Source organism: Hyposmocoma kahamanoa, unplaced genomic scaffold, assembly GCF_003589595.1.
Source record: "Hyposmocoma kahamanoa isolate Upper Pololo Valley unplaced genomic scaffold, ASM358959v1 63, whole genome shotgun sequence".
NCBI lineage: Eukaryota > Metazoa > Arthropoda > Insecta > Lepidoptera > Cosmopterigidae > Hyposmocoma > Hyposmocoma kahamanoa.
This window is the reverse complement of record NW_020653851.1, coordinates 23839403-23911491: the sequence shown is the minus strand read 5'-3', so window position 1 is coordinate 23911491 and position 72089 is coordinate 23839403. Positions and strand designations below refer to the sequence as shown.

The window sequence follows — 72089 nt, the reverse complement described above, 5'->3', positions numbered from 1 at the left end:
GGATACAAGGGGACGCAGTTTCCGCAGTGCGTACTTAGCACCTTCAAGTTTATCGCATAAAGACTGAATATGGGCTTTCCAGCTTAAGTTTGACTCTATAGTGAAATCCGAGACCTTGCATGTGTTGCAAAGTGGGACCGCAGAGGTGACTATTGGGCATGATACGGGATTTCTTCGTGAGAACAACATTAAGTTCGACTTAGACGTGTTTAGAATAAGCCCATTTGCAGAAAACGATTCACAAAGCTGACTGTACGTGTATGTTACTTATTCGTCCAATTCTGTGAAGCCTTTAGTACACACTATAACAGTAGTGTCATCTGCAAACGCAACCACCAAGCCCTCCGATATATAGTGCGCAAGATCGTTAATGAACGTCAGGAACAACGTATTACTTGTGTAATCCTTGCCTTGCCTTGTGGCCGATCCTTGAGGGATGCCGATGGTGATATCATCAGCAGCGGAGTTGGTTTTTTGCCGTCCGTACAGACTTGAACTGTTTGCCTTCTGTTTGTTAAGAAAGATTTTAATAAATCATGGGCAACTCCGGTGATGCCATACATAGCTAATTTTTGTGTTAGTAATTCATTCCCAATTACATCGAACGCCTTTGTGAAGTCACAAAAAATCCCTGCTGTTTTATACCCATCATCAATGCTGGTAATGGTAGAATCCACTACACTTTGCGCGGCAGCTGTAGTGGACTTACCTTTCCTATAAGCAAATTGTCTGTCGGATAATAAGTCGTTTGTTTCTAAATGCTCCATAATGCTTGTAGATTCCATCATTTTTGATATGTTTGGAACTATTGTGATAGGCCTGTGGCTCTTAACCTGGGTCTTATCCCCTTTCCCCTTGAATACCGGACATACACGAGTATTTTTTTTAAATTTTAGGATATATACCTTAGGTAAACATTTCGTTTATAAGGGTTACGAGTATCGGGACATACTCGTAACCCTATTTACTGGCCAGACAGACATTAATATACTTATAGAAATATCGTATATGTCCAGTGTTTTTAATGAATGCAACATTCCCTTCACCACCCTCTCCAATAGGTCACAAGTCACAGTTGGAAAGTTGAACCAGGGAACATCCCACTCACCTATACACTTTCTAAGGAATGACAGATATTTCTCACAATTACTATGTAAATCTAATTTTGAAGTAATTGTAAGGAAGTAATCATTGAAACAAATTGGAATTTTATCAGTCGGTACAAGGTTTCCATTATGCGTTATTTGCACATTTTGTGATTTAGTCGTTGCCGAAATTTCATTATTTACGATTTGCCATATTACTTTACTTGAGTTTTTAGTGGACATTATTCTATTGTCATTGTATACACGACTGTCGCGCAGACTCATAGCTTTTATTAAATCTGAATAGTGTTGCACGCAATTACCTAATATAGTATTGTGTGGAAACTGATGCTTCATTGTGCAAAAATTGTTGTAAATTGCAATGCAATGATTGAGTTCTTTACTCACCCACGGAGTATGGTATATAATATATATAAAATATAATATATATATGAAATCCCAATTATAATTATAAATGTCCTTATAAAGTAAATTAATTGATTCTTCTTCAAAGATACGTACGTCGATGTATAAATTTGTTTGTATTTTTGTGTCGCGTAACAGACAATGCAAACAGCTGCGCACTGTGGTCGCTTATCGGCGAGTCTAACGGAGAAACGGTTACGCAACAGTCATCGCTCGAAACTATCCCACAATCCAAAGAAGTGCTACAAGTGTCACATTCGCGTGTGGGAAAATCGACAATATTTTCTGAGTTATAACAGCGCAATAAGTCGTCTAGGCGCCGCCTATCCGAGTTGTCAGTCATATAATCCACGTTTATATCACCGACTAAAATGAACCTTTTATTTTCGTCAAATATTACTGATAATAATTTTTCAATTGAACATAAAAATAATTTAACATCACCGTTTCCGGTTCTATATATACCAACAATAATAATACTATCTGAATATAATTCTATTGCACTAAATTCCTGATATTCAACACTCAGGTCCTGTAGGTCAGTTCTTTACTTTTGAATAAAATTCCTGTCTTCGTAAACAAGGCTACATCGCCGTGATGGACGCGCGGCCGGCAGTAGTAATTTGCGAGCTCATACCCACTTAACTTCACGCGTTTTATTACGTTGTTTCTACACCATGTTTCGGAACACACAATTATATCGGGATTGTGTTTGTGTAAAATTATCTAGTACTCCCGTTTTACTAGTAATGGAACGTACATTTTGATGTAAGACCGTTATGTTAGGTTAATTTTTGTATTTGAGGCTATCCCCAATCGTGGGGCGTGTGAGTTCTTCGTGAGTTTTTTGAACTGATAATGTTGAGCTTTCTAATGGAAACTCCGGTAGGACACAGTCCAGAATCCCGGACAGACTGGACTTTGTTGGCTGGCACTTCTAGCTTGAAGGACGCGTACTCACCGCGCGTTGATAGCCCTCGCAGCATACTCCACTAATGCGCAGCTGTGACTGTAGATGCTGCTTTATGTCTTCCGGAGTGGTTTCCACACTAAAATTAAACAAGTGAAGGCTGACAGTGCGCAGTTATCTAATTTCATATTCAAGGCATTGATTTTTGATTCCAAAATTTGAAATTACTTCCACTAACCTATCAAGGGCAGCTTTCGATGGTGGAGCCATTTTCACTGATTTTTTGTTTTTGTATTTCACAACACTGATTAATCTTGTAGTCAACGGAATAATTACGTTCGTTTTAGTTAACTTACAAATGTTTAAATTAGTAATAATATTAAAAATTCACAGAGCGTTTAAATTTGGCAGTTAGCCGCACCAGCGCCACCTGGCGATTATATACTAACCTAACCTACTCGTAACCTACTGAATGGAGGGCGCAACCAGGATTTGACCTATGTGAAAAAAGGGATCAAATATTATTTTTGGCTATCAAGTATTAATTTAGTATCGTTCATTTATAATTTATTCGTAGATCAACTAATATAAACGGAACAGTTAGTCCTAAGAGTCCATGTGACGGCGTGTACCTACCTATCTATGATTTTAATTCCTAAGTTAGGTATGTACGTAGGTAAGTATGTAGGTATGTATGTACGTAAGGACAACAAGGAAAACATGAATGACGATGACAGTGATTGCGAAAATATATACAAAAATTTTACCAAACAGATTTATGATGCGAATGTGAATGGTATGGGTTTTCAGAGGACGTCTCAGAAGACCTTACAATGACCAGATCAGTGATATCCTCAAAAACGGTGGAATCCTAAGTGACAAGAATAAAATAAGTTGTATGAAAAGGTTAATTAATGAATGTGAGGCTAGAAAATTGTCAGAAAAAGTAAGGTGGTGTTCTGTAGTCTCTACTTATCCCTCGTGTGGGACAAGGGCGTGAGCTTACGTATGTGTGTATGTATACAAAAAGTCTTTGAATTCCAGTAATAGTGACATGGACTAGTATTTTAGTAACAGGTAGTTTAGTTTAGTAACCGCAGCTCGAATTAAAACTTTTGCCGTAGTAATAGGACTTATTTTGCTTTGCTCGAGCAGCAGGGACAATGGCTTTATTGAGAATTTATTTTCTTACCAACAAAAATAAAGGCATTTGAAAAATACATATACGTGTTCTATTTTATTCAGTTGATATAAAAAAAATCATTGGTATTTGTTAAAGTACATGTTTAATACAGAGGTTTTGTTGTAAAATATCGAAGTGACTTGTATTTTTATTCTATTGTGAAAATTTAGGAATCGAGTTTTCACGTCATATATTAATCAGTGTATCCTCAATTTTACTACATGTTTTTTTCCAAAGTGATTTATTCAACACTTTCACTGTTGCGGAATGCGGAACCAACCAATAGTTATTTGTTCAACAAGAGAGCAAAGTCGTTTTTTGGTGCGAGTGCTGTTTTTGAGTCCTGAGCAAGCGAAAGATTCTATAGTTGAATCACGAGCGTAGCGAGTGATTCAGAATTAGAATCTTGAGCGAAGCGAGGGACTCAAAAATACGAGCTGCAAAATAACTTTGCTCTCGCGTGATACATACAACTTTTCACCTCAGCAGCGAGAACATATATATATACTAAAGGGACAAGTAATAAAAACACGTCATGAAAGCAAATGCATCATTGTATATTTACAAAAATACAGAATTTACAAAAAATTAAAAGTGGAACGTGAAGTTTGTACAATTCTGTAGATTAAAAGTTACTGTTTTATTTGGAACAGTAATCGTCGTAGTGTTTGCTACTTGAGTAGTGGTCGAGGTTTCATTATGAGTTGAGCTGGATTGTGACCCTTCCCGCACCGTAAAAGTTGGTGATTCTGGGCGGGTTTGGGTATGATTCGCATCACTGGAGGTGCTAGGTTGTGCCCAAGAATGCGAAGTCTGTTTTAGGTTTATCGAATCTTCAAAAAAATCGAAAGTTTTCACGGCTGCTAATATTGAAAAATTTCTTAATGAAGCTCCAGATTGCACTTTCCTAGCCGCAAAAGTAAGTATTGAATATTATTACTGTTGTCGTAGCGTTATATTTTAATTGTTAATACAATTTGGACTTTGCACTTCGCATTAAATGACAAGTCTCCACTTAAAAAGCAAAAAGCTACTTTTTCTCACGGAGTGAGCAAAATAAGATTTTGCTCACTGATTTCACACAGCAAAATAGCCTTGTTCGAGCTGCTGAGGTGAAAAGCAATTTGATGTTTCATAAGTTTTTAAACTACTGTCAAATTACAATTTACTAGACAATTCTCGCAATAGGCTGTTTTGAAAATCAGTATACTTAAAATTTTATTTATTGGCTTTCTATTCTTCGTTCGTGTCGTAAAAAAGTGTAACTGTATGTGTTTGTATGTATATTGCTTTGTTGGTTGCTGGAGGCCGGTGTTCTGAGAAATTGTTCTACAAGCTAGAGACATGTTTTACAGAATTATGTTTCTCCGAAAACATTTCGGCTTTTATTCCACAGATTTTGTTTCATTTGTCCGACAACACGTTACAATTTTTTTGTATTACACCGTTTAATGTTTCACCATGACACGTTGACAAGTAATTTTATTTTCGATTCTCGTTTCCCCAATATTTGGTATGACTAACGAATATTTTGTTTTTGTACAAATAGCGATATCCATAATTCATATTTTATTTTACCTCGAATTTAATTTGGTGTGATTGCAATTGTATTAAAATGTAAATATAATATAATAAATAAAAATGTAATTATATTATTTTTTTTTTTAATAATAACGTACACACTCAACATAGCCCCGCACTAGGGATACCCTGTGTCACGAGTGCCATGAACACACACATAGACAACCACAAATTACACCCAAACTCACGAGAGAAATAAATGTAGGCCATACAAATATTTCTCCCGACCCGGGAATCGAACCTGGGACCTCTGCATGGTAACCGTTCGGCCACGGAGGCAGTTAAAATGTACTTAATTCATCGTAAAAGGTGGATTTGAACAAAATTATACACTTTCACTTAACTATATATCACGAAAGTTGTTATTCAACTTAGACAATTATTTGGAACATATTCGGAAATGTAAACAAATTCTCTTTTGCCTTTTCATATATATTCATATATTATTCATATGTAACTGTCTCGGTGGCCGAACGGTTACAAATGCTGAATTACTGGGTGTAATTTGTGGTTGTCTGTCTGTGTCCATGGCACCCGCGATACAGGGTTTCCCTAGTACGGGGCTATGAGTGTGTGCGTTATTATGATATTCCAACCTAACCCTGAACGTAATGTTAACCAATTTGATCTTGCCCAGGAATTTTATTTTCTAATTCATTTGCTATGTATTATCCGCTGGGACAATATATGATATAAAATTCAAAATGTGACTAAAAAATAAGGAAATTTATAAATTAATTAAGTGAGAGTTAAGAAGAGAATACTTAAAATATTTATTCGTTTTTTTAAGGTAGGTACAATTAACGACACACTGTTGCACTTGGGTTACTTAGATTAAATTGACAATTCGACATTCTATAAATAAATGCGTTTTAGGACAAATTTTATTCGTATTGTTATTCTGGCGTTTCAAAACTATTTTCCGTAAAAAACAACCAACGGTATAAAATTATCAGCGACAAATGATGTACGATTATTATGTCAGGATTAGCTATGACAAATCTCCCCTACCGAAGCCCTCACGTAACATTTAGACTTCATTCATTTTTTTCATCTTCTAAGGTTTAGACCAATGACCTATGCCTAAAGGAATGTTTACATTATGACCGCCACGTTGAAGGGTCGACTTAAGCCGATAAGTCCTTGTCTTAAGAGAACGAATGGAGAATTATTAAATCCACAATTTATAGTTAAAAAAAATAATTATCAAGAATGACAAAGGACAATTGTCCCAGGCAGATATCAACGGGATAATACGTATCCTACCTTTAGATTGGTTACATATGCGACGTTTGCATCGCTGCTAAATGGCCCTGGATGTAACCATTCTAAGGGTCGTATTCTAGAACTCTACTCAATGCTCAAGTCAGGATTGCACTGGAAACACAAGCACTGGAAATACGACCCTAATGGCAAGTACTTGTGTATGATTTTCAGTGCTCACTGCAATACTCAAGTCCTAACTTGAGCATTGAGTAGAGTTCTGGAATACGACCATAAGAGTTACATGCAGTGAAATCTATTGACAGCTCATAACCAAGTCAACAACTTACTTTTTCGCAAATTCAAAGTTTTAAACTAATTAATTTAGTCTAATGTTCTTCGCTGTTACTGCAGATGCTTTTGCTAGTATCCAAATATATTTTGTATCTTTTCAACAATTGTAATTTTTAATTTACCCCTGACAACCGCCGAAGACTTAAATACTATCGAAAATTGTCGAATTTTTATAGCCAACTTAGAATTTGATTGTTTCCAATTCGGAAGGAGTTGTACAAAACGTCCCATTGCCAAATTATAACCTGCCGTTTGTCACGGGTTTATTAACAAGTTTTAGTGGCAGTAAGCTCCTTGTGAAAGAGTTCGTCCAGTGAAGTACTGCCATCTTACCTATTGCAGCCGCCAAGCGTTAATGTAAGCATTACCGTGTTTCGCTTTAGAATGGTGAAATTACAGGCACATGGGACTTGTCAACTTATGTTTTAGGGTGACGGGTGCAGTGGCAGTGCTCCTCAGATCTTTGCGATTTAAAGCTCTGACTGGCACTGCACCTGTTATGAACAGGCGCGTAGCTTACCATCAGACGCACGACTTGTTCATCCCGTCACTCGGTATTATATTAAAAAAATAAAACAACACTTGTTGGTTATATCATCAGCTTGTACAAAGTGGTAAAAATTTGGTGTTAAGTGCTTAAAACTATTAAACAAAAGCAATTATCCAACGATGGTTAGTAATTACCGTCATCAGTCGTCCCAACTAGGCCAAGCTCCCGGTTCCAAAAATGACCGGTAATTTATGGTACTTGTGCCTGTCCTGGATACACAGACTATTGATTTCCAGTATTCCAAGTTCTAATAAAAAACCTTAAGCAGGAAAAGATTTTGTTACTTTTGCATTTTTACCCAAAACGGAATGAAGAAGAAAGGATATTTATTTTTTAATAACACTGAGTAGTAGCTTATAGATGTACCCCAGAAATCTGGCCAAGTCGCAAATCGTACGGGACTAATGCTAATGTGCAACCGGTGCCCAAAAATGGCGTCGTGCCAACCCTACGAACCTCGACCTATTACAATCACCCCCAAACTCAGTAAGATTATGGGACTTGAATTGTAAAACCATCCGGCGCTTATCTGCTTACGCCTTACATGGGACCTTCTTCTGAATGCCGTGCACATATTTATAGAAAACCCATTGATAAACACGGTGACATCTTTTGAAAGTCAACATTTCTGAGACATCTATTCTGAGCTATTCGATACTATCGCACAATGTCGGAAAGATATTCCTCAGATGCAAGGTTCGATTGAAGTCCAATCACTCAGGAAAGCTGTAGAGTGATAGAGAGAGAGAGAAAAAATTTAATCAAAACCAACAGAGGCGATGCCATTGTGCTCATATTCAATGTCCCGAAAACAGGCGTGTCTATTCCGATATATATCTGTTATACCACTCGACGATCATCTTGAACACTAACATTTGAATCATCCTGTAAAATTAAGTGATAGCAGATATATCAGCCCATTACTACAGCGTCTGCAACCTTTTCAAAGACAAAGGCTACTTCACATCGTAGTAGCTCTTACTTTACCTTATTTTTTCATAGAGCTCAAGTACGCTCCTCTTTGGTGTAACGGAGTCACTTTTGATTCATGAGACCGCCGAGTTACTCGTTGGAAACAACTTGCTCGTTAAGGCGTACATAGAGAGGAATTAAAAGAGTCTCAAACTCAGACGTTTGCTAGTTAACATTTCGTTATTTTATAGGATACATTTTCAAGGGATTGTGAGGTTACATCATTAATCCCACACGCTTCTTTTAGCCACTGGTTAACTACATTTAGTGAAAGGTTTCACCCTTAAACTACAGAAGCTCCATCAATACACATAAACCTCTTGCCCGTTCATTATTATTACTGATTGAATCTTTACAGTGTTCTGTATTCTTCGAAAGATACGGTATAATAGACTGTGTGAACGGCCATTTGCTAGTTGAGCATGAACCATCTTCGTCCTTATCTACCTTTACATGAGGTGAGATGGTTAAACCAACTTAAATTGAAGATAAATTCTTACTGAGTAGTAATAACGCACACACTCAACATAGCCCCGCACTAGGGAAACCTTCTGTCGCGGGTGCCATGGACACATGCATAGACAACCACAAATTACACGCAAACTCACAAGAGAAATAAATGTAAATTTTTGCCCGGCCCGGGAGTCGCACCCGGGACCTCTGCGTGGCGGATCAGTATGGTACCTGTTCGGTCAAGCAATGTTTACTTGGTATATTTTTTTAAATATTACATCATATGTCCGGTTTTATTATGTATTATATTGATTGGAGACATTTTAAATAATATCAACAGTAGAGGGATTCAGTACCGGAAATCTAAAATTCCATATCAGGTACCGAATCCGCATGCCTTAGTCCCAAACATCCGTACCAAATTGGCATTTTAAAAACATTAAGGAGAGAGACATCTCTTAGAATCTTTCTGAAGTAGGTACATTCTAACGTGAATTTACCTCGCTATACGTAGTTCGAAGACTTTGGTATAGATGGTGCTTATTGTAATTTTTCAAACCATACTGAGACCAATGCTTTGTTTTGTAAAATTATTGATTTCAATTTCAAATAACTCGTATTATGTATTAAATAAGTCGTATGTCTACTTTAGTGCGTTTGCTTTGAACAGTCTACCTTTTACACAGAATTTCCCCCGCACGTCATGCTATCTCTTATTCAGCCGTGTTAACCAGTCCAGGTGCGTACACATTGTGTCCGCATCTGGATCCGGATACCAAGCATGTCAATATAAAACATTACGGCTACCGTGCGGTCAATACGCGTGCGAATCAAAGTTCGCGAAACACGAAAAAGACTTTAAACAAGCGTGCTCTGCGGCTGGTCACTGTTGCATTTCTTTCTGCCTTGTCTAATTGACATAATTTCAATCATTTACATTTTGAAATTTTATTTTTAATATTTTTATACTTTATTTTTATACTTATTTTATAAAAGAAGTATTTTTTTATATCGTTTTTTACACTTCATATTTTTACGAAGTGTTTTTTACATTTTTATGCACTTTTTGCAATTTTGTTGTATTAATAAGTAATACAATGTGCCTCTGCGGTGGTGACAAATTCTTCGGTTGTTTGGCCAGAGCAATGTACATGACGCAAAAGTAAGTTCCTTATTAGATTTAACAAATCTAAGTGGCTGATACGATGATGTACCAACGAACTCGTATAACTTAACTTGGTAGTAATCTATCTAAATGATATATCGAGTAGAACAATCTTTTATTTATATTAGACATTTCAAGAATAACACACAATACCTGAACGACAAAATGCGTGATGGTCATACATCGGACCTTGGAAATTTGGCAGAGCTAACGCGTGGTGTAGTGTAGACACTGCGAATCCTTTATTGTTGCCTGCATGAAACATGGATGCCATAGGTATCACCCCCAGGGCAGCTGATAAACACAGAAGGTCATTATTCGCCAACCCCAGCTAGTGTAGTGTCCCTTTTGGAAAAATCAAGTTTGTCTCGCGACGCAGACCAAAATACCACCTACTTACCTTTAATTAAGATTAAAAGATAAAGTGTCTATTTTTTCTATAAGCATGTATATATTTCCAGTTACCGTCAAATCAATATACATCGCCCCAATGGGTGTTGGGAACGTTTTCCAAGAATGACGAACCTTCTGCGATATGCAGGTTTCATAACAATCTTTTATTTCTCCGTTAATTTCTACTAAACATGTACTTAGAAATTAAAACCATACGTACATGGCGCCACAGAGTTTCGAACTCTCAATTGAAAAATAACCATTCTATCTCTGAGTTACTGCCGCTCCAGGTGAACCTTATTTACTTGTTGCTTTATATTAATACATTCATAATTTTATATTTAACGGCGTACGTATATATGCTTAAGAACGTCACTGCATTATATGTGTCGTGTTCCGTAAGCAGGACCGTTCTGATATCAAATTGTACGAAAACAAAATTTCGTGATTCGCCTTTCTGATCGACTTCGGTTCGGTTTTTCAAAGAAGATCGAATCTAGTACAATATCCGTCACGGCTTTTACTCGTCTTTTTATTTCTCGAGATCGGCTTGTTTTTCTGGTAATCTTTTTAATATTGTTTTTTTTTTATGCATTTCTTTTATCAATATTCGTCTGAGGTTATATTATATGTATATCTATTGTCATATTACTGTATCAATGCCTTCGTACGCGTTCAACACCTCGCATTTTCAGTATTAAATGCCCTAAGCTTAAACAACGTATTATTGATCAAAAAGTACTAAGCAATTTTAAAACTAGTATACTAAACGTCATTTCCATAAATCCTTGTTGGGAATTTGGATTTGCGAGACCGGGGGAAAACTTTTTCTTCGACGATAACACTAGTTTTGTATTCTAGCCCTTTAAGTCAAAAACGCGCGGTGGCTCGAATTATGTGTCCGGAAGTATATTACAAGCAGTTATTATTAAGTTACATAAGCCATAGCCTAATGGTTTGACCTACGGCCTCTCAAGCAAAGGGTCGTGGGTTCGAATCCAGCCTCGCACCTCAGAGCTTTTCGTAATTTATGTGCGAAATTTACCATAAGCTTTTCGATGAAAGAAAATATTGCACAATATTGTGCTGAAACTGTAACTGAAACTGTATTGTGATGTGTTGAACATCGAAGAAGGTTCACAACCATTGGACTACGTGTGATGTCCCCGACACGTATTTTTTAAACGTTTGCTTTTCTTGTGTGAAATAGTTTATCGTTGTAGTAAATTTTAGTGATTTTAAGCGTCATTTAGCTCGGGAATAGATGATTAGGGCTGTGGGTATGCTGGAAACTGGGTGCAATGAATGTGATGTTGCAACCGCTGTCAACGTGTAACCAATTGCAATTTGCCGATTATGGGCGCGCGAGACAGGTATCTTAATTTATTATGCTCCGAAATCTTATTGGGAAACGTATAGAGTTCCCCTTATACGTATCGTTTACCTTAGTTAAACGAAATCGTGGTACCTTGAGTTGGGACTTAGTTCCAAGATTAATATTATGGACATCTACTTTCTTAATGAAATGATGTGAATTTGATGGGCCACAGTCAGTCTCCTTGAACTTTTCTCTAAGAGAAACCCTAGAAGTTCTAGCTGCTAAAACTGCACAAGTCCAATCATAGATTAATAAATATATAATAAATACTAAATCTATGAGTCCCATAGGGTTTTTCAATTTGAGATTTAGGGTCGTATTCTAGAACTCTACTCAATGCCCAATTCAGGATTTGAGTATGGTTTACAGCACTCGAAATCATACTCAAGTCCCTGCCATTAGGGTCGTATTTCCAGTGCTTGTGTTTCGAGTGCAATCCTGACTTGAGCATTGAGTAGAGTTCTAGAATACGTCCCTTAGAATGGTATTTGGGACAATATTCGAATTAGATAATATGTTTTGTTTTGTCTTCCGCAGAGTAGCCTTGTGTTTGGCAGCAGTAGCGGTTGTGACATGTCTGGTAACATCAATGGTGATTGCCGGAGGAGTAGGCGTCGGCCTGGGCTACCACTATTGCGTCGTTGAGGCCAAAACTTATCAACTCGGTAAATACATACACCGTTAAACTTATCCTGGTGATTTACATTTCTACCGGTAGTATAATAAACCCTACCACTGAGTTGAACAATCAATTTATGCATCTATCTTAAAGGAAGTAGAAAGTTTCAGAAACTATAGTCTGAACTCTGCTTAGGCAAACCTTCTGCCCGTACTAAACTTGTTAATGACTTCAATGAACATTTGTAATATTTTGCAAATATAAATTGAAATACTTCATTTCTACGTACAATTTTTGTATTATATTGAACCAAAATTTACAAATCAACTTTTTCTGTCTTTAAATCTGAGATAGACTATTACACGATTTGCGTGAAATAGAAAGTGTGATGGTGGACAGGCCTCAGCTAATTTAGTTTGTTTTTTTTATTACAGATATACAAACTTTCCGTCGCGCATATAACAAAAAGCCCGATATCCTAAAAAGGTCCCAGAACCTAACAGATGTACGAGCTGAAATAGAAAGTGATGGTTCAAATGGTGAAGACTTCCCCCTGGCACCTTTCGATGATTCAGATGGACAGACAAGCGAAGAACAGCGAGAAGGGGGAGAAAGGAGCGAAGGAGTTTCATATGGTGATGGAGACTCTACTCCTAATGATCGTGATGGAAATGCAGGGAGAGAAGTAGAAGAAGAGAGACATCCACCTGTAGGTGGAGGTTCTACTGATGATGTAGAACCTTCTGCAGTTCATCTACTTTATAAAAATCTAGATGATGACGGAGACGTTGCGGAAAGGGAAGAAGAAAGAAAAAAAGGAGGGATAGGTAGAGGGAGAAACATTACGGGAGATACAAGAGCCTCATCTCCCCCTTCTTCACCTTCTAATGGTCTAGAAAGACATGGTCAAGAAGTCAGAAACGGAATTCGAAAAAATCCGCATTTCACGAAGGATTTACAAGATCCAGAGGAGAATACGGGAGACGTTGTCAAAGAAACCATTGAATACAGACCTATAAGTAATGATAAAAGCGGACTTTGGCTGTATGGTGACTATTTTAATTTCAGTCCATACAATCAAAAGCAATACCATTTGAACCTCAATAAAAATCGCACATACGAACCTGAGCAAAAAAAGTTTATATCTGATGGTAGATGGAAAGCCTCGCCGCTTCTGTCTAAGCTTGGAATTATTAAAAACCAAACTCGACGTAAGAGTTGATATCGAGAGTTTCTGATACGAAAGGCGGTAGAGAATTAGACTGAACAGTTAGTTTTCGTTTTGCATATCATCTACAATCGCCATAAAAAATAAAATGCCAGACTGAGGATAAACTTACATATTCATGGTAATTACAGTCAAGAGATTCATGAAAAGGCATCTACTTGATTGCCGCTATGCAGCAGTGCTTCAAAGATGGTGTAACGTATTTAGTCGAATGAATTCGAATATCCCGCTAGATATTCTTCTTGATTTATTTCTCTGGTGTCGACCGCCATATTGTATAGGGGTGTTTTATACGAGTTCTTTTTATACAATCAGAGGACTTTTTATTACTTAGCGAAACTTTAAGTGAGGCATTCATCAATATGAAGAACTTTTGCTACAAAGCAAAAAATAAAAACCTTTTTCTCGAGCGGATAATAAATAATTTCCGTTTGTTTGCAAAAGCAAAAGTTGGCGGTAATTCATATTATCTTCGATCTAAGAGCGGTTATACACGCACAACTTTAGCAACGATGCAAGCGCGATGCGGTAGCTCATCTTCTACCTTTACACACACACGCGACATTAAGCAGCGATGCAAACGCGCGAGTGCATTTATGCATTCGGACGTTTGTATCAATGCAGTCGCCTACAAATCGCAAATGTAGCGATGCAGTCGCCGTGTGTAACCACTCTAAAACATTGTGTAGTGATAGAATGTTGCCGTTTATCGACTATCGATATATCGATATGATTATAACAAATACTAATAGCATCTTATGTGCAAGTTGATTACAAGCTTCTTGTGGCGATTTATTAATAATAATGATATAATACCAGATTCGTAATGCTCGAGCGCTTTGAGCAATCCCAGTAGAGCTCCTTCTGAACGAATTTGTCAAGGGAATGACTGCCACCTTACCAATTCCTGCCGCCGAGCGATAATGTGAACATTGCTGGTAAAATTACAATCACATGGGACTTGCCAACTCATCAACATCAACAATCTCAAGGTGATGGGCGCAGTGGCAGGGCCACCAGATCTTTGCGATGTAAGGCCCTGATGCTGCATCTGCTATGGACAGGCATGTCGCCTACCACCCGGGACACGACTTGTTCGTCCCGTCACTTAATATAAAAAAATCCGGATATGGGAATATTTTGACCATTTTGATTGGTGAACACTTTAAATGTATAAAAGCAGAATGGATTTATTCGACATACATGTATCTGAGAGTCATATTGTTATTGTCATTGTCATTTTTATGTATTCTCATTAAAGTTGAATTTTGTCGATTATAAACTGGGATATACAATCACTGTATAATTTTATCGAGCTAGAAGATAACCTAGTATGTTCATCACTAAATTTCACTTACTAATAAACAGTCACCTGGTTTTTTATTTCATTTTGTATTAATTTTTTACATTTTTTTTGTATGTGGTTTTTTCTATTTATTTATTAGTAATAAATAGCTGAATGTAAAACATTATAATTCTAGAATCCGACAACCCCTGACGCCTAAAGACTAAAATTTTCCTGCTTGCCGAGAAAGTTCCAACAAGGAGAATGTACACAAAATAAAGGTCTCGCAAAGGGTTAAAATAATAATAAATAATAAAATGAGGTTAAATCAAAGCTTCTTTTAGATTATCCGTATTTTCCACATAAAAAAAACAACATTATTGTTGACAATCATAATTATAATAAAGTCTGCATTACAATTTTATTGTGTTGCCATTACCGGCATAATTACTGGGGGTTACCTATCAGTAGTCCGAAATGACCTTTTCCAGAAATAACGTTTGCCCGAATTTTCATAACCTCGAAAGTAATTTTGAGAGGAAAATGATTTTTTCTTTTAAACCAAACTTAACCTGACCTAACCGAACGTAATCATGTCTTTGCGATAAACATCCAACATATCGTGAAAGAACAACGGTTTCGTTATAATTCGGATTTCGGTATAATGAAAATTCGAACAAAAATGACAGCGATGAAAAAACGAGTTTGTGATAAGTTGCCTTACTGGTCCCTTTTCATCATTGTTGTTGTGTTTTTCACCAGCTTGGGGATTGAATTTCGAAAAATAAGTTTTTAGTACGCCTTTACTACGTAAATAAAAGTACTAGATAGATAGATAGATATATAACTCGTTTATTGCTGAATCACAGTACATCACAAACAAGCCTACGACATAGTACAATGGTAATCATAAAGAAAAAGGCTAGTCTAGGTGTGCGGGCATGGGGTCTGGAATATTATGTTGTGTTAGGTGTAGAGTTGACTGTACTGTGTCAGCAAAAAGGGCCTCACTCAGCAGTCGAACTGCGACGCTGATGATTCTGCCAGGTCCTAAGGTGAGCCGGTAAAAAAAGTAGTAATATACCCTCAAGTTTCCATGTTTCTGTGACGTATAGGTTTTGTAGTACGCACATCTACCAGTGAGTAGCTCCGGACCTTACTCCTTTACATAATACAATTATAGATAGATAAAGAAATATATTACCTACGCCTCATTACTCAAGTAACCGCATGCTGTCGACTCTAGCTTGCAACTCCACTTTTCCATTTTCTCACACACTGTATATAAACAAATGCTTTTCTGGTCGATAGATTGGATCAATTCAACACCCGGCAGATCTGTAATCAAACTACAGTACAGTTGTGGACAGATATTTTTTAACCCCAGCCTTTACAATGTTCGTGACCTTTGTCAAAAATGTTGAGACGTTGAGACACTAAGGTAAAATGTAAGGTGTTACAGAGTTTTGGTTATGGCCGAATGAAGTAAAGAATTCCCGGAAAGTATCAGCAACATGAAATACATTCTTCTTTTCAGTGGCGTACAACATTTTAAAGTAAATTTTTGCTAAAGAATTCGCTACAAAATCTCGACAGGGTGCCTCATAGAACATTCGATTTATAACCCGCAAATCTACTATTAATGAGCAATTGTTTTCGTTATTTAGCGAGAAAAACTTGCCCAAATAATGTGACGACTGCATAAAATTACCTTAATATGACGGAGTGACGTCACGGACGCCATACTGCTAGTACTGCCATTAAGCTACTCTCTGTTTTAAATTATTTTAAAATAGTTTATCTGGGTATTAAGTCCGTATTTTAAATAAAAGCAATAAGTTCGAGTGTACGTAAGTACACTTCATTACCACTTGCCTGTGATTTTTCTAAAATATACGTAAGTATATTTTAGAAAAATCACAGGCAAGTGGTAATCCAGTCACGATAAAACTATAACACACACTGAATTTTAAATTAAAGTCACTCGTAACGGTCACCCATATTAATAATTCACAAAAATGAATAAGTGCAAGGATTGTGGCAAATTTCTGTCGAAGACTAACGTCATGGGCTGCGTGCAGTGCCAAGCCAGGTACCACAACATCTGTGCGAGAGTTCCAACGGGAACCAATGCCTCTCCTGCCTGGCGCTGTCCGGACTGCCGATGCTCCTTGCCCACTGATAACAGGGACGAGACCCCCGTGCGCGGCATGGGCTACTACTGGCCAAACAACACTCGCCCGCCGCCGACGATTCCATCGTCGAAATCATCAGCCGCGATGGCGCCGCACGCGATTCAGAGCAGTTGTCTGTCGAGGTCGCAATCCGGTTGTTTCGAGAGGAGTTGCAGGAGATCCGGAGAGAGATCCGTGAGTTCCGGGGCGAGTTTCTCGAACTTCGGGCCTCATTGCCGCCGATGACCGCGAGGATGGACGACATCGACCGCCGGCTGGACAACGTCGAGGAAAGAATGGCTACCAATGTCAACGTCAGTGCCGTAAAGGTGTTGGAGGAAGCGGTGGCCAATCTTCAGCTCGAGTTGCACAACAGAGACCAAGAGCGTCTCGACAACGATGTGCTGATTACGAACGTCGTTGAGGGAGCCGGTGAAAGTGTGTTGCACATCGTCGCGACGATCGGTACCAAGCTCGGTGTGAAGCTGGACGAGCGGGACATCGTCTGCGCTGAGCGTCTGGGTGTGCGGCGTGAGGGCGGCCAAGATCCATAGTAGTGCGTCTGGCTCGGCGGGTGACCCGTAGCGAGTTGTTGCGGGCGGCGCGCGTGCGCCGGGGGGCCACCACGGCCGACTGTGCGCTTGTCGCTTGAACATGACAGCATCTTCGTACCAATTTTGATAAAGTATAACAATTGTCTTGATATCAACAGCATCGGTGCAGCAGCGGTGGCAGTGCCCCTCAGATCTTTGCGATTTAAAGCTCTGAGTGACACTGCAACTGTTATGGACAGGCGTGTAGCTTACCATCAGGCGCACGACTTCATCATCCCGTCCCATCATTTGATATTACAAAAAAAAAATACTATTCATTTATTCTTTAGGATCCAACACATGTAGTAGGTAATTAACTGCCTCCGTGACCGAACGGTTACCATGCCGGACTGCCAAGCAGAGGTCTCAGATTCGATTCCCGGGCCGGGAGAAATATTTGTATGGCCTACATTTCTTTCTCTCGTGAGTTTGGGTGTAATTTGTGGTTGTCTATGTGTGTGTCCATGGCACCCGCGACACAGGGTTTCCCTAGTGCGGGGCTATGTTGATTGTGAGCGTTATTATTATTATTATTATTATTAATTAGCAGCTTCTTGTACAACTTAATTAGAACAAATCAGGACTTAATTACTTAAGAGCTTTCTTCTTTAAAGATAGGATAATAGATTTACAGTAGCAAAAATGTGTCAAGATCCACCTAGTGAGCGGACTCGACCTGAATTGCTAAGTAAAGCACCCCGGATATAGGATAACAAGATTAAGACAATGACTGGAACCGGGTGTCACCCGGTCGATCGTTAAGTTTACTGTAAGTAAGATTTAGTGTCGCGATTCAACCACCAAAAATATAGTGATTACCACACGTTCAAACTTTGAAGTTTATTCATACGTATAATAATTATAACCCTTATTTCATCGAATTTTGCATTTCTCGTATTTTTACGTAATAACCAGCGGAATATAAAGAAACGGAGAGATCAAAGCTTGTATCCCACCGGGATGGCGCCCGTTTTCAGCATGCCTACGGTTCTCAATATCTCTTCTGTAGTAAATGTTGGTGTCCCACAGTATAGAAAAAACCACCAGTAGTAGATCATTCAATTAGAATACTTGTGAAAAAAATAAAAATTCCGTTTAAAAACAATTTAATCATTACACACATAGAGAACAAAATATTGTAACAATTGTTTTGTTTTAATTTTAAATTTAGGATACAGGAAAAAAAGTACTTTAATGCATTCAAATTAGCTTGATTATAATGATTATTATTATTTATTTGTTGAGCATAGGCTATAGAGCCATCAGCTTAAACATGTTACTATAAATTGAAACTATACGCAATTATATATTACTTAAACTTATAAGAGATTTGTGAAAAAACTGTAACTACACAAACACTCAATTTTTTTTATTAGAAAGACATTGTGATACACGTCAAACTTCCTAAACCAATGATGGGACACATCGTGTAATCGAAAATCAATGTTAAAATATCTCTACTAAACTATTACATATTTTAATCACTGTTAAAATCATATCAATTGCTGAAATCAACTCATTCATCGCTAACAATAATTGGGGTTAGCCCCACGAATAATGGCAAATAGGTGTGGTGGTGGTGTGTGCCACAAAACTATATAAAATTCATAACCTCAAAAATGCGTGATTTTCATACGTGGCGTGTCTGTAACCATAAAAAATACTCAATGTAACCGAAAATAATACACCGTAGCTCAGCACAACACGAGTAATTTACAAAAAAAAAAAAATCATTCAGGTAACATTTTACATATTACCGCCAAATTCTTTCTCGACTGAAAGAACTAGTAAGATAAGTATCTTGTAGTTCCCTCAAGTGGCGCTAGATGGCATTGATCAATTTTTCGCTATTACTGAATCATGACGTGAAGTTTTTCCTCGAACGGTGACTGCTTCAACCGATTTTTAATGAAGATAGATTCCACCTTATAGCACACCAATGGCATAAGGAAATCGAGTCACGTTATTCTCTGCCTATAATACCAAAGTACTCACACGTTCTCGGGTACCACTAGCATGGACGGACACCGCACGATGGCACAGAGTTTTGTCCGTTACACCTTGATCAATACATAAATATATGAAATAACGATAGAACAGACAGTAAAGTTAAAAGTTACATGACAGCGATATTATTTTTTGAAGATGGACAAAATGGAATTTTGAGTATTCGTTTCGCATCTGCAATCAGTGCCTCTACCACGAATCCACGAGATTAGTGGCAGGTGTCCCTAACGACCGCGTAAATTACTTCACAATTTTCAATACCTAATGATTGGTTGGTCAATGACCTAATGGCATTAAGTCCGCTATTTGTACTGTTTTGCGTGCAACAAACTTAAATAAAATAAATAAGAAGTTGGGATATCGCTGGTCATAGAGTCGAAAGGGGATTAAGTATTAAGAAAAATAAACCATAATTTATAAAAAGGACATTTTTTCTTCTCAAAGTCACGAGATTTTCACGCCCTCGTCGCCCTTAGGCCTGCTAGTCTATTCACCGGATTAAGAGCCTTCTGTCCACGCTTGGGTTCGGCATCGCAGTCAAGGCCATCAGCATCCTACTGCAAAATTGTGATAGACATTCAAAGCTGATTAGTAGGTATCTGCGCATCCATTCTTACGGTAAGGGCTCCGTGAAACCTATCTGATAACTGATTGGGAATTTTTAGTTTCATATTATGATAAAAGTCACGTTCTCAGTATTTGTCAATGTAATCAATAATAGATGCGCAAAAGAATTGTTACAAACACAGTTCAACTTAGCAAAACATGGCCGCCCCGTGCTCGCGCGCTCGTTCACTGCCCGGTCTCCTCAGACTCAAAAACAATGTTACGTCCGATCTCTAAAAACCTCCCACCAACGAGCGGATCAGCCTAGCCTAACCAAAAACCCCAGTTACCATATTTTTGGTGTATAATCTCTATTTTTTTAAATTACTGAACCTAACAATACACTGTTGCCTTCGGTAATTCATCTGCCGCTCTCATCCTACTGCGACAGAGTGTGTGAAATGTTTTCTAGCATGTCAATATACCGCATAAAGAAATCGAAATTGAATACGTGTGAACTTCTCAAACTGCATTGGCCTAGCTTAAAGTCTAAACCATCTCCTTAGAGAAGAACTGTGTCCAACAGTGTGCCGTATTGGGCTGATGATAATGATAGATGCTTATACAATTAACAAATGAATCTAAAATTAGTTTCTTTGTCGAGAAATTTGTAGTTGAAGTCAGTGGTACGGGGACGCTCCGTTGTTTTTCGGTAAAACGATCTGTTTTCACATTTGCCCATAAATTGTCTATTTTGTAATGCTAACCAAAAAAGCTTTTAACTGTTCGATACATGTCATATACACCATCGTGTAAGTCCACACTCCACCGCAACCCTTTCGACCGCACAAGGAGTAACGTAGTTTATTCGTTACTCGATGAAAATAATATTATTATACATAGTTCACTGTGCTATGTACAATCGATGCCCTAAAATAGGCCATTTCCTCAACCTGGCCCCGTAGTTTACTAATAAACTATTTTTTGTTTTTCTAGTGGAGATTGTAATTAGCACTGTCACCTGTTACTTAACATACATATTATTATTATGCATATTTATTTAGTTCTTAGGGTTTCGCAAGGTTTCTTATGTTTATAAGAAATTAAACTATTTTTTCAGATGAAAAATCCCAAGCAGACAAGATTGCAGTATTAATTAATTTATTACAATTATCATTATTTCTTAATAATTATATTTAAGAAGAAATTTCTATTGTTAAAATAAAATGATTTTGTAAAACTCATGTAACGCAAAATGGGAACTTTTTTTAATTTTAAAATAAGGTAAGGTAATTTTAAAATAACTTTTTAACAATAGTGAAAAATAGGATGATTTGCATTAATGTTAGACATAACTAGTTGATGACTTCATCATCTGCAGTCAGCTGGGGCCTATAAAGGGCTCGAAACGGTGGTTTGAAAAAACAAATATACGCGATTTAAATCCGAAAAAACAGTTACATTTGTTGATAGAAATTTGCTGTAAATCTTCCAAATAATAAACAAATAAATAAAAAGTTTCTTAAGACGTTGTAATAAAGGTGTAGTTTGTTTAACAGCTTTTTTCACACCGATCTACTCAGAATCTACTCAGAATCTACTCAACTGGTATCGTAGAGCCTTGACTGTACAATTTCGTTACAAAACTTTGTATCCGTTCCGTTCCGCGACAACGTAAATTGAGACAACGACGACAACCAAAATTATCCTATCAATCCTTTATTTCATACATCTAAGTCCGAGGGCGGTTTGGTAAGTCTGGGACTTTGACAAAAACACATTTTATTTTAAATTAAGCAGGACTTATTTTTCTACGTAAAACGTTTGTCAAATTTTGACAAATAAGCCTCTGTTCCAACGACCACTTCCTCAAATCTATTTGATACACATCTTTATCCGCCAATCCATGTCTTCGTGTTTGGGAAAAGGTAAAAGTTAGATGGAGTCTAATCGGTGGTTCGTATTGTATTTCGACAAGTTTTGATGTTGCGATTGCAGATTGTATTCTGCGTCTTCAAAAAATATACCGACCTCACCAACTTTTTTATATTCGCGCTAATTTTAAAAAAGTAAGGTCTGTAAGGTGCTAAGGAGTTTTAAATTAAGAAATAAAAATAAATTCTGACAAAATTTTTTATTTAACCTTAAAGTCACATATTTATCAAACCCCCATAGGATAGAAAAAAATAAAATCAAACCACCCTCGTATGTGCCAACCTTAGAGAATGGAAAAAAATAACAACCTTATGCCAACGATGGCATCATTGATTGTCGAGAATAAACTTGTTGTCATGTAAAACTACGCACTAACACTTTGCAGTTTAGACGACGGCCCATGACGAACACTCTTCCTGGTGCTGCTGTTTTTACATTGTGGCATGAATTCTTGAAAGTGAACAACGTTGACCTTATGAGCCGTCCCGCGTGCAGTCCCGACCTGGCACCTTTTATTTATTTCCAAAAATTAAGAACCGTTACGCGGTAAACGATTTTCATGAAGAAACTGTCGAAGAGTATGGTTCATTCGTATGAAAAAGTGCATTAACGCTAACGGAGAATATTTTGAGAAACAATAAATTCATTACTGACCATTTATAGCATTTTTTTCTTATTAATTCCGGAAACTTATAGTGCGCCTCACGTACAAGACCGTTCTGAATTTGATTTTTACTCTTCAAATATAGAAACAGGCGGAAAAGGATCAAACTTCACTTAGACACATAATATGCCAGGTAGTGTTGGCATAAAGAAAAATGTTCATAGATAATGAAAAAAATAAATTTTTCATAAAAAAATAATATTTTTATACGGAGTATTTTATTATTATTTTTTCTATTTATTTTCCAAATATTTTAAAATAAAAGTAAAGAATTTTTGGAAAAATATTTTGAACATTTACTTTATACAGATACCCAACTTTGTAAATTTTAAAAAATATTTTGTTTACTTCGTTTTCTCGAGTTATCAAAAAAATCCAAATCAATGAAATTTACTCTTTTTCGCTCATCACGCTTTACGCTTTTTACCTTTCTCTGATTATATTTTTTACGAATGCTATATGTAGTGGTACATAGACTTCAATATCAACAGAATAAGACTTATTTTAAAATAAAACAACAATTACTCAAACCAACAACAATATATTTCAATTGACATTCAGATAAAAAAAACAAAATACCAGGAGAACAATTCTCGCATACAGTGACATGTTGTCGGCTTCAAAATAATGTCACTTCATCAATGGTAAATGTCATTAAAAATCACTACTATTAAAATTAATACTTATTCTCGGATTACCGAATTAAATTAATAAACATGGTTGCTACGTCGACAGATTTTGAAATATCTATAAGTACACGTTACGTTATGATTTGTTTTTTTTATACGTGACAGGCAGATGTCTCCACACTTGTTAAATGGAAAGTAAAATACAAACGTGAAGGGACCTAGTGCAGTGTTAATACAATCACAGCATTAGCCACCTCCACCCTGCATGCCTACAAGATGCCTCTTCACGTCTCGTTTGAAGAATAAGGAGGGAATAGAAGAGAGTTTCATTTGTCGACTGTGCAACAAAGAAAGGTGACAGTGAAACTTTTACTGCGTGATGGAATACGGTAACTAGTAAAAACACAATATTGAACATAGTATTTAGTTGAGTTTTTTTTTTTTAACCCATACCGCTTTGTACTCGTCGAGGCAGCATAGGAGGTCGCATCAGACTCTCAATTTATAGAGATTATTGTTAAGGCATAATTAGATAAGTTTAATTGAAATGTTACAAATTATGCATATAGATGGTTTTGATTATGCTGTCAAAGTACGTAATTTGATATATACAATTACGACTTCGAGCAAATAGTGTTTGTTATATGTAATTATTGCGATATGCGATGTTATTAAATGATCGTTATGCCATCAATGCCAAAATAATGTTTTTTTTCATAAGTCAAATTGTTGATATCTGTCTCGTCTCTATACGACTCTGCGTGCGACATCCTGATTCGCTCTGGACCTTTTGGAGGGAAAAGTGTCGTTTTTATTTTGACTTTCAATTATTTTGTGAAATCTAAAATTAAATAAAAATTTAAAATGGAATAGGGTAGTGCTATTGTGCCTTAATCGAAGATTAAAACGCGAAATTATACGAATCTCAAACTAAAATACCCGTATCGGCCCGTTTTAAGGAATCCCGAGTCAGTCTAAGCACGCCGCCTCAAATTGCCTATCCACTTTGTGACGGCCATATTTACAGAAACACACTACAGGTAAGTCGAACACTTTCGACAGACCTGTAGTGAAATTCTGAGGGATATGAAACATTAGGTATGTTCTTTCGAGATTACTTTGTGACATTTGACATTGCTCTGTTGCACGAGAATCATGTTCTGATCAGATGACAATGCTGCCACCACCTCCATTCCTAATATAAATAAATTATTATTTTAATAGATGGATGCAGTAGAAACATTGCGAGATTGAGAATAGTCGTCATCAGTTCTCGTAGTAGAGGAAATCCTGAAAAAAAAACCATTCTTGTAGAGATACTCTATCATCGTAATCCCACTGCTGAACACGGGTTTCCTCTAAGGAAAGGGTTCAGGCCATTCTCCGATATGGTAGCTCAATGTCGATTGGGGATTTCATACGTTTCTCAAGGGATATGAACATTCTCCGAAATACTGGTTTCCTCACTACGTTTTTCTTCACAGTTTCTTTAGCGAGAGTTATTGCAATTAAGTATTCAGAAATGTACATAAGTTACAAATTATCTCTCACTTGAATACCACCGCTCTCTTTTGGAGTATTTTTTTATTTCAGGATAAATATTTATTGCTTTTCATTGTTAAAAGGGAATAAGAAATCATTGGTATATTTACAATGTACGTAAGGTCAATATAAAAGAGCCGTGGTCGCCAAATGGTTTGACCAATCGAGCAGAGGGTTGTGGGTTCGCATCCGGACTTGCACTTTTACCGAATTGGTATTAGACTTTATTCCCAGAAAAATTTAACCAACCTTAATGTGTTTGTTAGATATAAGCTTGAATTAAAGAGCTTACTCAGCGGAATAAGAAAAAAAAAATATTATGACCTGCATTTTTTTATTGATTTAATACAAAAGTGTGATAGATGTGTTAAAAAACTGCCTCTGTGGCAGAACGGTTACCATGCCGGACTGCCACGCAGAGGTCCCAGGTTCGATTCCCGGGGCGGGAGAAATATTTGTATGACCTACATTTATTTATCTCGTGAGTTTGGGTGTAATTTGTGGTTGTCTATGTGTGTGTCCATGGCACCCGCGACACAGGGTTTCCCTAGTGCAGGGCTATGTTGAGTGTGTGTTAAATTAATTACCAGTAACACTGCTATACTAAAAAAGTCCAAAAAGCAGCAACACTTAAACGCTAAATTACTCAAAAACATTTAATTAAATCTTGTATGATGGAAAAAAATTTCGTTATAGGATTAGAGGATGGAATAGTCTAAGATTATAGCTTGGATGATGAAAAAAAATTAAAGGAGATTTAAGGACTATCCACACACATCAGGGCCGTGCCCGGGACGTGGACGGGGCGTGTTAGTTTGTATGAACTGCGGGCCCGGCCCGGACACGGACATGTGTGACCGAGTTCATACTAAATATACGCAACGATATTTTTAAGCCCCTGACGGAGTACGGCCCGACCACGTCCCGGGCACGTCCCGAATATGTGTGGATAGTCCTTAAAAGATGGAAACAAAAATGCAACAAGAAAAATCTCTTCGCCTCACTCTTTGCAGAGAGTTCGCGTCTGGATGCCGCAGGATACCTACCACCTTCTTTACCTCAGACTGGATGGTACTCAGAACTCTGCGAAGTCTAGACGTGCATAAAGCTAGCGGGCCAGATGGAATTCCAGCAATAGTCCTGCGTAACTGTGTGCCTGTGTGGTCTCCTGTTCTCACACGCCTGTACCGCCTCTCACTTGAGACTGGTGCAGTTCCCAGGTCGTGGAAGCTTGCAAACGTGCAACCTGTGCCAAAAAAGGGAAGCAGTGCTGACCCTGTCAATTATAGACCTATCTCAGTCACTTCCATACTCTGCAAGACTATGGAACGTGTACTCAACAACCGTCTCCTATCATACCTTGAAGACAACGACCTCCTCAGTGATCGCCAGTACGGATTCCGTCGAGGGCGACCTACTGGGGATCTTCTTGTGTATGCCTGTCACATATGGAGCGAGGCGAAGCACTTGCAAGGCGAAGCAGTGTCTTTGGACATTTCTAAAGCTTTTGACAGGGTCTGGCACGCAAGTCTATTAAGTAAGCTTCCCTCTTATGGGCTTCTCACTGACCTTTGCAATTGGTTCTCGGATTTCTTGAGCGAACGTCCGATTCAAGTGGTCTTAGAAGGCAACTCTTCCGAACACATTACAATTGATGCCGGAGTTCCTCAGGGTTCTGTACTGTCTGCAACTCTCTTTCTGCTGCATATAAATGATATGTTAATTCCAGGTACCTTTGCGTATGCTGATGACAGCACAGTTGTAGATAGGTACTTGACCATTGCGAGGGTCAGCGGAGAGGAAATACAGTTTTGTCGAGAGTCCATGGTTAGCCGTTTGGATTTGACGCTCAAGGCAGTCTCCGATTGGGGCGATGCCAATCTGGTCAAATTTAACGCTACCAAAACGCAGGTGTGTCTATTCTCCACAAAGGCGTCCCTTTGAGCTGACTCCAACTTTTCGTGATATATCCATACCGATAGCCGACTGTCTCCAGCTACTTGGAATGGACCTGTCGACCTATTTGAACTTCGGCAGATACATTGAATCCATGGCTAAAAATGCAGCAAAGAAGCTTAGCATCCTTTCCATGGTGAGGTGTTACTTTACACCAGGACAGTTGCTTCAGCTGTACCAAGCGAAAGTCCGGTCATGCTTGGAGTACTGCTGCCACCTTTGGGATGGCTCTGCTACATATCAACTGGCCACTTTGGATTCAATTGACAACCGTGGCAAGAGGCTTATAGGTGACTCGGAATCAATGGAGGCGAAGCTACAGAGCCTTGAACACCGCCGTAAAGTTGCCTGCTTATCGGTATTTTAAAGGATATATCACGGAGAGTGTGCGATTGAATTACACGATTTAATTCCGCCTTCCCCTTTCCATCATCGGGGGACCAGGCGTAGGCTTGGGTTCCACCCATATGTTGTGGATATTCCAAAGATTCGCACGAAGCGTTATGCTTCCACAATTATGTAGCGAACGGCTATGGAGTGGAACTGTCTGCAGACTTGTTCCCTGAACGTTATAACTTGGGCCTTTTCAAGGCGAGAGTGAATAGGCATTCACCTACATCATCGTCACTTTCCATCAGGTGAGATGGAGATCAAATACGCGATTATGTTTTATAAAAAAAAATGTCATTGACATCCGATCTGTCAATATATTTTTTATGGTATTGGCCGCTAGTCCACTAGCTAAAAAAATACATAAAAATCCGTTCCGTTATAAATAATAAAAATAATCCAGAAAACTCTGATTTAATGTTTTTTTTAGTTTTCTGACACTTTAAATGTTTATTTGGGAGACAATAGAAAAATACCCGGAAAAATCGAATAACCGGGTAACCGAAAATTAAAAACCGAAGAAACCGGTTATCAAAATCACTCGATTTTTGCATGCCCTACGCAGTACTTACAATAAGGAAGCAAGTGCCAATGACAGCAGTCTTGTATTTGACGTCGAGTTGTGCCGGGAATCGGATTTGGAAGAAGTCGTCGTTGGAATTCAGGTCCCGCAGCCCGCACCAGCGCTTGCTGATTACGCCCACCTTCTTCTTATCCAGATTTAGCACCTGGAGGACAAACTTCTTTTAGCAGAGGAAATAATTTTTTAAGCTGACACAGGAAATGTTATCATGCTGGCGTATCAAATTTTGTATCAGTCATTATGGTCGCATCATCGTAATTGCTTCTAACCACAGAAGAAGAAAAAACAATGGCCGTAAGCCGATTACTATGAGAACTGATGTCGCTAAAACTCACACATTCTTAATTTGAAACACTACAAAATCTTGATATTGATTGGTCGTTGTTTCAAATTTAAAAAGAAATAACAAATTCTGGATTGTTAATATAATTTAAACTTTACCCTATTGGCATATCGTTGAAAGTTCAATGTCATCAATACCTATTATTGAAAGTTACAACCTTTTGATATTATATTGAAATTTCATCAATGTACTGCCATCTAGCGGTTAATTACTGAACGATTACTGAAAAGAAGCGGCCATATTTTTCTTTACTCATGTGGCCATTTTGCAGGGGTATAAGCTTTACTTTCGTTTCCAGTAACAAAAAAAATATTTCGGTAAACATAAAATTGAAAATTTATTAAAATTAGATATTCCGATGATACGAAATACCACCACGGGTTATAACTCGAAAATACATTTTTGGTGCGGTATTTTTGTACTCCAAAACATCTCAATGACGCATTTTTCTAGGATTCTAGAGAATTTGCAAGAAAGTATGACACAACCATACCGTACAAAGCAAAAATGGCGGACTGAGTTCAGATAGATCTTTCGAGACCTATAGTTGGTACGCGTTGGATGCTAACTAACCACTTCTACTGTATTTATTGTTCTGTGCTTCTAACCATTCGGAAGAGTTAAACATTTAAAATAGTTGCCTATCGTATACGGTCCCTCTTGTCAGTAATGAAATTAAATTAAATTTCTTTGCCTGAAACAAGGTTTACAAAAGATGATACACATAATTCCACCAATTGGCATGCAAATATAATGTTATAATTTAACAATTTTAAAGTAATTCTAACAGCAATACGAGTTATTAACATTTATTATAATACTAAATTATTGGTAAGCCATGAAGCAATAAAAAAAGATTGGTGAATATTTTTTTTCTTTTTGGTCAAATAGATTTAACTAATAGGGGTTAAAGTATGAAATTGCCGATTTGTACTGAAAATCTAAATTGTTTATTTTTTAAATTTTTAACAAATTTATTTAATCAAAATAGTTGCCATTATTATCTATACATTGCTGCCATCTAATGGGAAGGTTATTAATGCCTTTGCGATAGAACTCCGACGGTCTAGACTGCACAAACTGTGTGAAAGCATTTTGTACTGCCTCCTGGGAAGAAAACTTCTTGTCACGTAGATAATTGTCCAAATCACGAAAAAAATGGTAGTCCTTTGGAGCAAGGTCAGGTGAATACGGAGGATGACGAATGGTTTCTAACTGCAGTTCCTGAAGGGTCAAAATGGTTTCTCGTGCTGTGTGAGGTCTCGCGTTGTCGTGGAGCAATAATGGTGAAGATCGATTCATGAGTCGGGGCTGTTTTACTGCTAGTTTTGTCAACATGGTTCGGAGTTCGGCACAATAGACATCTGCCGTTATTGCTTGACCAGATCGGAGAAAACTATAGTGAATAACACCATGCTAAGACCACCAAACAGTTACCATTACCTTTTTATTGGTAAGTTTTGCTTTAAGACACTGTTGTGTCATTTGACCTGGGGTCAGCCATTGCATTTTTCTTTTCCGATTATCATAAAGAATCCATTTTTCATCACATGTTACAATTCGATCCAATATTCCTTCATTTCTGTACCGGTTCAACAAGGCAACACAAGTTTCAACACGCGTTTCTTTCTGCAGATCAGTCAAATCATGAGGCACCCATTTTTCGTATTTTTTTATTTTATTGATTTGACGCGTGTGTCAATATTGTGGGTAAGGTAACGTTAAACCATGCCGCTAATTCCTGGGTAGTTTGACTAGGATCGGCTTCCACTATCTCTCTTAATTCATCGTTATTCACCTGTGTTCAGGATGTTCTTCACTAACAGTATGTCATTTTTTAAATTGATTTAATTCTTTGGACTGAACTGAACATAACCGGGGATGGGCAGTGGATTAAAATCAAATCAACCCGCCCGGGTTTTAAACGAGTTTTTACCCAAAGCGCCAAAATACACGAGCTTTAACCCAGTTCTGCTCAAAATCCGTGGGCAAAAACGGCAAATACAGAATTGGGTATTATCTCATATTTATTAAAAATTTTGATGTAAAGAATCTTTTGTACATGAAAAAGAGGCAACTCCAGCACAATACCCACCATAGAGCAGAAATATAGTGTACATCAGAGCAGAAATATTAAACATTGTCAAATGAAATAATGAGATGATTAAAAAAAGAAAAACCAATGATATACTGAATATCTAAATAATAAAGAAAAAGATTTAAATCCAAATACCAATGATATAAACATTTAAAACTAGAAACAAGTAAATTGGTATGACTCTACCACCAGACAGATAACTTACATCAAAATCACAAACGCCCGTCATACTAACTGGGCCCTTCACACGCAACACGGCTTTGTCACCGGCATCGTTGATGTTGAGCACGGGTTTCAGGAAGGTCATTTCCTGGCGTACCACACTGGCCAGCTGACCGCACACGAACACCTCCATCTTGTCCGGTCCGAAGGTGTACGGGCGGCGGAGGTTGAACACCTGGAAATAGGAAGTTTCATGTTCAAATTTATGTACAAACGCTAAAAATTTGTGAACTCACAAATACCCAGAGACGTAGTTACACGTATACACATTTTAATTTAAAATTTTCGCTGAGTAAAAGTTGTATTTTGGGACGTTCTTCAATTCAAATAGTTGCTTGGAGAAATTATAGCTATACAATAACCATACATTCATACCAAAAGTAAAATTTTGCACAAATAATCGGAAAAGAAAAGCACTACTTCCGACGAAATAAAAGGGATCGAATATTCGATGTCCCTTAAGAGAAATGGAACGAAATAAGAGGACGACAAGACGATAATTTGTGACAAAACACAGAACGGCCATGGGCAGGATTCGGAATGGCGCCAAATTGATATTTTTTACAAGACAATGTTTGTATAAACTAGGAACTATTATTACGGGCGCCTGGTAAGAAATGACATCCTAAACTCTTGTTGTCACCCGTCATTAGCAATAAATTGTAAAAGGGAAGTATAGAACATCTAACATCACTTCAATCGGAGAAATCGGTCCTGGCTAACCTATATAACAGACTTTCCCAAAGTGGGCGATAACGCCCCCTTGTGGGCGCTGCAGGCCTAAAGGGCGATAAGAGACCCAGAAAAAAAATGAGGGCGTTGTGTAAAGGCTTAGCGGGACATTTGAAATTTCATTTAGGAAAACTCTTAGACACCGACTGAGCTCTCGACTCTCGACTACAACTTGTGAACATCAACAAATATTAATTAAGAGATAGCTCAAACTAACTCGGTTCGATATTTCTCTCCGTGTAGTTCATATATCTGTCCTGTTTTATTGAATAAATAAAAATAAAATAGAACCCGTTTTATGACTGTTTGTTTCCCTGAATAAATAAAAAAAATCATGTCAATCGGTCCCTACGTTTCCAAAATGAAAGTAGACACAAAGAAACGTTTCGCATTTTAATAGTTATTAGTATTCCTAGATAGATAATTTTCGTAGATAATAGACAGCGGGCAATCGTATTTTAACAAGTTTTTGTTAAATAACCCGATTTGTTGAACCAGCCGATTGATACAGGAATGCCTGTATCAATCGGCTGGTTCATAGAATACTTGTTCTTACTTGTTAAGTACGATTGAGCGTCGAATGAGATAAACGAGTTTATGCATGTTTGTCTTATACCTGTCGGGGCGTGCTGCTTATGCAATCCTATATAAACAACGTAATAATTATTTTATTTTCATTTGCGGTTTCGCGCGTAATAGATAAGCAGTACTTAAGTTTAACACGTACTTACGTATTTCTCGAAACAAAACAATGTCGTAAGTAAAAAAGAAGAGACGGCAATACTGTGCGGAATTAAATTCGGATTCATTGAAAATCTCACAAACCCATCGTCGCCTTTGTGCCTTCTATGTCTAAAAACATTTTCGAATGAAGCAATGAAGCCTTCAAGACTGCAAGATCATTTGCATAAAATGCATCCATATAAGAAAGACAAGAATGTAGCATATTTTCAAGCCCTAGAGAAGAAGCATAATACTCAGCCAAGTGTAGCAAAACTGTTTTCGGCGGCTGCTAAACAAGATGACGACGGACTTCGAACTTCGTACAATATCTCTTTGTCAATTGTTTAAAAAGACAAACCACACAACATCGGAGAAGAGTTAATTTTGCCAGCAATAAAGGAAGTAATAACTACTGTGCTTCATAAACCGGCCGCAGATATTATCCGAAAAATTCCTTTGAGTAATAATTCTGTGCAAAGACAAATTGATGAAATGGCTGAAAACATTGAAGAATCATTGTGCAATCATCTGAGGACTAGTCAATTCTCAAGTCAGCTCGACGAGTCCACTTTACCAACTAATAAAGCATTGTTGCTGTCTAACGTGAGGTTTATTAAAGATGAGAAAATATGTGAAGAACTATTGTTTGCTAGAAATTTAAACACCGATACAAAAGGCGAAACCATATTCAATACATAGGAAATGAAACTATTTTTCCGGATTTAAATCGCGTATATTTGTTTTTTCAAACAAATCGACGTTTCGGGCCCTTTACAGGTCCCATGGTCACGGTTGACTGAAAAATAGTTTCATTTCTATGTGTAACAATCGCGAAAACCTAAGAACTCGACATATTCAATACATTGGAAAAGTTTTGTGATGAAAAATAGATTCCCTTGAAATATATTATATCAGTTGCTACGGATGTCGCTCCGGCTATGATTAAGGCTTCTTAGCGTAATTAAAAAATAAAATTCCATATGTCCTTGCTGTACATTGCGTTATTCATAGACAACATTTGGTTGCTAGAAATTTAAGTGAACGACTATTTCAATCTCTGCAATATGTCAACAAAGCAGTCAATAAAATCCGTAACAGCTCTTTGAATGACAGATTATTTCATCAGCTTTGTGTTACTAATGACGAAAATTTCAACCGTTTGTTGTCTCATACTGAAGTTCGTTGGCTATCAAGAGGCAATAGTCTCACTCGATTTTACAACCTGGTTGACTCTGTGATAGAGTTCTTGGAAACTAAAGATACAGAATTGCGCAACAAGCTCATTACATCAAACAATGATATAGCTTACATGACAGACCTGCATAAATTGTTCAACGATATGAATCTCCAACTGCAAAACGATGAACTAAATTTAATTAAAACAAAAAATGCCATTGCCGCTTTTGCAGCCAAACTGCTTCTACACAAAAAGAATATGGGCAGACGTGAGTTTCACAATTTTCCGAATTTATCAGTATCCTGCAGTAACGACGACTTGTTGACCTGAGCGCCGTTGTGTACTACCTACTGCGCTCAGGTCTCAAGTTAACTCTTGCGGGTTATAGTAAAAGTCTCGTTTAGGATGAATGTTTAATCTCCGATAATATAGCTCACAATAATTAATTTAATTTGAAGGTATGTATAGTGGTTTTCAAGTACCTAGGTGAAAAAATGGGGGCGTAAAAAATAATTTATTCTCAAAGTGGGCAGCAGACAAAATAAATTTGGGAACCCCTGCTCTATAAAGTCACTTTATGTGAATATAAATTACGGTCATTTTAGATGCTTTATCTACATTAACCTGCGGTGATATGTTTGCTTTGAATTTTTCACATGCTGTTAAGTTTTTTTTAATCCTTCGGCCTCTGTAGTCAAGTGGCTTGCACACCGGTTTTCATGATGTCGCCATCCCTGAGGTTCCGGGTTCGATCCCCGGCCGGATCAATGTAGAAAACTAACTTTTCTATATTGTCTTCAGCTTCAGCTACTTACTCAGAGCAACGTATGTGATGTTATCTAATATTTATTTAATAATAAACGTACAAAAAAGATGGCAAACCACTATCTCATCTGATGTTAATTAAACCCTTATTCCATTCCTTAACCGTACATACGGTTAAGGAATTCTTGATACATATCAAGAAGAAAGAAGCAAAGCGCTTCGTGAGAATGGGTGGTAAGTTAATAACGTGAGAGTTGAGTGCTCCGAACTTTCTATGAAACTGAAGAAGGAACAGGTGAACAACACAATATCCGTAAGGGCGCTTGAAATATATAATAGCTAGGTCCGCCTCTGTGGCATCCTTCTCGTGACGCTTCTCAACGTCTCCGGAATGTGTCGTCGCAATATACTTTCCAAACATTTACACTCCAACGAGCACTCTAATACTGCTACACATTATGTTGCGTGCCAAAATACAATTCATACAGCACAAATTGAGCCTTTTACAGTAACTACAATGTCTCTTTTTCATCGTTACAAAAATTGTATTTCAAATTGTCATGTTTTTCAACTCATTCGTAAAAACATGTAACTAAGTAGGAACTAGAGTCGCAATTTGAGTCAAAGTGTACATGTTTGCTTTCTTTGTAGATGTATAGTAAATAACTTACTGTTACTGAGAGAGAAATATGCGGCACGAAATAGGCCACAATCGGGCGCACCCATAAAGGAAATAAAACGCAACCGACGCGCCTAATCCCACTCAAAGCTATTGTAATCAAAAAGAATACATGAATATATTTCGTAGATTCTTTTAGACGAAATATACTTGAGTGAAGTTTTGGACGTATTGTAATTAGCTATGGTAGCCTAATGGGAAAATAGCTGTTTCCAAAAATATGTACCTCTCAGATCGACGGTTCCTAGTCTATATTCACAAATAACCTTGACTTTAAGAGCGGTTACAGACGACGATTTTTAGCAGCGATACAAATGCGTGACTGCAACGATACTAGCGTGCATTTGCTTCGCTACACTTGGGATTTATTAGGCGATTGCATAGCTGCAATCGCGCGTTTGTATCGATGCTTAAACTCGCCGTGTGTAACCTAATTTCTAATTTCTAAGTTACTTGGATGTAATTTGATATTCAATTACTCACATTAGTTACTTATATTTACAAATCTTTATTAGCAATACCTCTCGGTAAGGGGGAAAGCGAACATTTATTTATATATTTAAACTATATTGCACGTAAAAAAGTAGAAATAGCTGACTTTAGACCATTAGACATTCTCCACCAGCTAATCAGACAGCTGGGTTCAGAAAAATTAACAGGTGGTCTATAACATGACAAACTAAGATAAAAAACAGATAAGATTTTAGTTAATAAATAATTATGATACATAATTTACGTACATAAATATACAATACAATATTATAACACCTAAGCATAAGTATATAAACAATATATACCCTTTCGATCGTCATACAAATACAGATTGTTTTTTTTTTCACATTTGCTCGGTGCAATTCCCGGATGAGCCAAGCAACTTTTTAAAGCAAATCTTAGAATGCAGTATTACTTACTTTTAAAAATAAAATAAAGTCTCCTTGAAGCAATGGGTATCCTATGTACAATATTAAAAGTACTTCCCTCCGCATTACATAGCCGTGAGACATCCTGTATAATACACACATACATGTCAAACTAATGAGATGCAGATGAAGCCTTCAGCATGGAATTGCGAGCTATTATAATTTCTTGAAAGATATTTCATTCGGCGCTTTTTTAATATGGGGTGAAGGAGCGTTCCAGGGTCGCGACTTAACCACCATGTCGCGATGAAACCTGCTGTCGTAGAAGTTTCACAACCCGTACAAAAACTCGCCTTGAGTCAGCTTAGCGTAACCCTCTTCTTAAAGGAGATATGAGTATTTTTCCAACAGTGGGACATAAAAAGAATTTTTATTTTTATCATTACCTCCGAGGCCAAACTGTTTCCATGCTGGTCTGCCACGCAGAGATCCCCGTAAATATTTGTGTGACCTTAACTAATTTTTTACTAATTAAAAGTTTTTACTAATAGAGAGCAAATTTCAACTCTTTTAATATCCGCTATGACGAATTCTTTGGGGTCTCGAGGGGTCTTAGTGGATTAATCCATTTTTGGATTGAAGTCTAGATTACTAGTATTTGCAACATTACGTATTTTTTAACGACTCGGGGTCACGAACTTTAAGTGTTATAAAGCTAAAAGTGGTACACACATTTGTATCGTTATAATAAAGTAAGTAAGTTAGTCAGTTACGCAAAGGTTTAGCCTAACATAATCAATATACAATATATGTATGTACAGTTATAAAATAAATATAGATAAAATAAAATAAATAAAGTAAAATGCTTTATTTGACATGTGCATGCAAAATACTTTAGAAACTATGTTACAATATTAAATAATTTATACGGAAATAAGAAATAATTTTTTATTTCTTATTATAATAGAAAACAAAGAGCTAAAAAATATAATATGTCTAATGTGAATTGAATAATAATAACAATAATAATAGTAAATTTAAATTGCACAATACCAATGGTACACAAGATATATCAACACAAGCCTACTTCATATAGCCTGCGTCCGAAATTGATTTTCAAACAGCTACGTAAAACATTTTCGTTTGAAAGTTAATAGTGCTTCAGACACTGCTGTTCGTATAGGACAACGTAGGTTGTTCCAAATTGGAAATGGTGATTAACTGTCAATGATAACCGATAACAACAACAAATCTTTTATCACGGTTATAAATTAACACAATTAATCATGAGAATTATCGTATTACTGATAATTAATTTTGCACCCTTTTGGTTTAATAAGTCCGCATTTGTAAATGATGAATGACAACTTTTAAAATGAAAAGTTTAAGAGTCGACAACTTTTTTTTTACTTAAATAGGAGAATTTCGGTAGCAGTAGATCTCCTTGTGAAAGAGCTCGTCGGTGGAAGTACCGTCACCTTACTTATTTCTGCCGCCAAACAGTAACGTAAGCATTGTGGGTGAAATTACAGACACACGGGACTTTCAACTTATATCTAAAGCTGACGGGCGCAGTGACCCTCAGAAGTTATGGGCGGCAGTTGAAGCTGCTATGAACAGGCGTGTCGTTTACTACCAGGCGCAAGATTTGTTCGTCCCGTCATTAAAAAAATACATGTACACAATGAATTTTATATAACATTTATTAAAGCAAGATCGAACACTTAGTAAGAATTCACTTCAACCCAGTTGGATTCAAACCGACACGTCTCCCAGCAAACCGTGGCAGACGCTATGACCTTACGAATTTTTCCATTTGTTTGTTACAGATCTTTGTTTTTTGGTTTAATCGCAGCACTCGCTACAAATCTTTTTGTACATATATTTTATATATAGTCTTTTTAGCTGTTTAGTTTTAGATTAAAATTCTAAATTTCAATTTACTTATTTTTGGCGCCTTTTTCTCTGTTATTGTCATTAGTTTGTTATTTGTGGTTCGTAGCTGTATATTGTTGATTAAATAAACTGTATATACACTTCCTAAGGTCTTGCTCACTCCTCAATACCATCCGAACCCCATTGATAAGGTTCGCTACAATTACTTTCATGTGATACAGGCACTTTTTACATATTGTTTTTATGTTACAGTGGTTCAATTTACGTCATTTAGCGTAATCAAAACATTAAAGAGCGTATAAGAAAATATACGAAGACGATTTAATGAATCATGCAACAGATCCTAAATAGACTTCTTCCAACCATACATTCGCTTCGCGGTCGTAAATAAATAAATAATGCAGAGTAGTAATAATATTTACCCGCACGCACATAAGCTTGTGTTTACACAACACACACAAGCTAGGTCGCTGAAATGGTGTCGCATCGTCGCCGACAACTATAAAATCGGCAAGTATAACATGCTAAGCTAATAGCTTTGCACACTTTTTCTAGAAATTATGTGTTCACTGATATGGGTATTGTTGAGCATAGAAATATTCAACAATGCTAGTACGTGTGCCTTCCGTCAAGAGCGCCAATGCTTATCAGCGTAGGAACAGTAGAGCTCCTTGTGAAAATGTTTATCCAGGGAAGTACTGCCAGCTTATCTATTCCTGCTGCTAAGCAGTAATATCAGGATTACCGTGTTCCGGTTTTGAAGAGTACGGGCGCTGGTGAAATTACAGGCAAAGGGGATCCTGTCAACTTACGTCTCAGGGTGACGGACGCAGTGGCAGTGCCCCTCAGATCTTTGCGATTTAAAGCTCTGAGTGGCACTGCAACTGTTACGGATAGACGTGTAGCTTACCATCAGGCGCACGACTAGTTCGTCCCGTCACTTGATATTACAAAAAAAGCCTTCCGTTGAGAGCGCGGAAAACGAGGCGAATTTTAAATGCTTTACCGATTTTAGTAGCAATGAAGCAGACAGGGTCGTGGTTTCGAATTCGGACTCGCACCTCTTAGGTTTTCGGTATTTGTGTGCGAATTTTAATTTGACATTCATCATGAGCTCTTCGGTCTGGAAACCTACACGCCGAAGAAGGTTCACAACTCTCGAAAAGCGTGTGAAATGCCCAACGAACTTTGAGCCAGCGTTTAATCCCTCGCAAACTATGGCCTAAACCCGTACACGGCAGTGAGACGTATAAATGGGTTGATAATGATGATGATGGCTCCACCTGAAAAAGTTCGTCCAGATAAGTAGCGATGTCACATCTATTTCTGCCGCCAAACAGTAATGTAGGCATTAGTCGGGACTTGTCTATTGTACGTCTCAGGACGACAGGCGCTGTGGCAGTGCCCATTACATCTTTACGATTTAAAGTTCCACTACACGCACGAGTTACTTCCGTAATTTATTATCGTTAAACACGTTATATATCCGTTATGTACATAACGGAACCAACCGACGCAGAAAATATTTATATGGACAAAAAATACACCGTACCCATTGGGGTGTAATAAAAATTTGTGTACCATAAAACTAAGGAAAAGAAAACATTCTTTACGTAAATTCAAGGAAATGGCATATACTACCGGTATCTATGTTTCCCGAAAGCTACGATTTAGAGCTATTCAAAGCTAGTTAATAGGCATTTACTAGACGAACGCGTAACATCATCGGCCATATCGTCGCTTAACATCAGAAATTGTGGCGTTTTTTTTTATGACACCAAGTGAAGGGACGAGCCAGTCGTGCCTCTGGTGGTAAGCGACGTCCCTTCCATAATGGTTGCAGAGCCACACAAAGCTTTAAGTCACAAAGATTTAAGAAGCACTGCCACTGCGCTGGTCAACCTGAAATATAAATTGACAAGATTCAGATTCAGATTCATTTATTTCTCAAATATAACATTACAGTATAAATTGCACTACATGTTAAAGTATAAGAAATTATATTGAGATCGTCAGACAAAAAGGAAAATTATAAGAAAAGCACACAATAAATAGAAAATTAACAATTCATTATATAATATTGTTGTCTTTAAATTACATATCAAATATCATTCTCCATCAAGGATCGTCATAAGTTGATAACAATTATACAAGAGTTTATTAATGCGGTAAAAATTAGAATCAAAAAAGAAAATACTGAATTCGTTACAATTTAAAGTCCATAAATTCTTTTACGGAGTATATAGGATTTTTCAAGAAAAGTTCTTTCAGCCGGCGCCCAAATATTTCGTCAGACGGTTCAAGTCTGAGAGTGGCGGGTAAACGCTCATAGTAAGTAGGTCCGATGACACGCGGGTTTTTCTCTGCAAGTGCCATGCGTCGAGGGACTGTTCTCAAATGACCGGTACGGCGAAGTGGGATGCCAGAAACATTCAAGTCCCATATCCCCGTAATTTCAAGTTAGAAAGAACACAGTATTGCTCACACAACTGCTTGCGGCAGAAACAGGTAAGGTGGCGTTCCCTGGATAAACTCTTTTATAAAGAATTAAAAAAATAAACTAACTTTATTGCAAAATACAGAAAAATAGGTACAAAGACGTGCCTAGCTCCCAGACTAGGATTATTAGGATACTAGTGTGTTGCCTCAAAATAACAATAACTAAGTCTATTCACTTGACCCGGGCTTGCAGAAAATCAGCGCCATGACACGTTTAAAAAAAACGATTGTGGCTAAAGCTGAGCAAGTCCCGATTGTACAATTCTTATCGTAAGCGTCATAGAGTTGGTTTTAATTAAATGTTAAGTGCCAAGCTTGACGTGCTCTTGACCCAGTACCAGCCGCGACACGCATGACGGTAAATTTTTGCTTACTAATGTAAACTGTTTAATATTATTTTTAATTTTTATTTTTGTCCTGCACTTTTTTGCCTATATGCGTGTCTGTGTTTCTACAATAAAACAGTTTTCTTTCTTTCTTTCTATTATAATAAAATATGACTAGTAGAACACAAATAAAGGCAGTTTGCATTTAATTTTGGTTTATTAATAAAGTTATATCATTCAATATAATTCCAGTGTTTATAAGCACAACAAAACAACAACAACAAATTTTAAAATTTAACCATATTTCCTATTGCCTAGATTTCTTTGAAGGAGGTAAAAGCCCAGTCAACCACCCTGGCCTATGTTCAGTTTTCTTCATCATTACAGTAAGTTAAAGTTAAAATAACGCAGCAAGTGAAGCTATTTTGGTATTCACTCATATTGCACCAACTACGTACAGAATTACTCCGCCGTTCTTCAATCGATATGCATGAAAGTTGAAAATAGGATAACAAAGTACAATTCTACCTACAGATCGTGTAAACTATAGAATTTCGATCTATGACCGAGTATATTGAGGTCAAAGTTCACCATGGTTCACACAAAGAACGGTACATAAACAACTTAAAACAATGTGGGCAAAAGCGGCCATATCACTAAGGGTCGTATTCTAGAACTCTATTCAATGCTCAAGTCAGGATTGCACTGGCAACACAAGCACTGGAAATGCGACCCTAATGGCAGGGACTTGAGAATGATTTCGAGTGCTTTAAACCATACTCAGATCCTGACTTGAGCATTGAGTAGAGTTCTAGAATACGACCCTAAGAGCCAACTCTTCCAGACAACCACTGAGACAGGGGAAAACTAAACAGAGACACTGTCTCCCGCTCTGTTTAGTTTTCCTAGTGTCAATGGTAAAATTAAATGCATTGACAAAAACATACATTATTATTATCAAATAATAAGTAACCACATTGTATTGTAGACTGGTATCATGACTCTGGCATCACAGCACATTAACTCAAATATTTTGTATGCCCGTAAAAATACACATAATTTCATTAAGAAAGAAGATATCCATAATATTAACCTTAGAACTAAGTTTAAACTCATAGTACCAAAGGCAAACGACTCTTTAATGGAAAGGCAAACGACTTTTTTTGCAATAAGATTCCGGAGCATATATTAAGATTATCATTTCCAAAGTTTACTTGTATTAAAAGTATTTTAAATGAAAAGTAACATTATTTTTTTTAATAACGCACATACTCAACATAGCCCCGCACTAGGGAAGCCCTGTGTCGCGGGTGTCATGGACACACACATAGACAACCGCAACAATCAACTATTGTTCCGATTAGAAATATCAAAAGTTTCCGATCGGCCAGTTGTGAATCGCCATTATGCGCCTCGATTTCTTCTTCTTCCATTTCATCAATTTTTATGATCGAGGACAGCGCCCGGGGCAATTTGGTGGCCAAATGGACATCAATAGGGTAATGAAAGTATGTACCTACAGCGGGAGCACTTCGTTTCGGAAATTTGAGAGATACTTTGTTAGATCCGCAGTTGGTAGTATGTTCTTACTGAAAACCCTTGAAGTATACGAGTTGAGAAGCTGTACTTTCCAGATTTTTTGCTGTCTAGAAAAACAAATTATTTAGAAAGTACATGATTTGTTTTGTTTTTAAATATCAGCTATAAAATGGTTCCTTTTAGCGCAGACTATATTGATTTATGCCAAAATGGCGGTAGCCTAGTGGAAGAACTGTTGCTTCTCTACTGAGAGGTACACGGTTCGAATCCCTGTAAGGTCATGTACGTATGATTTTAATTTATAGTTTTTTTTTATGACACCAACTGACGGGTTGAACAAGTCGTACGCCTGGTGATAAACGACACGCCTGTTCATAGCAATTGCGGTACAACTCAGAATTATATATGGTAAAGATTTGAAGGGCATTTCCACTGCGCCCGTCATCTGAGACATTAGTTGACAAGTGCCTGTTATTTCACCAGCATCCTTACCCTTCAACACCGGAACGCAGTAATGCTCACATTACCGCTTAGCGATTGAAAGGTAAAGAGGCTGTACTTCCCTGGACGAACTCTTTCTCAAGGAGCTCTACTGCTTAATATTGAAAGGGTTGTAACCCTAACTAGCCGTGAACAGGTTCACGGCAATGAAATGGGAAACTTCCGGTCCACAAAATTTATTAAAGAAGTAGAGTTTAAAGAAAGGCTGTAACAATATAAAGGTAAATGTAAAAAAACAGGTATAACACTATAAAACACTCCCTACACTTTATTATTAAGGCACTTACCCCTAAATGGGCCGAGAAACTGAATTACAGAAATAGATACATGAAGGGTGTAGACTTATAAATTATTACACATGATTAGCTTATTAACAGCTCCGACTGTTGTGGATGTCGAGCTGGGAGTGACCGTTGTACGAAAACAAAATGAGAAAGTGAAGGAAGATGGAACAATTCAAATTTAAATACATGGAAAATAAAAAAAATTATAGGATACAAGCGGAAAGAGGCGATACAAAGAGGTGAGATAACGGTGTAAGGAGATCACACCGTCACAATATCTATATTTCTTAATAATTTGATAGAGATACCACTCGTTTCCGATGAATGAATACATCGAAATGAAACTTGAACAACGTGTGGCGGAGACTCCCTCGACTTTCCCAGTGGAGACCAGTGTCTAAAGGGGGACATATGATGGTTAATCATGACACTCACCTTCCGATCCTGAGTGTCGAAGATATCGATGTGGAAAGGCCGCGAGTGTCCACCGAGAATCTGCCCGATAGCCCCGGTGTCCTCCCGCGCATACATCACCACGTCACCAGTGGGCGACAACACCACATACTTGTTGCCTGTGAAGTCGTTGATCTTCTGCCGAATTGAAACGCCATCCAGGTCTGATAATTGGGACAGACCTGACACAAACACATTACGTGTGACTTTCTAGAACAGCGTCCTATCCCAAAAGAATCTATAACAACACAGGTTTAGGTAAAACTAAATATGAACCAATCGTAATTAAGTATAATGTATGACACTTTACCAAGTTATTTATTTTACAATTGTAATGAACTTTTTGAAAATGGTTTAAAATATATGACAATAATTTCAGGTAGTAGACAACATTTCAAACTACCTATTTAAAATATTACTAAATATATAATATAAATATAATATGTAATTAAAGATGTTTAGTAGGTAACACATCACAACTCTCCTACGATAAACAACTTAAAATCCAGCCTTTAAAATATGCGACCAAATTATGAAGTACATCAATAATATGACGTATGAAACCATGAAACGCACTTTTTTTTTATTCTTTTTCTTTTCTTCTTTTTTTCCATAGTCTAAGCTCTACACTCACTACTAAATATTGTGTTCGACCGGTTAACCAATTCACAGCTGAAATTTTATTTACTTTTAGTTTTTTTTCTTCTTTTTGGCTTAATAACCTAAACCTATATTCATATTCACCAAGAAGATGGTTTTAAAAAGCTGCGCCATCTCTGGATGTTTTCGAGTGATTATTTTAAACAATGACAAGCTCGGCGTTCCATGCATAATAAAATTTAGCATTTTCTGAAGAAATTTCATTAATTAATTAAAAAAGGAACTATTTCTTGACAAACAGTGATATCAGTTTGCAATTTATTTTAAATGGGCTTCAAAGTACAGTCGCATGTTCTTAAAACTATTAATTGACACGTGTGTTTTTTTTTATTTACAGTCTTCGTGTACACTATCTAGTTTTTTTTCCGCTTAAATGGAGGCTTTTAATTAAAAAATAAACAATTAGAAAAAGGTAGCCTACCTGAACATAATATTTATTTACATTTATTTATTAAATATTTATCTATGAGACTTTGGTTAGCTTTGTTTGTCTGTCTGTTGAAGTTTACGATCTAAGATTTAAAAAGGCACTACATAAGATGTAAATTTCGTCATCTATTGCTGGGCACGGGTCTCTTCTCATACAAGTGTTTAGGCCATATTCTGCCGCGCTGGCCCAATGCGGGTTAGGGACTTAACATGTTTTCCGAGAAGAACCTTCTACAACGTGCAGGAATCATCACGACATTTCCTTCGACGAAAAGCTCATGGTAAATTTTCAAATTAAATTTCCTGAGAAGAACCTGGATTCGAAGCCACAGCCTCTGCTTGAGAGGCGGTAGATCAAAGAAGATCGCTTTATTGTTTCTTTTTTCCTAAATAAAAATCATGAATCTACAAACCCAACGGTGGTTCCGGTCCCGGACGCTCAGCCATCCCGAAACCTTTTCCCTCTAATTCATCCACTTATTTCGCCATTTTTCACTTATATTTCGTATAGTGTATGTGAGAAAAAAACGTTCAAATATTGTTTAGGGAAAAGCTCCCTCCGCGGAGGACGACTACAAACTGAGCGAGCGCTTTTAACGAACGCAACTACGCAGGTCCGACTGCTAGCTTTTTCATTTTGTAACGTTTATAAAAAAAACTGTGTATAACTGTACCCATGGCATAATAAAGCCGCGTCAAAAGTGCCTTTATCACATGAAAGTCATAAAAATAATACGAATACATGAAACAAATTATTTAGAATGTGATATTTTATAACTCTCATAATTAAGCATAAAAAGTTATCGCCTAGTTTCATTAGTAGAAACTCGATGGTAGAATCTCCAAACATGTTTTCAGAAAGGTTGTCATTTTGCAGATGTGACCTTGTTTATTACACCGAGGGCGCGAATAGACAATTAGCATATTATTTTTTTACTGACTTCAAAAAAGGAGGAGGTGCTCCATCCGACTGATTTTTTTTAAATTACGCGATAACATTTGTGAACCGATTTCGATGATTATTTTTTTATTAGAAATAGGGTACCTACCTCAATAGTGGTCCCATTTAAATTTGAAGAAAATACGGAAAATAATGAATCCGGTTTCGTGCACTTTCCGGTAATCAGTTTCAATAAAAGATGTAATTCCATGACCTTTTGAGATCGGTTTTTTTAATACCCTGTACTGAGATAATCTCAAACATTAATGTTTCCACTACTTTCAAAAAACAAACACGGAAAGTTTACCGTTTAAAGACCGTGTGACTTCCCTCGGCCAAAGCCTTTAAAGTAAATATGATTGTTTGTATGTGTCCCACTGTTGTATGGTACATTTAAACAAAAAGTGTAATTATTATGTACCATAGATTGTTTGTTTGAATTTGATTATAATCTGATTACTATTATGTGGATATTGTGAATTTTTATTTTTAATGTTTTGCAACTAACATAGTTTTTTAAGAACAGTCATTGTTACTAACAAATTTGGACATTATTAATTTTGAATTTTATTATTATTATTTTTAAATTGTATTTTTGTTCTTTATGATTTCTACTAACTTAGCGCATAAGATATTGTTACTAACAAATATGGACTAAGTTGTCTGTTTGAATAAATGAATTTGAATTTGAATTTGAAAATCCATTACTGTCCGCTACTCTAAGCTTTCAAATCTATCTACTAACAATGAACTATATAAACCGGCTAAAGAAAAACTCATACAGTCAACAGTTCAGTACCGGCCACAGCGAGAATTAAAAATGCCTACATGTACCGCTTACTTGGTGGTAAAATAAAGTGCTTTGCTTAGAATAATAAATAATAACGCATAGAAACCTAGTCCGCACACGCTAAGTGAGGCAAATTGAAGCGCGCCCAATGGGCCTACACGAGCGGGCGGGCCTTCGGTGCTCAAGGTCAACTTGCACCGCGAACAGATCAAGAATTTTAGCTAAAAATGACGAAATGTGCGGTAAATGAGTGTAAAAATACGTCAGACAAACATAAAATAGATACTGACGTCACATTCCACAAGGAAGTAACGCGTTTCAACTTGTATTTTTATATAAATATTCACTAAAACCGAAAATTAATATACTACTAAAACTAGCCTACATGAATTTGATTTTTGCCTCACTTGTGACAGTTCGTTTGATATGAAACTATCATTCTATGCGTTATTATTCTAAGGTGCTTTGGTAGTCTCTTCTGTTAATTCGTCTTTTTTTGTATTTTCGGCGCAAAAAGGAGTTCTACTGAGAAGAACGATAACGAAAATACAGTAATACACATCCAACCACACTATCAGAAGTTCCAGCAGACTACTGTTAATGTGGCTGGAAAAACAACCTTTTCGTTTAGCAAAATAGTTGTCTTAACATGTCAAATATTACTTTTAATAATAATTAGTAATATTCTTACTTTTTCTGTTCAGTCTTTTATTATTTCCTCATATTGTTTGAGAAAAGCACTGTTGAAGCCTCGACGGGAACGGGGATTGCTTGACTAGCAGGTATTAATACATACTCGTACAGCAATCTCTTATTTCCCGGCCTTTGCAATAAACAACTATAAAGGCATTTTCTATTTCAAGTGTATATGTACAACATACAACACTAAAACTACAGAAAGTACAAAATAAATTACAAATGTATTTATTTATCTATATAATTATACTCTTCAAATAATAATAATACATAGACAACCACATATTACACCCAAATATTTCTCCTGTGAATCGAACCCGGAACCTCTGCGTGGCAGACCAGCATGGAGTCCGTTCGGCCGCTGAGGTAGTTAAAAATAAATTTGTGTACTTATTTACAGAACAGAACGCGTTGCGACTAACTCAAAAACACCACAATACGAAATTCGCGTCATGGCTGTCATGATATTTGACCACTATTCGTTGTGGCTAATAAATAAACATAATTTGAATAGTGACTTTAATAACACGAATAACGTGTTACAAATATCTTACAGAGGCCATAAAGACGTTTTTTTTTCGCTCAATAAGCGTTTTCTTTCTTGGAACCTAATACAGTAAAATTTTATTACACCAAAATTGCACTCATAATGTTTGAGAAAAGTTTAATAAGAATCAAGCAAGCGTGCTTGTGGGTGTATGTCATGTGTACGTCTGCTTATGTAGGTGTGTGAAAGGGTTCGGTTCTTGTAGAGAATACCTATCTTTTTAACTTAGGAAATGTAAATACTTTTTCTAATCTAAACATGTTGACGATGACTGTCAGCTGTGACCATGGGGCCTGTAGAGGTCCCAAAACGTTGGTTTGTTTCAAACAACAAATAGTTTCTTTTCTTATATGTTACCATGCCGGACTGCCACGCATAGGTCCCAGAATCGATTCTCGGACCGGGAGAAATATTTCTATCGCCAACATTTATTTATCTCATGAGTTTGGGTGTAATTTGTGGTTGTCTATGTTGAGTGTGTGCGTTATTATATTATTATTATTAAACCACTTTTTATGTAAAACCTGCTGCAATACTGGTATCATCGTCAGCAACAACCCATTTATATGTTCCACTAATGGGCACGGGTCTTCACTCAGGTGGGGGTTTTGACCATAGTCTGCCACACTGGGACACATTTACACGTTTTCCGAGGGTTGTCAACCATCTTCGGCGTGCAGATTTCATCAATTTGTTTTCCTTCACCTGCTGGTCTAACATAACATAAGGAAAATAGATTTTCACATTTTATAAGTTCTCCAGGTGTATATGGCCATTCAAATGTATTTTTATAGTTTTGGGTCTACTTTTATTAGGTCGTAAAAGTCGTACTTTTAGTTATAGACGCCATGAATACGGGTTTTAATTTAGTGGCGTCTGAACGCTCTCTACAATGGTGAGGTAGGTATGTGTTTGATTGATTCTTTGTAGATGTAGTTTCCTGTTTAGGCTCACTAAGTTCTCAACCTGTAACTGAATGGTGATCTATGACATTTCTCATTCGTCCCTCGCAGTTCATGTGATTGAGACTTTTGAAATAGTTGATTTAATTGATAAATAGTTCACAAAATTAATGGTAGGTACTGTTGTTATAGTGACGCTGCTGGTTGTTTCAAGTACTCTAATTTTATCTGATAGCTTTAAATAGCATAAACTGCTTTGTTGAAATCGTGCACGGCTGGAAAATCCAAAGGGTTTTTTAGAATCGTGGATAATTGGCATTAAGTGAGCGTGGGGAAATCCTGTATCGCGGGTGCCATGGATACACACATAGACAACCACAAATTACACCCAAACTCATGAAAGAAATAAATGTAGGCCGTACAAATATTTCTCCCGGCACGGGAATCGAACCCAGGACCCCTTGCGTGACAGTCCATCACAGTAACCGTTCGGCCACGGAGGCAGTTAGCTCATAGTTAGCAGTTTATGTTTTATGCTTATGGTGCTTAAAGAATTTTAATTCTCGGAGCTGATGCCAAGATACTGTATAAGTTTTTCACCCTCGTCCAATGATTTTATATATACGATAATTGTAACTTTTTCATTAAAAAAAACCGACCTCAAAAGTTAGCTTATCGGCTTTTTTCGATTTCTATAGGATCCCCTTATCAGGCTCTGACTGTTTGGTGACAATGGGTTGTTTCTGGTTGCCATGGTAACGGTGAATTGTTGATTACATGTACCGTGTCAAGTGAAAAGTCTAATTTATTTGCGGAAAATATTTGTTTCATTTGTGATAGCCGAAACGAACCCAGAACAGCATTGTCGGCATCACAAACTACCTCGAGAGTATACCCTTTCAAACAAAAAACGAATTTTCAAAATCGGTCCACAATTGACGGAGAAATCGGAGTGGCCAGCGGGACCGCGCGGATGCGCGAGGAGGAGGGTCGCGGGGGGAGAGACGTGTCGGTGTGTCGTTGCCGCTCGTCCTGTCCTCCGCGACCCTGGCGGGGCTGCACCGCTTTTAATGATGCAGTGGCGGCGGGGCCGCGGGGGAAGAGACGTGTCGGTGTGTCGTTGCCGCTCGTCCTATCCTCCGCGGCCGAACGTGGGCGGTTGGCCCGTGGTGGGCGCTCCAAGGGACTCTCTTCGGAGAGTCCGCGCGGAAGCGCGTTAGCTGTTGCGGCGGAGCCTGTCATCAGATCCACCGCAGGGGCTGGGGGAGCAGCCACTGAACTTCACAGTTGAGTGGATGCTGTCCTGGCCCCCCATGGCCCCTGGGTAGCGGACTCGGGGGAGTTCGTTGCCCAGCATAAAGGGGCCCGGGATGGAAGGCTCGTCTGGTGTTCGGCGAGCCTCACATTCGGAGTCGGGGGACCGATGTGTCTCCCTTCTCGAGGAGGGGCTGCGCAGGGCGCGGCCAGCCGCTGGTGGGGGCGCGGACGAGTGCAACAGCGTACCCGTACCCCCACCTACAGCGGAGGGGAGGAACACTCCGGGGGTTTAGTGCGGTCGGGCTGCTCCCCTTCAGGGTTCAGCCCAGTCCCACATAACCCCGGCTCTGCCCCCGCGGGGCCGGGGTATCTGTAAGCAGATTCCCTCGGATAACAAAAAAAAAAAAAAAAAAAAGGTTAAGTCAGTTCATCGTTTCCACTCATTTATCCTTTTAGGGGTGAGGTCCCCTGCTCCTGTTGAAGGGAGAGCGTCCTCCTCTTTTTTGAGGGGTGAGTTCCCCTAGGTCGGAGTTACAACCGCCCGTTCGCCACTGGTGTGGTTCTTCCGGCCGGCCGCTAGCCCAGACCAGGCCCTTTTGGTCACATCTCCTACTTGGCCCTAGTCTGGTACTAAATGCGTTGCGACCCGCATCCAGACCAGATTAAGGTGCAGCAGACCCTTGGTTTTTAATGAGGTTTTTCTTCCTCGATTTGCGAGATTCGCAAATGGTCTCGGCAGACCGCCCACAGGCAGCTTCCCTCCGTTACACGTCCACATCCCGGTCTGTTCTGCTAGTCAGAATGGTACCAGGAGTGGAATCCGCCGCAGGGTGTGCCGTTCTTAGTCTGGCCCCTCCATCTCAAGGCTGTCCGGTATGCGAAGCGCTATCCGGCATAGCCTTGGGGATCATAAGGGCACGCAAGCCCCCCCCCCCACCACGACAAAGGCCCGGGATGGAAGGCTCGTCTGGTGTTCGGCGAGCCTCACATTCGGAGTCGGGAGACCGATGTGTCTCCTTTCTCGGGGAGGGGCTGTGCAGGGCGCGGCCAGCCGCTGGCGCGGACGGGTGCGACAACATACCCGTACAGCGGAGAGGAGAAACACTAAGGGGGTTTAGGTCAGTTCATCGTCAAATTCGAATTTCAAAAACGTTGTCCACGCTAGCGTGCCAAAAACGCTTTGGCGCGCAGATTTCTAATCAATTCGAGGTGAAAAAATTTTTTTGGTTCCCCGTCGGTAGCCAATCGCATGGGAAATCAAATATTTAGTTTTTACTTAAAATTAAATATTATTAAAGTTGTTTGTTATCTTAAGCACCATCACAGACCTGCTGAAGACGCAAACGGAAATAGCAATAACACAGTATTGCGCATTAAAGGCGTCTTGCGGACGCCTAACCAATATTCAATGAAAAACTAGCGATCAAATTCTGTGATGGTCTTTTTGAAACTATTTTCTTCTAAGGCTTAGGTAATACATTTCAGACACCACTCTCTGAAACAATACAATAACCCAATGTTTACCCAAACGACTTGGCCTAGTGCCCAAGGAATTATTAGGTGACGAATAGCAATATGTCATATGTCCACTTGCACTAAACCTAGGTACGTCTTAAACCAATAATTGCAATGCAAAAGACACTCTTAATACATTGTGTTAAGAGTATCATTCTATGCCATTGACTATAATGTTCTATGCGTTATTATTCTAAGCCGTTACATTGATTTGTGTAATAACACGATCTAGGTTTTAGCACGTCTAAGCTAAGGTGGTAGCACTTCCCTGCACGGACTCATTCACAAAGATCTCTACTGCTATTAAATACTACAGTCGAACTGAGAACCTCCTTGTTTGAAGTCTATTAAAAAATCGGAAACAAAATGTCGTTTTTACTACACTTCAATGGACCAAATGGTGTAAAACTAAATATTTTAAAAACAATTTTAAGCAGTTAATTTTCATACTGTTCCCCAATTAAAGTCTCGACGCAGGTATGTTAATTCTTATATTACAGCCATATAGTGTTTTCTTTCATGTTAAGTGTCCTGTAACGTCAAGTGTCACAATTAACTTCTCCGGCACCACTGAAGGTTTCCCCAGGTGCCACGTATCGACAACGTCGACTATAAACCCAGTCGACTGCTGTAGATAATAGGGAAATTATTATATTATATATTAAAAGCTTTGCTACTATTGATAGGGATATCACTACTAGATTTATGCTCATGTGACAGAAATGCGCAACCTGAGATAGGCAGGGTAGGTTAAATTAGAAATGGGACAAATGGAAACATGGAAAGCTAGAATAAATAAAACATATACGAGTAGCATTTTCTTTCACCGTTAGCAACAGGTATTGCTACTAATTATTCATAAAGCCATATCATAAATCCTAGGTCGCACAAGAGATTAGAATCGAACTTTCAATTGAGAAGCAACCGTTCCGTCATTGGACCACCATTACGTATGTATCAAAAAAAAATCAATCAAATTACTTTAGTGTCTCGTGCAATTATATGACGCAATACGAAGAAATACTACGATAAACAAATATATCACATATACATATTATATTCTACAAACCGCCAATTACATACAGTGCTGTTTTAAAGGGCATACCTACAGCTAGAATAAAAAAAAATCATGGTACGAATAGGGTCCATAAAATGTGATACATTTCATCAGAATCAGCATCTAAGGTAAAATTAACAGTTTTGTACAAAATACATAGGGCCGATATTTGCCTACATACTTCCAGGTTGATCACATTATGTATTAGTGATTAAGCAGCGTACGCCGGTCTCAATTTTGCACATACACCGACTCATCCGTAGAACAAAGACCTATATGTGCAAGACTGCTTATTCTCAGGACATTGTATATTTCTTTCGCTGTTCTTAGCTGTGGATATCAGATCACCGTTGCTCGATTTTATATTTCCGAAACGAAATAATACATAAATTCTAAAAACACCTACAGCTAGACCTTATTTTGAATAACGAGATTATGTATTTATCCTCTTTTCGCTGTATAATCACATCGGAGTCTGTTCTTCGGATGAGTCGAAACATTGCACAAAAATCGACGCTGAACAGACTATTATTTCAATATGGACATCGTGTATAGGACACCAGACGGTTGAACTGTATTCCTATGTACTTTGAACCGTACTTTCCTATGTATTCGTACGTTAGTAGCAGTAGAGCTCCTTGTGAAATAGTTCGTCCAAGAAAGTACTTACATTACTAATTTCTGCCGGCAAGCAGTAATGTGTAACCAACACCCGATTAGGGCAATCGAAAAACTTTTGACAAATGTATATGAATCGCACCGTCCTAGCACGCAACTCTCTCTCATCGCAGTAAAATTAGTCGAGACTTTCAACGGTTCTTATAATAATATTAAAGTGATGTAACATAAGAGACCAATATACAACACAATGAACAAAGTCGAAAGCTTTTCACAAATCTTTACTAATCGCATCGACTTGCCACGTATCTCTTTGGGTACACATCGGAATACAAACAATCAAGGCAATGAAGACTCCTAAAATGTACTGCTATAAAAAAGTTTAGTGACCAGCACGCAGCTATACCATCACTTGCCTAGTTGGTGTCCAATATAATAGGGTGCAGTAAGTTTTACGGCTATTTCACTATTAGGTGCTGTTCGACAATTTTGCACTTGCTGGAGGTTTGAACTTAGTGCTTGTTCAATATTTTCATTGCTCACAATTGACCTATCAATAAAAAAAGGTCAATAAAGCTTATTTACAGTGCTTACAGCCACCTTAATGTAAATATGAACGCCATCTGTGCGTAGATTCTCGTAATTTAATAAATGACAACTAGGGACACGAGCGACCGCGTCTATTTAAGTGATTAGGTGTGTGGTTGTCGAAGGAGTTCGTATTTAAGTCAATAGATGGCGTTAGTTGTCCAAATATCACAAGGATCGCCACAGTCGCGTGAAAACTTGCTTTTTGTTTTTTGTTATGGCAAATTATTTTTTTGGTACTGACCCGGCACTAAACTTCCAAGCACTCAAAGTTTTTATAATGAACAAAATCGGGTGTAGGACTTGTTTCATTTCATTTCTTAATTTATTATTTGGCCAGGCGTATGCATATAGGACTCGATCTAATTTAGTTGTTTTACTGACGACTGCACACAAAATGTTCAGCTGTATTAAACAGTGTCTTTTTAATGGGACAGTAGTAGGGGGGAAATCCGAAACGAAAACCGAAAATTAAGTCTTTTTGTGAAACCACTTTTGGTACAGTCAATTTTTTGGTCAATCGTGAGTTATTCATAGAAATAAATAAAATTGATGAAAATTTTTGAAATTTTTGAAATGATCCCTTCATGAAACTGATCGACTTAGTTTCATGAAGGGATCATTTCATTGTATGAGACGAAAAAAACCCGGACAGCCGAAGTTAGTCAAATTTCATAAAAATTATCGATTAAATTCTAAGGGTCGTATTCTAGAACTCTACTCAATGCTCAAGTCAAGACTTGAGTATGATTCAAAGCACTAGAAATCAAACTCAAGTCCTTGCCATTAGGGTCGTATTTCCAGTGCTTGAAATCATACTCAAGTCTGCTTAAATCCTGTCTTGAGCATTGAGTACAGTTCTGGAATACGACACTTAGGGTCGTATTCCAGAACTCTACTCAATACTCAAGTCAGGACTTGAGTATAGCATTGAGCACTGAAAATCATACTCAAGTCCGTCAAGTAAGGGTCGTATTTCCAGTGCTTGAAATCATACTCAAGTCTGCTCAAATCCTGACTTGAGCATTGAGTAGAGTTTTGGAATACGACTCTTAGTTTCAAATAAATGCCTTCTTTAAAATGCCGTGTCGCGTCGGATTAAATTTTCGCGTCATATAAGCCAACGGTTTGTATCTAACTTCACTCTGTTCACAAATAACTTGTTGGAACTTATAATACCAGTCTAGCTTCATGCGATTGCATAGACGGATGTACGCAGCTAGATAGCACGTTTATTTTAATTGAATATTTAGTTGTATTTATAATCAACAAGGAACTTGTTTCTAATACAAATTGTGATAACGTGAATGCGGACGACAAAATAAACTAGCATTTTGGAAACTTTTTTTGTCATTAAAGATAAAATGTCCCAAATTATACCTTTTGGTAAGTTCTTTGTGATATAGTTAAAATAAATATTTTACAAACAATATGAAGGAGTGGATATTGTCCCCCAAATCCCGAGAGTTTAATGTGCGTACTTTGCATACTATAGGTACTCTGAGATGAAATCGAAGTCCAAAATGTAAACATAAGTATAACGTAATTTAACTTTATTATTTATATATAAATTTCAAATGAGTTCAGGTTTTGTTTTTTGTTGTGCGACACAACAAAAAATGTTTTATTTTATGTAGGTAATGGGTATGACCATGGTATGACGCACACGTTAATATAGTTAGTTATTAATGCAAGGTGTTTTATATTGTTCTTAAATTGTGTGCATGTACAAACAAAATTATCAAATCAATTTTTTATCTAAAACAGCCTATTTAATAAGATAGCCTCAAAAAACTGGTTCCATTGGAAAAAAAATCCTATTGGCAATGTTTCGGGGATGCCCTTTTCATAATTATATTTACAAACATAAGTATACCGTACACAAAATTTTAAAACAAACGCGTTTAATAATAATTTATTGCTAATACTATTACAATTTTTACATTTGATAAAAAATAATATGTTTTGATAAATTAATAATAATAATAATAAAAAGGTTCATATTAATTAAAATTAAAAATAATAATAAAAAGTTCGTTTTTTATCGATACGGATAAAATACGGGTCAGTTCGTCGGTTTGCATCCCCACCAGAAACAAAAAAAAACGCTAAAACATTCTTTAATTTGTAGATACTATACTAAGTACTAACTAACTAACTAGGTACTGACGTTAAAAAAAAACGTAAGTATAAACATTGTTACTTTACATCTAGTTTGAATAAAATACACTGGATAAAAACGTAGTTCATTTGTACGGAAATATTAAAATAAAGCACATTTCCGCCGTCTAAATTCATGAGGAAAAATGTCCTCGTGGCTGCCAGACTTACTGGCGAACCGAGCCCCCGCTCCTAGCCGCGACGATACGCCGCCGCCGAACGGGGTCAGTCATCTCTCTACCGATCTCACTTGGCGACGTCATTCTAGAGCATCAGCGCTCTACATGAGAACACTACCTCATGGGATTCCTTCCTCCCGTTTGCTATAGAGAATTATTAGAGCGACAAAAAGTAATGTAACTCCTCCTTAGTAATGTGACAATTGCTTACGAGTAAAACGGGAAGAATGTTTAGAGACTAGTGTGGGGGCACACTAGCGTCTTTGGAGCATCAGCGTCTTGCCAACGCACGTACAGAGTCGACTCGACAGACATCCGCGCGGCGACGATGCAACGTAGTATCCCTGACTAATTTGTGAACATCGCGTAGGTATACGCATTTATGTGGTCTGTGGTATACGCCGTGTTGACGTTGCGTCGCGGTCAGTCGTGTCGACGCTGTGCGTGCCGATGGCAAGACGCTGATGCTCGAAAGACGCTAGTGTGGGGGGTTTCTAAAACTGTTTTTTTTTAAGTTTTAGTATAGATAGATACAGAGCAGACAAGGAGCCATTATGATTGAGAGTGGGAATGTTAGTATGACAATTAATATACGCGATTAATTTATTAACTGCACTATTCACCGCAGTTATTAAGACGAAATCGCACTAAGTCGGTCAGAAAAACCTTCATGCGTTTTCAAACGTGCCAAGTCATCTTTGCTCTTCCTGCATAGACATAAGTAAAGCCTTTTCTGAGCGGCTAGAAGTGTCGATAGTTTGGTGTTACTTAGATCGTTACTGAACGTCAATACAATGTTCCAGGACTTCAGCAGCTGATGCAACTGTCAGATGTGGTATTCAAGAGAGAGGTATCGTGCTTCAGTTCTCAATACTCCATATCAATGTTTGGCAGAGTGACCTTTCGACTGGAAGGTTGGCTTGATATGACCGTACTGGACAACAATAATGAACAGGTAACTCAAACTCGAATATCTCTTTATTTCATTGGCAAACAAATTACACTTCCAATTTGATTAAATTTGACTAAACTCTACTCATTCGTCAGGTAGTGTTGAGTCATGGAAAAAATTTGTAATTTGAAAAATCCAAGTTTTTCAGAAAAATAAAGATTTTTCAGAGTTTTTCCTACATTTGATAGTTGGACAACAATGAAGCCATTCTAAAGACTGTTTACCTACCTATGAGTTATTTTTCTTCGCTGTTTTTTAGTATTTTTAAAACTTGTTTTACTGTGTCTTGCTCTTAGCTGTACAATTTTATTTTTTAATTTACACTAAATAAGACTTCAAAATACATATCTAAACGTAGAACACAATTATGAGCCTACGAATTATATTTTTCCAATTTTTCTGAAATTAAAAAAAAAAATTCCACTATTTGATATTTTTTAGAAAATTACCCAACAGTATACCCGAGAACAATAAGAAAGAAACTCTTGACTCTTTTTAAATAAATATTTATTTTCTTATTGTTTATATTCACTTTTACCATTCGAAATAACCTACAAGAACTAAACGAGCCACTACCAAAAACTTTTGTCATCCAAGTACGCTGAAGCTGTACGCAACAATCTTTAGTACATGTTTTTGTTACACTAAAGTTTAAACCTTGTAATGACAAATGAATATAAACCGGAATCTTATTAAACAAGCCCTTTAATAAATGTGTTTGTGCTTATGCTTTTTTTATAACTTTTGGTTTTTTTTTCATTTCTTTTTATTCGTTAGTATGTGAATGTGACTATCACGAGCGGCCTGTATATTTTTATTCCTCGTATTAATTTCACTATTTTTCTTGAAAAAGAAATTACCTACTATGAAACCTTATCCTAAAGCATAAAATTCTATTTATAAATTCCAGGTTGCCGAATTTCAAAGGCCAATTAATTGCTTCTCCTCACCGTGTGTTGAATTGCATATGAAAGGACGTCAAATAGCTACCATTCGTCTGAAGAATTTCTGCAGCTCGCGACTTGTCTTGTCGGATAACCACGACCGTCCCATGCTCGTCATCAAACGACCTTTGGCCCTCCACAGGAATAGTACTTTTCATGTCAGACTCTTACCTATTGTAACTACATATGAGCAAACGCTCGAGTTTAAACACAGTGTTAATGAAGCGCTAGCCGAAATCGGGGGCAAAAACTATTTACAACTCAATATTTCTTGTAAATCGAGTTTTGTTCGAATTTAATGATATTGTTATAAAATGTTTATTCCTTTATGATCTAGACTCGACTTACCTTTCTATTGAATCAGTTCGCTTGAAAATCGCATTGAAATCAATCGATACAAAAAATTGTTACGACGTATGCACTTTACAGGGTATTGTGCGATGGAATTAAACAATTTTATTCCACCTTCCCCTTTCCACCATCCGGGGACCACACGTAGGCTTGTGTACGACCCCTATGTTGTGGATATTCCAAAGATTCGCACGAAGCGCTACGCTTCCACATCTAAATGGCGAACGGCTATGGAGTGGAATACCCTGCCTGCAGACTTGTTCCCTGAAGGTTACAACTTAGACCTTTTCAAGACGAGAGTGAATAGGCATTATTTAGGTGTGCATGCTCCATCGTCCACCTCATCGTCACTTGCCATCAGGTGAGATGGAGGTCAAATGCGCACTTACATTTCATAACATAAAAAAACTTGAATCGATCTTCAAAAATGGAATCGTAATACTAATAAGAATCCACAGGATTGCAAGGTGGATATTGTGTGGAGTTGCCCCGTCTAATAAACATTTTTTGCACCGAAATTGGTTAATAATAATAAATTATACCATACCTACCATAAATAATTCCGTACCAGCCGTTTCGGGCCACGATTTTGGGCCTAAATGGATTAAAACCTTTGTGTGAAAACCCAGACAATTAGGTTTTAACCCGCTGTTCATCTCTGTTTGTAACTAGATAGTATAATCATATGTAAATAATAAATAACGATGTTCTCTATTGAACAACCTGTGTTCAGGAGTGTAATGAACTAATTGAATCATTGGGTTTTGTAGTAAGAGAACTGTAACTGACTAAGTAAGTTCGAGCACAACTCAAGTGTAGAAATACCTATTTAAGACCTTTTTATTTATTGGCGTATATTGTGCACCCATAGTAGTACGTCACACTTAAAATGGTTTTGAAGTAAAACCCTTGTAAAAAAGTTTTTACTCTTTAATTTTCTGTGGCTATCTAGTTGTAATAATTTCCTGTACGAAACTTCCAGATTCTGGGTGCAGGAGACATTAAAATCGGCAAAATCAAGAAGGACTGGTTGAAGTACAATGTCCAGTTTCCCATGGACCTGGATGTGCAATACAAGATGGCTGTTCTTGCCGCGTGTTACTACATTGTGAGTACCTAGAGTAACGTTTTCAATGTCACTTTCGTAGGAAATACCAGTTACCACTAAAACACAACACTTCCCAGATCATTTCCAATTAACAAACGGATTACCTCGATTATTTAATCTGTTTGCCTTACTTAATATAGGTTGAGTGTTTCGTCGTAGCTGTTCTAAAAGTTACGTTATCTTTAAGTTATCTTTAAGGAAATTATTTCGAACTATTTTGACTCTTCAGAACTGCTTTGGTCCGTTATCAATTGAAAAAAGAAACGCATTAATTAATTATTGCAACAAATACAAAATAAGATTACATTATTCATTATAAAACATTTTATTTCAGGACATAACATGGTACACGAGGTAAAATCCTTATGTAAGTTACATCCCTTCCAAATGGGTGCGAAATACCAACCGGAATATCGGTCGATATTATTATTTTTGTTATTTTTTATGTCACATAATAATAATAATGTAAATGCAACTTATAATGTAATGTAAATGCAATGCCATGTATTGTTTAATGTATCATCAATTTTGAATGACATGAACACTGTTGGATAATTAAATTCGTTTTATCTATAAATATTGAGTGATATAACCACTAACTTGTAACGTATAATATTGTTACAATAAATAATATCATTTCATTACTATGGTAGTGTTGCCGAACCAACAATTGTGGACCTAGACACTGTTGACACGGCTATCAATCGTATAGAGACTATCGACAGTATCTACACTATCAATATTATTAAGTGTAAGTATTCCATTTGAACTACTTTCCAAATGACCATATTTTATGAGTCCCTAATAGGTGTAAAATAACAGTTTTGTACTATCCCAAGGAGCACACTTTATACGCCTTGAAACTGTTATAACTATAAACAGTCTTTTCAACACATTTGCTCGTAACGGGCTTCTTATTGTATCGCTTTTAGGCTCATAAACCTAGCTATTGAACACGCGTTTGTAATTATATTACAAAACGTGTGTGTAATAAGTATAGGCTTAACCGGATTAAGATGTATCTCACAACAAGGCCTATGTATTAAAACTATGCATTCTTAAATTATCCGGGTTATGTCTTTGAAATTAACTTGGTCTATTAAAAAAACAGCTCTAACCTACATATTATAAGATTCAAATTACAATGACAGTAATCCCAAACAAACAGGGTCACAGTTTTTTTTTTATTTCTGTTTAATACGGTTGTGTAGTCTTACCTTACAAATAATATTTTTATTAATAAATTTATATTTCTTATTTGATGTGATAAATATAGAAAAACATACACAATATACACCTATAAAACTTTAATTGAATAAAATTACTTATTTTGGATAATATTTTACACGAATTTGAGTGAAATAAGGACATATTTATATTATTTCGCATTGGCTGTTTAGGAATTTCACCTAAGTCTCATTATTACCGAAGCACCTGCGCGCGCATATCCGCGCCGCGGCGCCAGGCGCAGAAAAAATAACTCTGCGCGCCAATTTCCATTGATACGTTCGAAACATTTATATATACGCTGTGTGTTAGATAATTACCTAGGTGTTTAAAATGTCCTGCTCAAGCACGGAAGAAAACATTTTGATGGATTTAACACCGCCCGAAATCCTCACAGAGGCACAAAACGCAAGTGACAGTTTATTACCTTCGAAATCCAGAGAAAAATACATGGCTGCATATGAAACTTTTATACAATGGAAAACCAACAAAAAAGCGTCTTCGTTTTCAGAAAATGTTTTTCTTGCCTATTTTAATGAACTGGCGAATAGGTTTAAGCCCAGCTCGCTCTGGTGCATTTATTCTATGTTAAAGACCACAGTAAAGAACAAGAATAACATAGACATAAAAAACTATTCAAATCTGACGGCATTTTTAAAGAGACGCTCTGATGGGTATGTTGCAAGAAAATCGAAGGTACTTTCGCCAACTGACGTCGAAAAGTTTTTAAAAGAAGCCCCCGATTATCAGTATTTAGCAACAAAGGTCAGTTGATCGTATTAAACCTTAATTTTTTTATGTTTTCATTTTTCTTGTATTATATTTGCGAAAATACCTATATTTTTAATTTCTTTACAGGTTGCAATGATATTTGGTGTCACTGGCGAGTGTAGACGCCAAGAACTAAGCGAAGTAACGGCAAAAGACGTAGAAACTCATGGCCAAATGCTTTTGATTAAAATTAACAACACTAAAAATAAGGTACCGAGATCGTTTGCCATTCACGGTCCATTTTACGACATAGTAAAAAAGTACGAAGCGCTTAGGACAGATAAGGCAAAATCCGATCGGTTTTTTCAAAACTACCAGAAGGGTAGATGCGTGGCTCAGCCAATAGGCATTAAGAAATTTGGTGCAATGCCTAAAGAAATTGCCAAGTTTTTAAATCTACCCGACCCGGATTTATACACTGGGCATAGTTTCCGAAGAACATCAGCTACATTGCTAGCTGACTCGGGAGCTGATTTGCTTACTTTAAAGCGTCATGGTGGCTGGCGATCTAGCACAGTTGCTGAGTCTTATGTTGAAGATTCAGTTCGAAATAAGTCCAACATATGTACTCAAATAACCCACGCTATAAATCTGGAGCCCCAGGTTAAGAAGATGTGTCCTGAACCGCAGCCATCCACCTCCCGTGATACAAGTTATTTGTTACCTAGGTTGTCTATTTCTGAGTCTTTAAATGAACCACCACCACTTTCATCCATATTTGTACACAATGAACCCGTATCACCGACTTTTACGCAAGAAGACAATAATGAAATAGTAACAAATAATATCACACAGACGGTTCAAATGCCTAACAAAACTGCACGTTACCATTTTGAAAATTGTACATTTAACAATTGTTTTAATAATTAAATTTAAATAACTACATTTTTTATAAAATCAAGATACAATGACTTTGATAGGCTTTGGAGACTCTTAATTAATTGCTATTGATAGATATAGTATAGAATAGAATAATATTATTTACATTAACGTGAACTTAATATAGTATTCAGTGTATCTGTATAATTAATGCCAAATAAAGCTATTTTTCATTTCCATTTTACTCAAGTTTGTTTCATTTTCCTCGTAAATGTGTTGAAAAACGTCGTATGAAACACGTGTGCTTTGATCATTACACTCTCGGCTTTCTTATCGCGCTCGCCTGCGGCTCGCGCGAGTAATAACGCCTCGTGTGTAATGACCAACTTAGCACACTTGTATCATAATGTACTATAATATGGCATTGATTTAGATAATAGTTCCCTATAAATGGTTTTCGAAAAAAGAAATTGTTCTTATAGACTTATTTCACTGAAGTCAAAATTTTAACGCCTTCTTAATACCAAACAACTTAATTAAGTGTAATCTCTCTTAAGATTTACTCTTATAGTCCTTGTTTTAAGTTCATCTGTAGAACAACTGATTATTTTTAGTAAAATTGTTCTATACACTTCCAGTAAAGCCTATAAATACTCTAAAAACTAGTGTTCTTAAGTTTATTCTAGATATATTTAATTTATAGACATTCTGTAGTGTTTGTACTTATTGACAAACACGTTATAGCGTGTCTTCATTAGATTTTATTTAAAAAAATACTACAAAGGGTTTTTACTCTATTGGACGTTGTAAGAGTTCATGCAAAATGGATAAAGTAAAGAATATTAAAAGATCTAGTGGAGGTGGTGAACCTTGGATAATTAAGTCACATCATTGGATACAATCAGCGTTGCCAATGCCAATTGTTCAAGATCTCCAAAAATCACGGTTAAAATCCTCAAATTTGGGGAGACCAAAGTTCATGTTCCCTACAAATTCCCCACATCTCGAATTTTCATTATTTATTAGAAATACATCGCTTAAAAATATAATAAAGAATTAAGAAACTCAAAATGTAATAATCTATTATGTTTGCTGTGAATGTAAACAGAATGTAAAAAGTAAAACTAATTATAAAATTAGATGACCTTAAATCGTTTATTTATTTTAATAATAGTAATAATAATAACGTACACACTCAACATAGCCCCGCACTAGGGATACCCTATGTCGCGGGTGCCATGGACACAGACGTAGACAACCACAAATTACACCCAAACTCACGAGATAAATAAATGTAGGCCATACAAATATTTCTCCCGACCCGGGAATCGAACCTGGGACCTCTGCATGGCAGTCCGGCATGGTAACCGTTCGGCCACGGAGGCAGTTATATTAATTAGATTCAACATTAATCTGTAATCAGTCTGAACAAAAAAACATTTTTCTTTGCCTTACAAAATTAAGTAAATTGATTATTTGTTGTGCATTTGGTGACTCAATCTCAATGCGTCAAAGCGCCGAGTTAAAAACCCGAACGTTTGCCCATCTCTGCGTCCAATCAATCTAATCTTACCAATACACCAACAAAATAGTATATTATCTTGTACTATACAACAATACCAACAATAATACCAAAGTTACTGTCATCAGTGTTTTCTTTGTTTAGCACATAAAATTCTGAGTGCTTTTGTAAACATGGTCAATTTAGGCGATGGAACATTATCTTAATTCTATATTTTCGAAAGAATAACCTATATAATAATTAATTGTAGGTAATTTATTGCTAAATTCCGTGAAGGTTACTGGATTTTTTTTTTGTAATACTAAATGAACAAATTGTGCGCCTGTTGGTATAAACAGTTGCTGTGCCACTCAGAGCTTTTAAATCACAAAGACCTGAGGGGCATTGCCACATTACGCCCGACACCCTGATAAATAAAGTTTCTAAATGTTATGTTTATAAACCACGGATGAACGGGCGCGGGCAGGCACCAACAAAAATCTAGTTTCCTGCTGCAACTGAAGGCTATGGCGACTTTTCACTACCCCACTAGTTAAATTTCAAAACTCAGGTTGGTCATGCTGGGAATATAGGGAACGCTGTTATATTCTTCGATGAGAGAAATTTGTGGTTTCCACGTATTCGTGCAACCTAGTGTCACGAATCAGAAATTACCCCACGTTTTCAATTATTATTTTACTAAGTATTTACACTTATAACTAGAACGGCGGACCGACTAAATCCAGTTATTTTTGTAACTAGAACCGACTAAATAGCGAATTTTTATCTGGCTAGTCAGATTTCAAAAACTCGACCATGTCACGCTGTAATAAGCCACGCTTACTGCTTTAAGGATATATTTTAAAGACAAAAATTATTTGAAATGATCAAATTTTTTGACGTCTTTTAGTATATAGGTTACATAATCTATTCACCTATTTAATGTGAAAGAAAAATAAAAACTCCGTTTCAGATCACGTTATAATTTTTTTTATTTAATAAAGTACATAACATAACTGCAAATGCGAAAAAGCCTAATCTATCAGTCTGTTTTGCAACTAAAAACAATCACTTATTTTTTACCCTATATAAGTTTACGATTTCTCGCTGTTTGAAGATTTGTCCTGAATGGGAATAGATCTTTCTTCCACCGGCTCGGACCTGAATGCGATCAGTTTTAATTTCCCTTTATCAAGATGGCACTCGACACGTTCTGGCGGGAACCCTTCAGGCAACAAAAACCTTCGCTCGAAATGACTTCTCGTCCAACCATCCTCCTTCTTAATCTCTTTCTTTGCTTCAACCATAATCTCGTTACCAACAGTTTTCACTTGAATCTGCTCTGGCGAGAAATTCCGAACATCTAAATGCACCTCTACCTTCTTTCCGTCGGCTTTCACCTCGGAATTCGAGTACACTCCTTCAATTCCATGATGATCGCGATCCCATGGCTCCAGAGCGTTTCGTACAAACTTCGCAGGATCGCGGAAGAAGGGGTCTCTTTCTAGTATAGCGAAAGGATCTCTGTACGCCAAATTCCTCAAGTGACGGAACCAATACGGCATTAAAGACATTTTTGCAGATTTATCACCTTTTTTTCCCACTCGAAATCGCAATAAAAACGCTTCACGTTCACGCTTCTTTCACTTCTTCGCTTGACAATTTCAAACTGTTGCATCATTTGCGCGCGACGGACTTTATATACTCTCGTTTGGAGCGCTATCTGTTTGCGAGAAGCTGCACGAATTATCCCGAAAAGTCTAGGGACGTGTATAAATATCTTTAGCCATCTAGTAACGATTTGCAGTACTCGTTAGCCAGATGTCTAACTACGAATTGAACAGCACCATCTATTAGCCATTGTAAAAAGTACTAACCGGTTCATTAAAACAGTTTACAAACATGTTTGATATCACATATTAGTGAATCTTTTAATTAATAATTTTGTATCTTCATAAAATGTAAAAATCAAATATATGAATAATGACAAAACATTACAAACAAAATTACATTTAAAAAACATAACTTTAAATAGCGCAAAACTGCCGCCTGTTAATATGTTTAGAACTACAACTCAAATTAACGTGCAAGTACTACTACTTAACACTAGATGGTGCTGTAAAGCGACATCTATAGTCAAGTAGAAAAATTGTCTTCCAGAACAGTCGGGAATGTTCATTGAACTTTTTTCGTAAATTACATAGGTAAACACAAAAATCTTGAACTTGTATTGTTATTTATACTAAATTTATTTTAGTCCAGTCCATATTCAATGCACACGTAAATTTTGTATTCATAATATCAAATAAGAAATCAATAATCAAAACCTTAATAGGTTAACCCACCACATGTGGTCTGTGGAACCCACTGATAGAACTGGCAAAAAATTAAATAGTCAAAAACTGTTACGCCACAGCTCGCTATTTTATAACTTCTAGATTATCATGATTCGAGTTCGTGACGATAAACTAATACCAAGGAATTAGACCCAAATTAGAGCTATATACATACATTACGTCAATTGCAGACGTAAATGGATCCTCCTGGAGAATAAAATATAAATGGACACCTACTATTATATTAACAATTCATATGTAGCAGTAGAGCTCCTTGTGAAAGAGTTTGCCTACCTTACCTATTTCTGCCGCCAAAGGTCTGCGTAACACTGCAACTGCTATTAATAGACACGTCTCTTACCACCAGGCCCACCCAGTACTTATCATAAAAAACATAGCTACTACGAACTCCATTTATTACTACGTAACTATACGTAAAGACGCAATCTGGACAATTTAGATAAATACAAAATAACGGGAGTGTCAATTAGTTTGAAAAATTGTTAAAATTGGGAACTACCTTATATTAACAAAGTAAATAAATATAATAACCGTCGTCGGCGGCAGATAGCTTTTCGACATGGGCGAGGCAGCGTGATTGGCGTTAATAATTATTTAAGTATCGAGTTCTCAGATTTTCGCGATTGTTACACATAGGAAATGAAACTTAAAATGGTTTCCTTTGTTAAACTAAAAATAGTTTAATTTCCTAATCATGAAAGTGTTTATAATACACTAAAACTTTGTTTAAAACGACCTTTGCGGGTCAAGAGCACGTCAAGCTTGACACTTAAGATTTAAATCCAACTCTATGCCGCTTACGATAAGCACGGTCCAAAGTATGTACGTGCAAAGTGTCAAGCTCGACGTGCTCTTGGCCGTACCTACTAATTTTCAATATTTTTACCTCTAACTTCTATTTTATAGCAGGTACGTTAGTATCGTTACATTTAAAGTAGTTTCACTTCTCATCGGTTAGTTTGTTCGTACTGTTCTGTGTACTTTTGATCTGGCCTTTCTTATTGCAAAAAACCTTAAAGTAAGGACATAAGCGACAGTCATGGTTACGCAAACGAATCTTAAAATAACTGGACAAGTAAATAATGGAAAAAAACTAACAAGTCAGATTTAGGGCGCGTTCAAATAAGGCGATTGTTAGAAACGCTGCACTACAAATTTTCATACAATTCCTAGAGCGCAGTAGTTGTGTCACTGTCGCACATCAGTGGCGTTTCATACACAGTCATTGTCTGATTTGTACATAGCCACGATTAATGAAAATCAGATCATTACTGCGTTTTTGTTTTTGAGCAAATAAAAATACGGAAACACCCATTGACTTACAAATAAATGGACGACGGGTCTAATACAAAAACCACGAAAAAAATGTCCCAAGTCAACCTATTTAAACGTAGTGACATGTAAAGGAATATGAAAAAGCTAAAACGTTGAATTTAAATTGTAATGTCATCGCAGTACTGTCTAATTTTGCTTGCTTCGCTGTCAGTCGAACAAACGAAGACTAAAGCGTGAATGACGCGCTGTATACGATTTTAACGCCCTATAACTTCGGACACTTTTTAGCGCGGCCCCGACGTCCATATAATTGTAAGTCAATGGAAACACCGAATTAATTCGTATTTTCAACAACTTCACATATACTTTACCGAAATCTTTTGTTAATAATTTTTATCATCATCCACCTATTACAAATTTAAAAGCGATCTAATACATTTCAAAAAACTTTGGTGCTTTAACTTATTTCATCAAACGGAAATATCGTAATGAGTAACAACATAAAAATTAAAAGAAGTGTCGTAATTAAAAAATAGGTACTGTTGTTGTTTGCTAAATATATTTAATTTTGTAAGTTGTTTACTTTTCAGTAACTAACTTCAACGCAGCTTAGTTAGCATTATAGGAGTTGTCATACTTAATTCGACGGAACACTACTTCGACAAAACACATGTTCGACAGGTCACAAGTCCGACAGAAAACTACTTCGACAGCACTAGTATTCGACAGGTCACTATTCCGACAGAACATGAAATATTTAATAGAAATATTTGCTGTACTGAGAGACTACTTAGAGACCACTTTATTCTTGAGCCGAATACCTCATATACATAAATATGTCTGAGAAATCATTTATAAATAGTTAAGCGGTTATTTGTCGATTTCATGTTCTGTCGGAATGGTGACCTGTCGTTAAGTACTGGTCCTCACAAATTAATATAAACGTCAGAGTGGACACGCCAAGAAGAAGTGACTTGTCGAATACATTTGTATTGTCGAAGTAGTTTTCTTTCGGTATAGTGACCTATCGAATGTTTATGTTGTCGAAGCAGTGATCTGTCGGACTAGTGACCTGTCGAACATGTATTTGTCGAAGTAGTGTTCCTTCGAATTAACGTGTAGTCGAAGTACTGTCGAGTCGAAATAATGTTTGTCGAAATTAAGTTTGACATTCGTATTACAGTTAGCCTCATTTCGTCGTAATTTAGTAGCAGTAGAGCTCCTTGTGAGTTCGTCCAGAGAAGTACTGCTACCTTACCTATATCTGCCGTCAAGCAGTAAGTAATGTGAGCATTACTGCGTTCCGGCTTTGAAGGGCAAGGGTGCTGGTGAAATTACAGGCACATGAAAATCTGAGCGGAGCTACAACTTTTATGGACAGGTGTGTCGCTTACCACCAGGCGCACCTTATTCGTCCCGTCACTTGGTGTCGTAAAAAAAAAATAATTTGTTTTTTGGAATTTTTCAGTATTTTCCTTTTTTTAAATACTTACAATTTTTTATTATTCTGACAAAATAAAGGCAGCATTCCTCCGTTTCAACAAGACGAGAAAATAATCATAATGAATGATTCTTAGGGTCGTATTCCAGAAATGTACTCAATGCTCAAGTCCGGATTTGAACAGACTTGAGTATTATTTCAAGCACTGGAAATACGACCCTAATGGCAAGGACTTGAGTATGATTTCTAGTGCTTTGAATCATACTCAAGTCCTGACTTGAGCATTGAGTAGAGTTTTAGAATACGACCCTTAGTGCAAACCCATCGCATTAACTAAGGCAAAGACTAGCGCTTCCTTCAGCGTCTAATTTGAAGTCGCCTTTAGTCATGTGCTTAACTGCAAAGATAATGCTAAAAACTTCGAGTCAACGTAACGATTATCGTGATTCCAGTATTTTGCACTGTGCTAGTTTTTATACTTTAAGTTTTATTTTAAACATAGTGCAGCTACTCTGACGAAAGGTTCCGTATATTAGATAAGAATTACCACAGACTACGGAATTACACTTGCTACGATTCTGACGTAGCAATTTCGATTCCCCAATCGTATTTTTAACCGACTTCAAAAAAGGATGAGCTTCTCAATTCGATTGTATTTTTGTATTTAACCGATTTTAAAGATTATATTTTTTGTTGGAAAGAGGTACCTCAGTATAAACTGTCACTCCTCCCGCACTGAGTATCTACCTCAGGAACCGACTCAGTTAAGCGATAGGCCTATAATTCGAGTGGTTGTGTGGTTATCTGGTACATTATACTGTATTATTGGAAAGACTCGGCATTATACTTATAAACACCATAAAAGCTGTATAATAGCCCATTGGGAGAAGGGTCGCTTCTCAACAGATAAAAATCTCTATATCAAACACGTACCTACAACTTCAATTTCTAAGTCACGTACATTTGTGAACATGCAGGACGAAGTTTCACAGCCTTAGATAAGCGGCCTTGACTGCAATGACGATCAACCAACGTTTTTACCACCTTTTTAATTTATGAATCAAGTGACACGACGAACAAGTGGTGCGCCTGGTGGTAAGCGACACGCCGCCTGTTCATAGCAGCTGTAGTGCCACTCATAGTTTCATATTCAGGCAGTACTTCTCTGGACGTACTCTTTCACAAGGAGCTCTACTGCTTCTAAACTTGCAACTGAGGATCTCCAAAGTTATTTCTGATTTCCATTTTCCAACCAACTCTGGTTGTTACGTTTGCCTAACCAATAATGTTTAACAAAGACTAATTTCAATATCATATTTGTTTCCTCATTAGAATCGCACACACGTCAGTACAAAGCGACAGAATATTGTATAAAACCTCGCAGAAAAGTCGGTTTATTCTTATAGAATGACCGCACACACTGATGTACTCACAGGAAAACAGTGTTGAGAAAATGGCGAAAGTTGTTGTATTTCTGTTTATTATGATTTGTGGTGTGATGTGCAAACCTTTCGAGAATGAAAATGCTTTTGGTAAGTCTAGAAGACCATAAATTCAGGAGAAACGGCTTTAAAAATGATTAATTCGTGACGAATCTCTTGTGGAATCGAAGCGCCAAAATCTCGATCCCGCGGTTTCTACCGGACGTACACAAGTGTCTAGGCGTCGATCGAAAATCAGGTTTTTTTTTTTAAATTACTTTTTTTTAAAACCGATGGATTTTTTCGGGCTAATTTTATAATTTGAATTTGATAATAAAATTGGCCAAAAAGAAATGGTGTTAAAAAAATTATTAAAAAAACCTGATTTTCAGTAATTTGATATTATAAAAAAAATACCAAAAACGAGCATGATCCCTAAACACTTTTGATAAGTGTATTTCGAAGCGCTGGAAGTTTTTAAATTATTTTATGCTAATTTGTTGTAAAGTTTTCAATTTTAGTTTAGGATATTTTTTGACTTTTTTCCATAACTAATCGATCCCCAGGACTTCAATATCAAACGCCCTTAGTGCTAACCGCTGGACTCGACGCAGACACATCATATTGTAGGAATAATAAACAACAATGATTATACGACCAATTACTACAGACTACAACTTTTAACATTTCTAGCTCCAGCTACAGACGTCGATGCACACAGACTACACAAGAGATTCATAGATTTATCACAGACCTTTGGCAGTTTCCCCAGCCCTGGACTTACAAAAATACGGACTAAAAGAAGGTACATTTTATTAGTTTTATTACATTCAATATACCGTTTATTTCTTTGTAATCATCAATCGATTTATACGTATAAATGGATTGATATGATACTCTATACATACTTATTCGAATGCGCGTCGCCATGCGCATCGGCCCGAGGCCGTCCGGACTCAGTCGGCGTTTGACATCACGGGTCGTGGGAACTCACTCTAAGTTCGCTATTTTTTCCCCATGTAAGACTCGAAAAAAACAATGTGATATAACAAGTCTTATCTCGACTGTTCGGGTGCAACGAATTATTGTTTGCCGGGTTTAATTTCAGACATTAACTACTGAATTGAACTTGCAGTTACGAAGAAGACTGCGAAAAACTCCAGCTGTGTAAGCTGCACGCCAGAGCCAATAGGAACTTCATATCTGCCTTCGAGCTCTACTTTGTCAAGTGAGAAAAATATCTGATTATCATTAACATCATTTCTTACCTACATTCCACCGCTAAGCAGAGTTTTTTTCTAAAGAGGATCTAGGCCATGGTCCGAGAAAAGGAGGTTCTCAATTATTACACCAATTACTCAGTGGTTGCAACTACAATAACGAATTGGTTCTATAAGGAACTATGAGATTTGACAGAAACAATTCTTGACATTAAAGAAATAATACTTATTTAAGAAAATAATACTTTATTACAGCAAGGAAAACGCGAGGCTATGGGACCACAAGCAGAGATCTATTTCTAATTGCTACAAACGATTTGGCAGATGTTATCGAAGATAAACTAATGTAATAAGTTGTTCTGTACCTCTTTCGCTACATATTGTAAGAATTTGACATACGCATTGCGCCACACTGTTTAACACATTATAATTAATTGTACAATAATCAGAGATATATTAGTATGTTTTTCTAATTGAATTTATGCGTGTAAACAATCACTAAACAGTTGTTATCATCGATGGATAAGTAGATATGTAGATTAGAATCAAACCCACAGACAATATCGTGATCAAACCTATTTTTGACGAAGTAGCCCTCACGCGAAGCATTTGGCGAACGAACGTTTTGTTTGCAAAATGTCAATGCACTTATAGCTTCACTAAAACACGTGTAGACTACTTAATGTTAGTTAAAATTTTATTAAAACTTAATTACTTCGCCACTTAATACGGGCAAAAAGTAAGACGCTTATACAAGGGCTACAGTGGCGCCGCTACTGTATGTCGTGACACGTGCGCAACACTTTTGCAGTGAACTAAAAATTACTGAAGCGCTACAGATGCGCGGCTGCCGCGTCCTAAACTAGCCATAATACACAGAAAATATTATATTTATAATAAATATCTCCTCTTTTTTTCCGAATATAAAAAGGCAAAAATCAAAAAGTGTTTATATTTATACTTACAATTAGAAAACTCTAAAGACGCTATCGTACCTTATAAATATCATATCGCATTATAGTATCGCCATCTCTGAGGTCTCGGGATCGATCCCCGGCCGGGTCAATGTAGAAATTGATATACAAAAATACAAAAAGCACAGAAAATTTCGCGAGTTCCGCTGGTTCATTCCGTGGCTTAGTTGGCATAGCGTCTGGCACATTTGCTAGAAGACGTCGGTTCGAACTGGTTATTATTAATATAAAGGAATCTTAACAAACTAGTGGAGTAATTTCACATAAAAGATAATTGAATTTAAATATTCATCAAATTTTTGTATACCGTGATATTCACTGATGAGGTCAATCAGAGAAATTAATAGGTGTACAATCATATAGACTAATTATCAAATTAGAGGTTATTAAAAAGGATTAAATTGAAGATGATTTTTTTTATTTATTATCAGCAGTATTCTACGCCCTCTTATCCAACACTGTCAATATTCAGTGATATCTTCGTGCTAA

The 72089-nt window shown here is 37.2% G+C and overlaps 5 protein-coding genes across 5 annotated transcripts; 3 read left to right on the top strand and 2 right to left on the bottom strand.

Moving 5' to 3' along the window:
• Positions 1-9814: 9814 nt before the first annotated feature.
• On the top strand, positions 9815-17513 carry LOC113230326. The gene is made up of 4 exons (XM_026464204.1): positions 9815-9879; positions 12191-12318; positions 12707-13185; positions 16974-17513. The coding sequence occupies exons 1-4, from the start codon at positions 9815-9817 to the stop codon at positions 17511-17513; spliced, it is 1212 nt and encodes a 403-aa protein (XP_026319989.1).
• Positions 17514-24419: 6906 nt separating this feature from the next.
• On the bottom strand, positions 24420-44437 carry LOC113230325 (phospholipid scramblase 2-like). The gene is made up of 5 exons (XM_026464203.1): positions 44404-44437; positions 42884-43083; positions 30451-30642; positions 27794-27949; positions 24420-24623 (listed from the first exon to the last, which is right to left on the bottom strand). Exons 1-5 carry the CDS (start codon positions 44435-44437, stop codon positions 24600-24602), a joined length of 606 nt encoding a protein of 201 aa, XP_026319988.1. The 3' UTR covers positions 24420-24599.
• Positions 44438-54264: 9827 nt separating this feature from the next.
• LOC113230323 (phospholipid scramblase 1-like) lies at positions 54265-59471 on the top strand. Its single transcript, XM_026464202.1, has 5 exons — positions 54265-54286; positions 56043-56194; positions 57102-57293; positions 58469-58594; positions 58929-59471. The coding sequence occupies exons 1-5, from the start codon at positions 54265-54267 to the stop codon at positions 58950-58952; spliced, it is 516 nt and encodes a 171-aa protein (XP_026319987.1). The 3' UTR covers positions 58953-59471.
• A 4418-nt stretch (positions 59472-63889) lies between these two features.
• LOC113230386 (alpha-crystallin B chain-like) lies at positions 63890-64538 on the bottom strand. The gene has a single exon (XM_026464294.1). It carries the CDS (start codon positions 64484-64486, stop codon positions 64007-64009), a length of 480 nt encoding a protein of 159 aa, XP_026320079.1. The 5' UTR covers positions 64487-64538; the 3' UTR covers positions 63890-64006.
• A 4880-nt stretch (positions 64539-69418) lies between these two features.
• Positions 69419-71771, top strand: LOC113230387. The gene is made up of 4 exons (XM_026464295.1): positions 69419-69517; positions 70100-70211; positions 70542-70634; positions 70882-71771. Exons 1-4 carry the CDS (start codon positions 69439-69441, stop codon positions 70964-70966), a joined length of 369 nt encoding a protein of 122 aa, XP_026320080.1. The 5' UTR covers positions 69419-69438; the 3' UTR covers positions 70967-71771.
• Positions 71772-72089: the final 318 nt, after the last annotated feature.

What these genes read in the sequence shown, in the direction of transcription:
- LOC113230326 (XM_026464204.1), top strand. Translation starts at nt 9,815, where the DNA reads ATGTGCCTCTGCGGTGGTGACAAATTCTTCGGTTGTTTGGCCAGAGCA. An exon ending in GCAATGTACATGACGCAAAA is followed by an intron (nt 9,880 to 12,190) that starts GTAAGTTCCTTA and finishes TGTCTTCCGCAG; the next exon opens with AGTAGCCTTGTGTTTGGCAG. An exon ending in GGCCAAAACTTATCAACTCG is followed by an intron (nt 12,319 to 12,706) that starts GTAAATACATAC and finishes TTTTTATTACAG; the next exon opens with ATATACAAACTTTCCGTCGC.
- LOC113230325 (XM_026464203.1), bottom strand. Translation starts at nt 44,437, where the DNA reads ATGGCTGAGCGTCCGGGACCGGAACCACCGTTGG. An exon ending in TCGACACTCAGGATCGGAAG is followed by an intron (nt 30,643 to 42,883) that starts GTGAGTGTCATG and finishes TCCTATTTCCAG; the next exon opens with GTGTTCAACCTCCGCCGCCC. An exon ending in TTGGCACTTGCTTCCTTATT is followed by an intron (nt 24,624 to 27,793) that starts GTAAGTACTGCG and finishes TTTTTTTTTCAG; the next exon opens with GATTTCCTCTACTACGAGAA.
- LOC113230323 (XM_026464202.1), top strand. Translation starts at nt 54,265, where the DNA reads ATGTCCCAAATTATACCTTTTG. An exon ending in TGGACAACAATAATGAACAG is followed by an intron (nt 56,195 to 57,101) that starts GTAACTCAAACT and finishes TATAAATTCCAG; the next exon opens with GTTGCCGAATTTCAAAGGCC. An exon ending in TTGCCGCGTGTTACTACATT is followed by an intron (nt 58,595 to 58,928) that starts GTGAGTACCTAG and finishes ATTTTATTTCAG; the next exon opens with GACATAACATGGTACACGAG.
- LOC113230386 (XM_026464294.1), bottom strand. Translation starts at nt 64,486, where the DNA reads ATGTCTTTAATGCCGTATTGGTTCCGTCACTTGAGGAATTTGGCGTAC.
- LOC113230387 (XM_026464295.1), top strand. Translation starts at nt 69,439, where the DNA reads ATGGCGAAAGTTGTTGTATTTCTGTTTATTATGATTTGTGGTGTGATG. An exon ending in AAAATACGGACTAAAAGAAG is followed by an intron (nt 70,212 to 70,541) that starts GTACATTTTATT and finishes TTGAACTTGCAG; the next exon opens with TTACGAAGAAGACTGCGAAA. An exon ending in TTCGAGCTCTACTTTGTCAA is followed by an intron (nt 70,635 to 70,881) that starts GTGAGAAAAATA and finishes ACTTTATTACAG; the next exon opens with CAAGGAAAACGCGAGGCTAT.